The 66,155-nt window shown below is 40.6% G+C and overlaps 2 protein-coding genes across 2 annotated transcripts; both read right to left on the bottom strand.

Moving 5' to 3' along the window:
• Positions 1-34,463: 34,463 nt before the first annotated feature.
• Positions 34,464-48,626, bottom strand: LOC119263301 (adhesion G protein-coupled receptor F5-like). Its single transcript, XM_037538216.1, has 6 exons — positions 48,501-48,626; positions 46,808-48,151; positions 44,647-44,688; positions 44,457-44,516; positions 40,097-40,166; positions 34,464-34,868 (listed from the first exon to the last, which is right to left on the bottom strand). Exons 1-6 carry the CDS (start codon positions 48,555-48,557, stop codon positions 34,744-34,746), a joined length of 1,698 nt encoding a protein of 565 aa, XP_037394113.1. The 5' UTR covers positions 48,558-48,626; the 3' UTR covers positions 34,464-34,743.
• A 1,057-nt stretch (positions 48,627-49,683) lies between these two features.
• Positions 49,684-62,165, bottom strand: LOC108440798 (adhesion G protein-coupled receptor F5-like). The gene is made up of 9 exons (XM_037538108.1): positions 62,097-62,165; positions 60,719-60,819; positions 59,760-59,790; positions 55,326-55,432; positions 55,180-55,247; positions 54,452-54,588; positions 51,667-51,867; positions 51,224-51,430; positions 49,684-49,700 (listed from the first exon to the last, which is right to left on the bottom strand). Exons 1-9 carry the CDS (start codon positions 62,107-62,109, stop codon positions 49,684-49,686), a joined length of 882 nt encoding a protein of 293 aa, XP_037394005.1. The 5' UTR covers positions 62,110-62,165.
• Between the last annotated feature and the right edge of the window lie 3,990 nt (positions 62,166-66,155).

The raw sequence follows: 66,155 nt of genomic DNA, 5'->3' as shown, positions 1-66,155 counted from the left end.
GCAGCGCCAATGCGCAGTCTACAGAAACCAAACTTGGCGGTGGCCGTGACGTAACTGGTTCAGTCCGAGGGAGGCCACCCAACGTTGAAATCCTCTCATGTACAGGCGGCTGAACCGCACAGCGACCAAAACCGATGCCATTAATCCCAGAAGTCTGAGACACAGCCTGAAAGAGACGTAATGCCCCCTCTGAAAGTGGGCTAGGCATGTCCGAAAAACTCTTGCACTCAGATGCTCCGTGAGCAGTCTGGTGTGCTCTCACGCTTCCTGCTCTGACTGGGCAGCTAAGAGCCAGTCGTCTATGTATGTGGCCAGACGAATGCCCTTCCTCCTGAGCGGCGCAATGGCCGCTTTCGTATATTTCACAAACACACGCGGGATTAGAGAAAGTCCGAACGGTAGATCAAGATGTTCGTAGGTCACGCCCTGAAAAGCGAACCTCAGGAATTTTCTGTGAGGGGGTATATAGGGATGTGAAAGTAGGCGTCCTGTAGGTCGACTGAGGTGAACCAGTCGCCTCGTCTTACAAAACGCATTAGGGCTGTGTGTGTCAGCATCCTGAACTGGAACTTTCTGAGGTGCCGGTTTAGAGCACGCAGATCCAGAATCGGTCTTAAACCCCCTCCCTTCTTTGGGACCAGAAAGTTCCTCAAGTAGAAACCGCACCTGCTCTCTTCAGGAGGCACAATTCTTATTGCTCCTTTCTTCATCAATAAAGATATTTCCTCTTGAAGAACACGAGCTGATTCGCCCAGGGCTTTTGAGAATAATCTTCCCCCGAATTGCAGTGGAGTGACGGCAAATTGGAGTCTGTACCCCTTGTTTATTGTTCTCCACACCCATTTTGAGGTTACGCATGCGCGCCATGCTTCCCTTCTTACAGCGAGTGGCGTTGAGGGGAGCTCCACTGACACCAATAAAAGTCTTTAAGAAAACTCTGTTGGAGCCTCTTTTATTAGTCAGGGTTTTGCTTTTCTGATGCAATTTCAACCATTTTAGTGAATAATCTGGAGGCTGCAAGCAGTTCAGTGCAAAGTGTAAACTAGTGCTTATGAAGCACAGCTGTAATACACAGAGTGGATGAGGACCAGCAGGAGGGAACAATGAGAACTACTTTTCCACTCTGAGCTTCACTCTGGGATCCTCTACATTCCTGAGTTTGCTGATAAGGTGGGCAATACGACAATATTTAAAGTTATTGTGATCATGTGGTTTCTTTAGTTGCGATGCTGTAAAGGTGTAGGAACAAACTCTTCGGTGACACTCGTCTCTTGCATATAAAGATGTTTATTAGCATTGAGAGGTCGAAGTCACAGACAAGCCTTCACGAAAGAGCTTGGAGAGAAGAGCCAAAATTCTCTGACACGTCCGTTTACAACTCCAGGTTTTATACTGGTGTGGCCATCTGGTTTCTGTCCTCAATTTCGATGTATGGATCTTCTTTAGCCAAATTTGGTATAAACATACGTTATTGTCCAGAGTAGCCCCAGTCTAATATATAGCATTGTTTACATTCAGGGGGGGCCCATCCTGTGCAGCTGCCTCCTGAATAAGCTCCACCATATTTCAGTCAGATGCCCACAGGATAAACTCAACCAGAATCTACACAGTCTAATAATCAATATGATAGAAAATAATGTTACGACTATAGAATTAATAAGGTCAAATTCACCACAGTTCCCCCCTTTTTTGGGACATTTACGTCTCAAAAAACCAAGGAAAGGCTCTTACTAGCATACTTTAAGTACATGGAGTATGAGAACGAAAAACCTGTCAGGCAGCTTTCTTTCTTAAATGTCCATCAAACAATCTAGACAGGAAAAAGTCTCTCGCGTTCCTCCTGCCCTGAGCAACTACCTCTTGTACTCCATGTCAATCTTAAAAGAATGATAACAAATCACTTAAAATGTAATTGGCAAATACATTTGGAACCTCAGAAAATAAAATCAAAAATGTCCACCTTCCAGCTGGTCAACCCATCGGACTTTCCAGCAGACCTATCCCTGCCTAACAACCATATCCCTAGCCATCGAAAAAAGAAAAAAACATCTGAGGTCCCAATGTACTTACCCCATAACAGAAACATCATTCTTCAATCAGGTACAATAAACAGAATATCACCAATTATAATATAATGGACCACAAACAAATACTTGTACAGGTATACATAAACATAAAAATATGTCACACTGAAGCTCCTCCTTGACTCTGGACAGTCCATCACAGCATTGTGGTGTCAATGATGTCGTGAATAGGAACATTCTCCAGTCCATTTTATTTTCTCTGCTGGGACAAGTTCCTTCAGCATTCCCAGTGGCCTTTCCCCCCTTTTTTCTCTCATACTAGAGGAAAGAAAGAAAGCACCAGCCAGTATCTTTTTGCAAAACCACTGACATACAGTAATATATTAATATATTAGTTAATATAAATCAAATAAATGGAAATTATCCCATTACATAATGACAAAAGACAAGAATAAATGTCAAGATTATAGTAAACTCAATAATCAAATTGGATATTTATCCATCAATTTAGATGTTAGCACTTCTTCCTCTTCTATATCAGTCATCTGTAAGACTGACAACTGACCATTTCCCCTGGCATCACAACTCCTACCCATCTCAATATCATAGCTTTCGCACAGGTCAATATCAGCGTACAAAAACAAAACATTGCACACAATGATCTAACCACTGCTATCAAAACCTGAACTATAGCTGACCCCAACGGACCCAACTTCTCTAACAACCAAGCATTAGCTGACCATCCAGCTCCCTCAGAAGGACCAAATGCATCTCTTATATGTTTCAATGCATCTATAACATTAGTTATGTTATCAGTGCTATCAGGAATTAAAGTATAACAATCGTCTCCTGTCAAATTCAAAGCCACACAAAGACCTCCTTGTTTAGCTAAAATGTAATCAAGCGCCATATCATGTTTCAACAATGTCAACCTATGACTCTTTTGAGTATTGGACAAATATTCAAAACCTTTTATTGTCTCATTTGCAAAACCTTGTAATGTATAAGTAATATTATCAATATGATCAGCCAAAAACGTCACACCGTACCATGGAAATATTCCAATTCCCCACTTCTTTCCAAGACTTATTCTCCAATGATAGGCTTCCAAGTTATGAAATTTTGCCATTTCTCTTTTCCTCCTATTTCCCAAACGACCACTTGATGAGTTCTCACGAGGAGCTTGTCCTATCCCTACAGTAAAAACTTCATACAGTAACTTTAACGTTGACATATAACAACAACCTGTCCATCCATATGGCAAAAATATATATGCTTTATCACCACAAACCCACCAAATGTCCTTAAAATTCCCAATAGTTACATTTCCTGGTGAAATTTGATTCCTTACCATTAAAGTTACACTCGACTTTCGCTTTGGTAAATGAAACACCACTTCATATAAGTTTTCCCATGGATACTTTGTACGATCACCCAAAGTCATCATATAAGTCTTACACTCTGATATTCCCATAAACACCCCTGGACCTCCACGAGTGTTATTTGAGCAAAAACACTTGTCAGCCTGCACTGGTTTCACCTCTATTGCCTCAGGAATCGCCGTCGTCACATCCTCATGCTGATCAAGTAAATTTATGTATGGCAAGTTACTTAACCAAGCACATTCTAACTGAGGTCTAAACAAATTCGATGATATAGCCATCCATCTATTTTGTGGCGAGTGTTGATGGTATAACATCCACGATACTACATAATATTGACATTTGATAGCTAATGGTTCCGGCACCGCTTCTAAAATTAAAGACCATGAACCTTGTGCTGGAATCTTCACTACACATGGACCATCCACTTTACTCACTGATCTCACAGAATCAGTCAACTGCTGAAACCATAAATTTCTCCCCGCAAATGGGTCTGCTATTTTCATTGCTGAGGAATCAAATCCATATGCTTTCCACTTAGCTTCTCTCTTCTGTAATGCATGATAATGGTCAATCATATCTTCTGATATCCAATCAGAATCAAAAAACTCATCATCCACCATTGGTTCTCTGATTTCAAAAGTCTCATTACTAGTCTTCACACTAGACTCTAGCTTTAGTATAGACTTCTGAGTTACATTTACCCCCTCTTTAAATTTTAATGATGTCATATCAAATGTCTGGGTCACATTTACAGATTTCATAGGCAGCAAAATGTTGTCTCTGTTTCATTAGCCAAAATTAGCCTTGTCCTAACTTCACTTGTAATGTTTCCTGGAGTGACAATAGTAGAGGCTGTCACCATTGCTGTAGTAACATTCAACCCCTTCAGAGACATAGCTAAAGTAGTAGCCTGTATTGATGTATTAACACTCTTAGTTATTTCCGGAGCTACAGTAGTGACCCTCATCTGTGTATTATTCACCCTTGGAGTGGTTGCTGTAAGTAATTCCCCCTGAACACTCTTCACAGCTGTAAGTGCTCCAGTAGGACTCACATCTTTTAACACAACTACAACCTCACGAGTTATGTAGCCTTCTCTCCACATATTACTAGATGGCACAAACTTAAAATGTTGCTTGAAATAAGTACATGTATATTCTCCCTGATCTTCCCATGTGACATTACGCACAAAAAGCGAACAATCATTCCTAACTTTGAACCACCTCATGGCATTATATAAAAGATACTTCCTCTTATGAGGAACTGCATCAACGTCAGGTCCCTCTAACAGCACATCTTCACCACGACTATTTCTCCACCGAGGAGGGTTATTACCTCCAACATTAAATCTCTCACATCGACAGGGAAGATGAACCCCTCTTCCTATTTTAGCTCTAACTACCGTCTTTAAAGGATCTGGTGTTGTCAAAATTATCTGAGAAGCTTCTGTAGTTGAATATGACTCATCTAGCAGAGTTAAATTATCTAAAATCCTTTCTCCCTCAATTCTCGTACCGTTTGGGTCTAACTCTTTTCCGAACTGGCCTTGGGCTCCTCCTTCTAACTGAACCCCCTGATGCTCCTGCAGCTGAGTTACTGCCCTTTGTGGCCTTTGATGCTTCACACTCCACTGAAATAGGTTCTGCTGTTTCTGGGACATATTGGAAGTCAATGTCACCAAACCTTCTTTCCTGTCCATTAACTGCAGAGTCACTTCTGGCATCATCAGAAATGTACACAACATCATCAACATCTTCCACCCCATGGACAATCTCACCTTCTGAAATTTGACTCTGGAAATCTTTATGCATTTTGACTTCTTCACATCGTTCTGCATTCCCCTTCTGACTGTTTTGAACCCTCATCATGACTCTAATAGTTCTCGAATCTCCTCTTTTAACCATAAGGTATATTTTAAACTTTTGGAACTCGTACTAAGGTCTGTCCACTCTCGCATCCACACCCGAACATACTCTCCAGAACTTCCCCACTCAGCGGCACCCACCATGAAGCCCGCTCGCCCCTCTGACAGCATGACAGAGAGTGACTGCAGAATAGCACCAAGCCAGCAATTAGAGACCCGAGCAAAATCAAATCTGAACTCTCAGGGGCCACTTTTCAGTGGTCACCCTCAGAGCATACTCAAAAATGACCAGCCCAAGTACAGTAACCCCAGCATTGGAACCCACTGGGACCATTCCCATGGAGACCGTACTCAAATCCTGAGTATATTGAGAACCGGTCCGGCCGTGCACTAACCGGAGTCAGACTTAGGATTTCTGCAGTTTCAGAGTCACCCTAATCAGGTCGAGAGAGACACAAAAGCCACACAGCACAGCACCCCAGAATAGAAAAAGCTCATGAAGAGATGACCAGGCACGAACACAGACAACAGACTGACCCAGCACCAGTCCAATACTATTCTCACCTATATTAGCAAATGCTCTCCTACTAACCAGCAAACAAACATATATACCCTATTTTAAATAGCCTTTCTCAGGGGCTTATAGGGATCACTTAACTTATGTGTCCTTTCAAAAAGGCTCATTTTCTATCAAATCCCCCTTGAAAGCTCATGATTTTTATTCCTAATTTATTAACAAATACTCTCCTCATTTATCCTAAACAATAAAAGTCCTCCTTAGGGCTCATGAAAACTCCTAATACGTCCTTTGTGGGGCTTATAAACTTTAATCATACTATGTCCTCCTTAGAAGAGGCTCATAGATTTATTTCTATCAAGTCCCCTACAAAGGCTCATAGATTTATTCATGTTCATAAAGTACACATTAACAAATTCTAAACTGTCCCCTTGGAGGCTCATAAAGTTTCAACAAGACAAGCAGATTTCCTTTTCTTCATTAATACACAGCTTTCATACATTCACTCTTCATCCACACAGCAGATCTGCATCTTAGAAACTGACACACTCAGAGAACTTAACCACACACGCATATTCAACCAACGCACACACATAGCTGCGCAGACACAACCAACACACACACATAGCTGCGCAGACACAGAAACTGCTTCGCACACACTGAGAAAGAAGCTAAGGAGGAGGGGCGCTCAGCTCACACACAGACACACACAGGTTAACTGGCCCCCCTTTTTTCGCAGACAGAGAGAGAGAGAAAGAGAAAGAATAACTAGTTTTTTTTTTCACAACACTCACAGACTATTTCATCAAAACACATACAAATTCCACATAAAAATTCTCTCACACAGGGACTGATCATTTCCCATTCATTCATACCCTAGACGCATGCTTTATGGCTGCATTCCTTTATTTTCCTTATCCTTTAAAAACTCTAAATTTATGCTACCTTTGAGACAAAGTTATCCTAACGACAAGACAGCATCCATCCCGAGTGGCCAACTACAGGCGTGGGGCTTCTTTCTACGCCGGATTTGCAACTTTAACCTCCAGTTTTATAAACTCATTATAAAACTGACCTTGACATCAACTAATAATAATCAAGGTTTTTATCGGCCTGCCTATTGCAGCATCTTACAAGAGGGCTTTCTTTCCCCATTTGCAGCCCCTTTTCCTTTTACTCTTTTCCTTTCCTTATTTCTCTTAACACTTTTTCCTTTTTACACTTCACTTTACTTCTTCTCTTTGTTCCTTCACTTTTCTCTATTACCTTTAACTACCGAATTCCCTAGGCCCAGGGTGTTCTCCCCCAAATTTAGACTATTACACTTATTCCTCAAGGCCCAAGTTTCACACTGTGGTGAATGGAAAACACATGACTTACTGTCAACGAGATAAAAAGGGCCCTAATCTGCGTTACGCTTGCATGGTGTCAATCAATCCCACTTCTAGTGTTACTCCTAGGGTATTAACTTCTTCTTAACTCTATTTACTCTTTTCTACTCTTTTTTCCCTTTATTCTACCATACTCCCCCCTGTTGCGGCGTATTACAATGCAACAAAACAAAATTTAGAACGAAGAGGCAAACCCACAACCAAAACAGCATGGCACACCCACACAAAGCTCTGTAATGGTGCGACCAAACAGCACAACAGAACAACACAGCCTCACCGAATGGACCAGCGCTCACACGTGAGAAAAACTCACCCTTTCCTGTCGACAATAGGAGCGGAAGCCGATGCGTCAAGGCAATGCACCTGGCGGTCACAGCACGTCCGAAGTTCGTGATGCCAAATTCTTGTGCGATCCATACATCGAATAAGCTCCACCATATTTCAGTCAGAGGCCCACAGGATAAACTCAACCAGAATCTACACAGTCTAATAATCAATATGATAGAAAATAATGTTACGACTATAGAATTAATAAGGTCAAATTCACCACAATCATTTATGTCATATTATGTCACAAGATGCTTTTCTAAGTTGTTTTGGGAACTGTTTTTGTCTTCTAATTTTCTGTTCTTTTTCCTTGTTTTACTTTATTATCCATTGGTAAGCATGTTAATGCTGAAGAGCTGTTTTGAGAAGTCAACTGTGTTCGGTTCTCATGATTCAAACAATAATAGCAAATGGCCTTTAGGACACCCGCTTATGAGGATTTGGCATTCCTGGGGCAGAAGTGGGGCAGAAGGTATTTCCAATAGGATCTGGGTCCCTGAGAAAGCTGACCCTGACATTATCTAAGGCTCTGAGAACACTGACTTGGTGGTACCAAGATGGTACCAAGGGTCCTGATGGGGGTCAATGGCAGAATGAAATCAGTGTGTCTGAGGTTCTGTTCAGACTGGGTGAAGATTAGCAAAGACAGCAGAGAACAGAGTGCTCTTCAAATAAATCAACCTTTCTGTGAACCCCGGTCTCCTGAATCTCTTCCATGGCAACGTCAAATATTTACATCGATGGTGATGAGGATCAAAATTGTGAGACCTGGAAAAATAGAACTTAAATTCTGAACAGAACAGGTCCAGTTTTGTGTTGAGTTTTGGTCAGTGACTGTTGTCACGAGTCACAGGCAGTGAAGTGAGTCACAGAAGTCCTATAGGCTTTGGGTTGTGTACCGAGGTCGTGAGGTAAAGAAAAGGGACCTTTAAGGTTGTGTTCAGGTGATTAGACTGTGGCATTGTTTTCTAAGAGCAGAGCACCAACAACACATGGAACAAACTCAGCACTCCTTTAGTGTCCTGCAAGCAAAAGTCGAGTCGCTTGAAAGAGAAAGAAATGAGTTACTGAGCTGCATTAATAAAATGAAAAGCAAGTGAACCCCCCCATGAGGAGGACCAGAGTCCTTCCACTGACAGTGAAGGCAGTTCTGATCAAGCTGGTCTTGATCTGTTATAGAAACAGTTACGGGCAGAGGGAAAAGAGGAAGGTTGAAGCATGAGCCTCTGAGTCTGGCAGAAGAGTTCAAACAGGCTAGAACAGTTTTACTGCATGTGGGCTGTTCTGATCTGAGGATGTGATAAGCAGTAAAGTTGGTGTTGGTGAGACGTCACAAGCTGAGGTGTCACAGCTACACATAACTATTGTGTTACAGTGCGAGTCCCATGGAGCAGGAAGTCAGCAAAGCCAGGGAACACATGATAATGTATGACATTACTGTTAGAACCGTTTGATCATGTTTTAGGTTCTAGGGTTTGACCTCAATACCAAAGCTGTGAACTTAGCCAGAAGCCCTCAGTCCTTCTAAGAGTCCAGTCGGCTGGGGGGAAACTCAAATGACCACAGAGACAGTGTCTGTACTCAGAAAGTCTCTCCCCTTTATTAATCAAAATAGCAGAGTTTATATTCACACAAATGGCATGACCATCGCACGATCATGCAACAAGACAATAGAGGGAGAGGATTGGATGAAATAGAGATTTAGGTGGACAAGGGCCCCCAAGGACGTTTATGACGTCCAGGAACATGGAGCCTAAACAACAGATAATGTTAGAACATTGCTAATCAGATATCATTGTCACTATGGGGTACAACTAACCATATGAACGCACGAGTATAAGCTGAGGCCTCTCTATGACGCAAGCCCTAAGGCCTTGTGCGTACCATAGGCCTGAAGCCCATCGGTCATGATATATATTGATCAGTATGCGCTGACATTAGGATCTAACAATTCCTGCAGTGAAATGGGTCTTTGCACACACAAATGCAAGATGTTTGACACAAAAAGTAAAAGTTTAGACCCCAACCACTGACTTGGACTCACTGCATGTCAGTGGGGGGGTCTTCTTCCCCAAAATGACAAAGCAAGTGTCTTCAACACTTTGGTTTGCTGAAAAACACAGAGAAAGGCTGAAAATGCATAAAACTATATTTGGACACAATTTTACAGAAAGACTATGTTTCAATCTTTTAACTGTAACTACAAAAGTACACAAGGAAGTTCTAAGCAGTGTAACATTCTGCAGTGACGACTCCGCTGAGTCAGTGTGGAGGTAGATGGCCGCCTCACTCTTTGATGTTCCATTGCACTGAATGAGAAGATGAGATGTTGATGAAAATATCTAGATACGGAAATCTGGCAGCAAAAGTCTTACAGTCCAAATGAGATTATAGCTTTATCTAGATGCAGGACACAGCAGTGACACCATGAGGTTAAAAGAAAAAGACAGTAAAACAGAGACATCAGAAAATATAATCATAGTGAAAATATGAACCTGCTTTAATATCTCAGTCTCACCTCTGGGAACAAGTGATAAAATTCATTGCTGAGCACCCACCAGTGCTCAGACTCCAGCCCCTCACAGATGGTCTGAGGCTAGAGCTTCAACTCCACCAGCTGCAGGAATCAGGAGAAAACATCTCATCAACTTCACCATCGTCACATTCAAAATCAAACTACACAGTCAGTAAAGTGTTTCTCTGTGCTGAAAGTGTGAAAACAAACCTTCATGCTGTCAAAAAGTGGCTGAAGACGTAAGAAAACACCCTGCTTGCTCTGTGTAAAGCTCGGCAGTGCAGCTACAGGGACAGAGGAGAAGAGACAGTAAAGTGTTTAGGGGAGACTGAGGTGTTAATCAGACATTGGTGGGAAAAATCTTTTCTTTGCATTAAACCCCCTAAAATCCCAAACTCACTACATACTAAGGTTCATTTTTCAGTCAATACAGGGACTCCAGTACAAACTGGCTGAGCTACTCTTAGATCATAGAAGTGTGTAATTAAACGTGTGTCCTGGTCATTTAAGGCGTTAAACTGTGTGAAAAGCTGAATTTGACCCGAATTCTCATCTGTGGTCCACAAGAAAGGTATGGAATTAAGACCACCTGCTGCCAGCTGAGCACAGAAACCTCTTACAGCAAAGACAAATAAATGGTTAATACAGGGACGTTGGTGGAGATAAGTATGAATGATCTTCATGATCTGCAGTAATTTCAAACTGATAAAACCACCTTTGCCATGGGGGCACAGCCTGAAGGCCAGATGGCCGGCTTCTGTTCCTCCGGTCCTGAGGAAAACAGTTTAAACAGTAACTGGCATATTGATGATGCTGAAAGGCTTGTACAGTGTAAAGAGTATCTGCAGTATTGTTCAAAAAGTCTCCAGAATGAAGGGCAGCTGAAGGGTCACTACGAGCTGACCGCTTTTTTTCTTTGTTGCCGAATTACAGAAACATCTTAACTAAAATCTTATCTGTTTAGTAACCATGACAACTTGAGTTATTACAGAACAAAAGCTCCTAACTTCATAATCTTATCCTAACTCCAGATAAGAAAACAGTATTACAGAAACATCCTGACTAAATTTCCTAAATACGGTCTCAACTTTAGGACAATGGCAGTGTTACCCTGACTTCTGTATTAACCGTCACGTCCTATTGTCTTTACTCAAGTTTCAGAGAGAAGTAGAGCTCACTGTGGGCCCACTGACGGCAAAGCTAGCAGCCCACTGGCTTTTTGTTTAGTGTTTTCCAGGCGGCCCACCAGCGGCGAAGACGAGTATGAGACACAATGATGCTTTATCACTTTTTCCACTAACAGTCCAATTTACTTTCATTACTTTTTATCTTTCCTTGTCCTCTGCAAATTATTAAATCATTTTAATTTAGCTCATATTTTTATTATTATATTTTACAAAATAAAATAATGTGTGCATTTAAAATCTGTTTCTGAAGATTAAAAACTAAATAGATTTTGTAAGCAGGACAATAATCTGGGCGGTCTGAGGTGTTGACCTTATCAAGTCATTGGACCAATAGAGGCTCGCTATCTGGGCTGTGACAGGCTGCATAGTTCACTACTAGCATAATGACTGCATTTAATTAAAATGGTGCTTTGACTTTTGAGATGTTTCTGTTTTTCTAAGTCTGTGTTTTTAAGGATGCAGCACAGGGAGCCTCTCACTATATTCAGAACTTACAGGTTATCACACTTTGGTTTTGACCTTTTTACATCAGTAACTGCAGCTATCTGACAAACTGACTTACACTTTTAACATTATTATCAGGACGTGGTCACATTTCAGCTGGGCAGCTATGGTCATTTGTTAAATAACAGACATAAACGATTATCGCCCTCTATCTAACTTAGTAGTTCAGGATTTACTAACTGTTGTATCCACAAGTGATATGAACTCACACTGAGACAGGGGAACGATTTTGGTTTACTGAGTAGAAAATAAACGTACAACTCTCCATTAGTTACTCCAGTGTGGTGGGGCTCAAGACTGTTTTACCCATCATCCTTTAGTGTTTTGAAACCGCAACTATGGATAGCCATATAGCTCAAAGGACTGTTCAGTATACTACACTAACTTTAAATAAAACAAAATGCTGTAAGATGAAATAAGACTGCTAAATTAAGATGAGATTAACTTAATATATCCATATTATTATCATATATCCATGTTCTGATGATAGCACTAACACCTTAGATCTAAAACTTGGACTACTTAATATAAGATCATTAAACTCTACAGCAGTCATCGTAAATGAAATTTTAATCATGATCATAAATTTGACTTTTTTTGTCCTACTGAAACGTGGGTTAGACCAGATGAATATTTAGCTTTAAATGAAGCCACGCCTGTAGGCTATAATTATGCACACAGGCCCAGACTATCAGGCAAGGGAGGTGGAGTCTGTGTAATATACCAAAATACTCTCGATATTAGTCAGAAACAATGCGACACTTTTACTTCCTTTGAGGTCCTCTCTTTTCACGTTACAAATCCGGTCACAAAAGAGAAGGCGTTCTCATTATTTAACATTTACAGACCACCAGGGCCATACTCTGAATTTATAAAAGAATTTAGTGACTTCGCTGCAAACCTGGCTGTGTGCAATGATAAAGTAATAATTGTAGGAGATTTTAATATTCACTTTGAGAAGGTAGATGACCCATTAAAAAGGGCATTTACCTCAATCCTAGACTCTGTTGGTTTTACCCAAAATGTAACAGGGCCTACACACTACTGTAGTCATACGTTAGATTTAGTTTTGACACTAGGTCTTAACATAGACAAGCTTAATATCCTACCGCAAACCACAGTGATCTCCGACCATTACCTAATTTCATATGAGCTACGACTTAGCCATAATATATATATAAGTCCCCTCGTTATTCAACAAAGCGCTCAATAAAACCTTCTACCGCCCTACAATTTATAGAAAATCTTCCAGAGTTATCAACCCCAGTTTTCACTCCAACAGACCCAATGGAACTAGACTTACTAACCGATTATTTAGAAAACACCTTACGATCCACTTTAGAAAATGTGGCCCCACTTAAAATAAAAAGAATAATGCAGAAAAAGCTCGCCCCGTGGTACAACGATAAAACCCGGACCTTAAAACAAGCAGCTCAGAAATTAGAGCGGAAATGGCGTCAAACCAAGCTGGAAGTGTTCCACACTGCCTGGAAGGACAGCCTTATAGAGTATAGAAATGCCCTCACGAAGCTCGCTCAGCATATCTGGCCTCGCTGATCGAGAATAATAAGTATAATCCTAGAATACTGTTTAATGTGATTTCCCAAATCACACAAAATCAGGCAGGTACTGAACCAGAAATTCCAGCAACTCTCACTAGTGAAGTTTTTATGGACTTCTTTAATAATAAAATTGATAATATTAGACAACAAATTCAACCCACAGTATCAAATTCAAATCCAGCCTGGCTGTCATCTGACTTGGCTGATATAGAACAAAACACAGCTGTAGAAAAGAGCCTGGAAACCTTTTACCCCCTCCCACAGCTGGAGCTAGAGAAGATTATCTCTTCTGCAAATTGCACAACCTGCACACTCGATGCAATTCCATCAAAATTACTCAAAGAAGTACTGCCAGTCATTATAAACCCTATCTCAACTATTGTAAACTCATCCCTTAGTCTGGGCCATGTTCCCAAAGCTTTTAAACTAGCAGTTATCAAACCTCTGATCAAGAAACCAAATCTTGATGTCACCGTTTTGTCTAATTACTGGCCTGTTTCTAACTTACCGTTTATATCAAAGATCTTAGAAAAAGCTGTGGCCCAACAACTTAGTTCATATCTACATAAGAACCATATATATGAAAAATTCCAATCTGGATTCAGGCCACACCACAGCACTGAGACGGCTCTAGTTAAGATAACTAATGATCTTCTTCTTGCCTCTGATCAAGGCTACATATCTCTCTTAGTGCTACTTGACCTTAGCGCGGCTTTTGATACAATAGACCACAATATTCTCTTAGAAAGGTTAGAAAACATGGTTGGAGTCACAGGGACAGCCCTATCATGGTTCAGATCTTACCTATCAGAACGTTATCAGTTTGTTAGGGTAAACAATTTATCTTCCACTTATTCAAAAGTGAGATTTGGAATTCCGTAGGGGTCTATATTAGGACCATTACTATTTACACTATACATGTTACCGTTAGGCACAGTTATAAGTAACCATGGCGTAAACTTTCATTGTTATGCAGACGATACTCAACTGTACATATCAGCCAAACCTGATGACCAATACAGGTTAAAGAAAATGGAGGACTGTGTAAAAGACGTGAAAAGCTGGATGTCACGCAACTTCCTCCTATTAAACAGTAACAAAACAGAGGTTCTCCTTCTGGGTCCAAAATTAGCCAGAAGTAAATTACCAGATTTAATCTTAAATCTCGCCGACTTTCTAGTCACACCTGGTTCAGCAGCAAAAAATCCTGGCGTTATAATAGATTCAGATTTATCATTCGATCAACACAAAGGCAGCATCACTCGGACAGCTTTTCTACATCTTCGCAACATTGCCAAGATCAGAAATGGCCTATCCCTGCGTGACGCGGAAACACTAGTACATGCCTTTATTACTTCTAGGCTAGACTACTGTAACGCACTACTGTCAGGATGCACAAGCAGGAATTTAAACAAACTCCAACTAGTCCAAAACGCCGCAGCCAGGGTCCTCACTAAAACTAGAAAATTTGAGCATATTAGTCCAGTGCTATCATCACTTCATTGTCTACCTATTAAATTCCGTATTGATTATAAAATCCTTTTATTGACTTATAAAGCCCTACATGGGCTCGCTCCTGAGTACCTGCAAGACCTTATTTCTCATTATGAGCCATCACGACCACTCAGATCACAGAGTGCTGGCTTATTAATAGTCCCCAGAATTCAGAAGGTTTCAGCTGGAGGAAGAGCTTTTTCTTATAAAGCCCCCAAACTCTGGAATGATCTTCCAGAATCTGTTCGGGACTCAGACACAGTCTCAATCTTTAAGACTAGGCTGAAAACTCACTTGTTCAGTTTAGCTTTTGGTAGCTAATGTTCCCCCTTAGATAAAGGCAGCAGATCCAGGGGTCCATGGACACAGGGAATTATAGTAAACTGAGACGCTGGTGCCGTCGTTCCGCCGCTCGCATGCGGTCACTCAGGTTTGTGGACGGTGGAGCGGAGGGATGCCAAACTGTTTCAGAGTGCTGCCGTGTCTGTGTGTCCTTCTGGTTCTCTCCTTTTAGCTAAGCTGTCATAGTCAGATCTGCCGGAGTCGTTAGCCACACTCTGTAAATGTTTACATTCCCTGTTTATGTACAAACGGATAGAATAAAACTAATTCCATTTACCTGCTTTCTTTCCGAGTCTACAATCACCCAGATGTCCGGCTGGACACTGAAGGATGACTGACTGCTGAGCCCTCCTGCTACCCACTTCAGACCAGCTGCCCACGCCCCAGCTACAACCACGTACCTTGGACGAGCTGCCCACCCCACGCTGATATTCTGATAGACTCCTAGTTATTCCTAATACCAATATTACTGCTATTAATATTAGTAGTATAATCACTTGTAGGTAGTTTGACCAGAGGAGGATGGGTCCCCCCTGGTGAGCCTGGTTCCTCCCAAGGTTTCTTCCTCAGTTCTGAGGGAGTTTTTCCTTGCCACTGTTGCCCCTGGCTTGCCCACCGGGGGGTTTCTGTACATTCTTACAGTCCTGTTGAAACTTTATCTTTTCTGAAATTCTGTAAAGCTGCTTTGTGACAACATCCGTTGTAAAAAGCGCTACAAAAATAATTTTGATTTGATTTGAGATTAGTTTTTGAAATATGAATTTGTAATATAATCTTATTTTGACCATGTCAGATAATACGTTTGTGTAAAACAGTCCGTTTAAGGTAACGGGCTACTGCATTTAAATAAAAAGAGTATTTTTAAAAGCTTCTCTCCGCAAAACCCCCTCAGACCTATTTTACCTATTTTACGCCTGGTGAATATCTGAGTTTAGCTTCGTATCACTAAAGAATTATCGGTGGGCGATCATAAACAATTGTCTTAAATCCCCTCATTGAAAACTTTTACTCCCCAAAATAAAACTAAAGCCCAGCAGTGAGGAGCTGAACTTTTCCCTTCTCTGCTATCATAGGAGACGGGCTGTTTTTTCTGGGGGGTCACATTTCATAGAGCAAGATTTCAAAATTTCACTGCCCCATTTAAGTTGGTTACAGGGGCTCAGGGTGACACTCAAAAACAAGGGGCAGGGGTAACAAGAAGAAATGGGATTCTCCGTCCCAGGCGTTTTCGTTCCTCGTTGTCCGCTGTCCGTCCAGGATCCTCCACCACCTGTAAGAAAGAAAACGAGAAGTTACAGCAGAATTTTAAATCTTAAGTCATTGTTTTAAAGTTATGAGGTCCCAGTGTAACGACACAGAATGAGTCAGATGCTTGCGGGAAAAATGATCAAGAGAGTCTTTACTGAGGGAAACATGAAACAGGCTCGTGGTCACAAAGCAGGCATGGGTCAAAACAAGAAAATACGAGCAGATCCACAACATAACAATCGGCAGAACAACCAAAGGGTGAGGCAAAAGGGCAAATTCTAGAAGACAGTCCAAAGGGTCAAATAACAGTGAGTGATCAAAAGGCAGACAATCCAAAGGATCGGGAAAAACAGGCAAAATGGTCATAAACAGCAAATCACATAAACAATAAAATGCTCAGAAGGTCAAAAACGATACAATACTTCACAACCTTACTCTGCTAAAGCCCATGACTTGTGAAACAGGTGAACCAAATTAGTATTCGGGACAGTTAGAGCCTGAGTGGAGCCTGAAGGCAGTTCAGAGGTCACAGGAGTCATGTGATCTCCCTGACGATTCTGGGTAGTGACCAATAGTCATCTAAATGTTTTCCTCAAATACAGGCCCATCTTCATATACATGCTTCAAATGATGTTAATAAGCTACAAACACTTGTTCAAAAGACAGTTTAGTAAAACAGCTTAGATCTACTTTATTTACATGTTTAATCTTATACTGGAACTACATTATCATCTACATAATGTACCTCTTTCCTCTACTACTCCTTCTTCAAACTCTGTGAGGATGTAATGCAGGGCGTATTGTGAAATGTCACTACACAGGTGTGCAGAGATAGCACAGTGATATCTAAGGCTGCCTAAATAAGACAGTTAGAAGTTACAGATCCAAGAATGATGAATCTATGAAAATTAGATGTTGTCATGCCATGCAGCAAAATTAATAGAAAGGACTTTTATTCTGACAAGCTCTTGGTGGCTCAGCACAGAGTCTCAAAGACTGTAAAATGCAGGGTGAATGTCTTTTCACCACACGCAGTGATGAGGTTTCAGTTCATCTTGTGAGCTCATGATTTACTCCATGATTGTGCTGCACTTAAAGGGGTCTGATGGTTCTTTACAGCTGTTGATGGTGATGCATTTCATCTTATTCATGTTTGGAAGTTGTTTGGAGGAAAAGTGTACAGTTTTACTAAAAGGCTCATTTTCAAAGGAAGTTCCATTTATTTTTATTTCTGCACCACTGGAGCGAATGAACATTCAGCAGGGGCTGGATGGAATTTTGGAAGAACAAGGAGTTCCAGTTGTTTTGGGATGGAGCACATTTACGTCATTATTTTAAAAAGAGACCCTCAGAATCAACATCTTTCCTTTTTATGCCTGTAATTGTGCCTGCAAGGATGTGTCAGCAATGGCGTGACCTCTGAAAGTAGCCTTAACAGAGTTCCATATGGTGGCTGATGAAGTAGAGCAAAGCTGCTTGTCCTGCCAGTACTGGGATATTTTCTCTCTGGTTTATGAACAGAATGATTCCACATTTAATAATGAGGAGCTCAGGTTCCAGAACATTGATCTTGGATTCATCATGTTAGGGTCAATCTCCAGAAAGACTGGGCTACTGTCTGACAACACAACAGGGCTAGTCCTACAACTTCTCACCACATGCATAAGGTTAAAATGTATAAAGAAATAGTCTAATCTGGAATATGAATTATGTGGATCAGAGGAAAATGTGTAGTCTTTAACTGGAGTGAAATTCTCTCCATACATCCACTAAACCCCAATCTTGACACAAGTCATTGAGGCTGTGGGAAGATTTTGGATTGACCAAAGGTGCTGAAGAAGATTTATCCAGAGTAGAATTCAGTAAGCAGTTAAAATCACCTGAGACTTGGGACAGTCTTCATTCATGGTTCATCCTTGTTGGTTGGTTTTTCGCAAAACCTGCAGAAACTTCCGGTTCCGGTTGAGAGTACGCTGTGCGCTTTGTTTGCTGCCGCTTCTCGCTGGATTTTCTTCTATTTTTTATTTTTTTTTCTCTTTTTCACTTTTCTGTCTGTTATACTTTGCTGGACTTTACCTCGACTGCTTTTTGGTTACACCGGCAGTTTCATTGACTGCTGTTGCTGGCTGCGAGCCTGCCTGCGAGCCTGCCTGCCAGCCTGCCTGCACGAACGACACATTCCTAACTTTTGGTTTCACCGGCAATTTCGTCGGCTATTGTTGCTAGCTGCGAGCCTGCTTGCACGAACCGCCCCTGTGGCTCTGATGTCGTGCGGGTGGCTAAATGGGCTTGCGGTGTGTTTACTTTTGCCTTTTCTCGGACTATCATTTTTTGATCGGGCGATGGAGGAATTAACTGGTACTCCGAGCCTTTATCCTATTTACTCATACTCCAGCGAGGTCTTACGAAGGCTGCGTTCTTTCCGTCGGCTTGATGCTCCCACTTACAATCTTTGCTGCTCTATCAGCATCTCTAGACGACCCCGATATATACATCGTGGCCGTAAATGTCAGACTTATCTAGCACCTCAGGCACTGTGCATCAATCATCCCGCAGTACGGATTACTGATCGTTGCTTTAGGCGACGCCCTGGAAGAGCGCATCGTGGAGTGAACCGTAGGTTTCTACTGGAGGTCCCTCGTTCTACATCGTCGCATCAGTCTGCTCCTTCGATCTCGGCACATCGTCTATCTAACCTGGCGCTACTGAACTGTCGCTCGCTCACAGATAAGGCTGCATTAGTCAATGACCTTATCGACCAGCATCAGTTGGATCTCTTCTTTTTAACTGAAACGTGGCAGGTACCGGGTGACTTTTCTTACCTGAATGCTGCTTCTCCCCCTAATTTTAATTATCTGGCCTCACCTAGAAAAGCAGGTAGAGGTGGGGGACTGGCGGTTTTATTCAGGGACAATTTTGAATTGACTTTGGGCAACCCGCAAGATGTTTCCTCTTTTGAAGTCATGGTTCTCAAGGCTCATGGGTGTATCTTCTTAATGATTTACCGCCCCCCGAAGAGTTCTCTGACTGAATTTTTGTCAGAATTTGGGGAGATCTTGGCGTTTGCCAGTTCACTCTCCTCTTCCATCATTGTTCTTGGCGATGTTAATATCCACCTTGACTCTAACTCTTCTGCCTCTTCAGAATTCCTGTCATTGATAAGCTGTTTTGATCTAACTCAACACGTCGACTTTCCGACTCATAAGAAGGGTCATATTCTGGACATAATCTGTTCTACGGGTGGGATTATTACTAATATAACTGGACATTGTGTTGGTGTGTCTGACCATATACTAATCAATGCCTCTTTCTCTCCACCTGTTCCTAAACCTCACTCAAAATCTGTACTTACTTATCGTAATGTTAAGGCTATTGATTGTCCTTCTCTGTTGGCCTCTCTGGAAACGTTTAATTTTGCCCATCTTAGTTCAATGCAATCCACTGATGATGCTATATCTTTCTATAACTGTACTCTACGTGCTTGTCTTGACACCTTGGCACCGATGAAAACTAGATCTGTGCCTTCTACTCATAGATCGCCTTGGTTTACTCCTGCTCTCCGCAATATGAAAACAGCTGGAAGACGTCTAGAACGTCTTTTTAAGAAATCCGGGTTGCAGGTTCACTATCTAGCTTACACTGATCATCTGGCCTCATACAAAGTAGCACTAAACAATGCTCGTGCATCATACTACGCGGATGTTTTCAGTGCTGCTGGTCAGAATCCCAAGCTTCTGTTTTCAGTGGTAAATAAGCTTCTGCGACCCCCATCAACTCCAAATACTGCCTCAACTGATCTATGTAATGCCTTTCTGAAATTCTACGGTAACAAGGTGTCAACCATCTATAAAGACCTGTTGAATACCCCTGTTGACTACCATGGGCCTATCGTTTTCTCTCCAACTCTGTCACTTTCTTTTTCAAATTTCTCTCTGACTGACTCAACTTCTATTGTCAATATTATAGCTAACTCTAAGACTTCATCCTCTCGACTGGACCCTGTTCCTACCCATCTTCTTCAACGCTGTGTCTCTATCTTTTCCGAACCAATATGCCACTTGGTTAATCTTTCACTCACTTCTGGATATGTTCCTGTGTCTTTAAAAACAGCAGCTGTCACACCTATTATTAAGAAACCTGACTCAGATCTAACAATTTTGAGCAATTACAGGCCTATTTCAAATCTCCCATTCATCTCTAAAGTTCTAGAAAACATCGTGGCTTCCCAGCTGCTTGATTTTTTGAACTCTAATGATCTATTTGAAAAATTTCAATCTGGTTTTCGTTTGCATCATAGCACCGAGACTGCTCTTCTCTGTGTTCTAAATGACCTTCTCCTTTCCGCGGATACAGGTTGCATCTCCATTCTTTTGCTTCTTGATCTCACTGCTGCTTTCGACACAGTAAATCACAATGTTCTCTTAACTAGGCTCACTGAGATTGGTCTCTCTGGAACCGTACTATCCTGGTTCCACTCGTTTCTGACTAACAGGCTTCAGTTTATTTCAATTGGGAACCATACGTCTGACACAGTGCCCATTGAACATGGTGTCCCTCAGGGTTCCGTCCTTGGTCCCCTTCTTTTTATAATCTATATTCTCCCCCTCGGTTATATTTTTCGTAGTCACAATTTACACTTTCATTGCTATGCTGATGATACTCAGATCTATCTCAGCTTCAAACCAGCAGCACTGTTTCCCCCACCCCAGTTAAATAGATGTCTTACTGACCTGAACTCCTGGCTTAGGGCAAATTTTCTTTCTTTAAATGCACACAAAACCGAGTTTATAGTTACTGGCTCCAAGTCAACTGTTAACGCTCTCAAAAATCTTGCTCTCACTGTAAATGATATTACAATCACTCCATCTGTCACTGTCCGAAACCTAGGTGTTCTTTTTGACCCTTCTTTGTCTTTTGAACCGCACATCAAGTCTCTGTCTAGGTCGGCATTTTTCCACCTTCGCAATATTTCACGTATCCGTCCTTTACTGTCCCCGGCTGCAGCTGAGTCTCTGGTCCATGCTTTTGTTACTTCTCGCCTGGACTATTGTAACTCCTTGCTCTATGGGCTCCCCGCTAAGTCACTTAGGTTGTTACAAATAGTGCAAAATTCTGCAGCACGGATTCTCACATACACTAAAAAATCTGAGCACATTACTCCTGTTCTTCAGAGACTTCATTGGCTGCCCATTACTTTACGTATTCGCTATAAAATTCTACTTCTCACATTCAAGGCACTTCATGGCCTGGCTCCTGCATACTTACTCGACCTTCTAATACCCTACAAGCCCACTCGTAACCTCAGGTCTTCGGAAGCAGGCCTTCTAGTGGTCCCTAGGTTCAGGCTCAGCTCTATGGGTGGTCGTTCCTTCAGTGTTGCGGCCCCCTTGCTCTGGAACTCTCTTCCTCTCTCTCTTCGCTCTACCTCTTCTCTTTCTCATTTCAAATCTTTATTGAAATCTCAACTTTTTCTCCTTCATTTTTCTCCTGCATCTTCCTCGGGCCTTGTGTAAGGTGATATGCATTTTGTAAAGCGACCTTGGGTTTTGTGTAAAGGCGCTATATAAGTTCAACTTATTATTATTATTATTATTTAGAACATACATGTTAAAGATAGTGAGGTGCTGACCAAAGATAAAGCCTGTGACCAAATGATATCTACCTTCTGGGTCCTACTCTTCTATTTCAGTAATAAAGGGGATTTTTATTTACTATGATAGCAGTAACCCTACTACTGGACTACTGGAACATAGATAAATTTGGCCCACCCAATCTCTCCTGAGTTTTAGATGCTCTATGACTGACAAATGAGTCTTACAACAATAAATCTAATTTCTAATAGCAGTATCTAGCAGGAGTGGGTACAATAGCAGAAACTGTTTAACTGAATGGAAATAAATCCAGTTACACAGGACTGATTATGCTGTCTGTAGTGAAAGATTAAGTTGTTCACTGTTCGTTAAGCACTGATAATATACAGGCAACTGAACTCACAGGCATCACCAGCTTATTGCGTAGAGGGACAAATCATTCCAGTGTACTTTGATGTGAAAATGCGTCCAGCTTGACCGCTTCTACAGTTACAGATTGGAAGTTACAGGCAACATCATTTCTTTGTGACTGGACAGTTACATGAAGCAATTCAAACACATTTACTCCACTAGTTCAGTGATCTTTTTCATATCTATATATCAATCTTTGTTTAGGGTTCTGTCCTCTACATTATACAGGGTGAAATCAATCATCTGAAATCATGTTTGACATGATTATGTGGTTCGTTATCATGTGAAATCAGATGAACTGCTGACGGAATTGAAGAAATTCATGTGATGGATGGAACGCAGCTGTTTTGAAAACAATTCTTATGACTTTTTACTGTATTTATGTTTATTTGTGTTAATTCCAGTGTAATAAAGTGTTGCACAGGCAAAGCACATTGACTGCCACAATAAAGAGTTTTTGTACAGAGCTGTGACGGGGAAATGAACCCTTTACCAAGACAAAGTTTAACTACAAACTTGTAAAGCCCAAGAAAAGCTCCTTTAGCTCACAGTGAAGTCTCTATAGTTACTGAATATGAAGCCTTTGTATGTAATAAGCTTCAAATGTGAAGCAGTTGAGTGAAAACCTCTCTTATAATTTAACACACAAATGCCTTTTTATATTTATTCCTCATCCATTTGACTGCAGCAACTACAGTGTAGATCAGTGACATCATAATAGGAGACTTTCCCACCTGATGGACCGATATTTAAAACATTGTGATGTCATAACGGCTCTGACACAGATAAACTCCACACGCACTACATTCTCAAATCATTCTGTATTGAGACGAGAGAGCAGACCAGCAGCACAATGAGCTGCCTCTGGTTTTGGTGTTGCAGAGGCCAGCAGTCCGACTCAGACACAGAGAACAAAGCAAACAATGAACAACTGAAGAATGGAGGCAAAATCAAGAAGAAGAAAAAGTGGAGGACAAGAAAAAGGAAGGAAGAACAGAAAAAAGAAAAGATGATGGATGTAGAAAAAGCAGACAACAGCCAAGCAAGCCAACAGCCAGCAGCAGGAGAGGAGGAGAGCAAAGCTCCACTCATCCCAGCAGGTCTTGTGTCTGGCAGCTTGGAGACCATTTCTGCTGTGATACCGGAGAAGACGGGAACTCCTCTACATGAGGACGTCCAGACCAGTGAAGATGTTCCTGAAGACAGCAGTGATGTAAGGGATACTTCATTGGATCAGATTGAGGCTGAAGCGGAGGCCGAAGCCATTACACCACTAACATGCGCTGACCCTGAAGAGCAGGAGGCAAACAACCAACCTCTGGGTAAGAAATGGAAGTTAATATCTGCCAAAATAATTAAAAACAGGATTAAAAATTACTGATAATAATGCTAAGATGAATTAATCCAGTACTGACCACCGAACGTCCACATGAACATTCAATTATAAATATCAATTTAAAAAGTTCCACAACGTCTACCAACAACTCTCATAAAGCAGCTCTTGGAATTGGAAAGTATTAATTTAGTGTTATTGAAAAAAAGGAAAATCAGATGACGAGCACTAAAGCAGAAGTCATTAATAACTGATATCATGAAAATGCCACAGCTGGTAAACTGACCGTTCTGATTCCTGTGAAAACAGAGAATGTGGAGCTGAAGATGACGGCTGCTGAAGCAGAGGCCGAAGCAATCGAGCAGCTCATGAACATTTATCTGGATCAGACCGAGGACAGCATGGAGCAACATCTGGGTACATACAGCAAAAGAACTGCTGATATTCTGTTAATCTAAAACTAATACCATAACAAGCTCACAATCACAGAGATATCACTTTCAAAATATTCAATTATAATGATATACTACAAGATCTCTGTTCATTTTCCTAAAATAAAGCTGTTTACATGGTTATTATTCTTATAATTGTTGATATTTATTGATGTTAAAGCAGGAAACGAGATGTTTGAGGCAACACTCACCGAAGCTGAGGTGGAAGCCATTAAACAGCTGATGCTCCTGTTCATTGATAAGATCGAGGCCGAAGAGTTAGGTAAGAAATAGAGATTAATAATAAATAATAAACCCAAAATGACAGATTATTTTAAATAATCGATTTATGAAAGTAAACTGAATAATAAATGCTTAATAAACTCTTCACATGATGTTCAAGACACGCCTATTAAAGAATCTGCTCATTGACAGATTCCTTCACTTTACCATCACTATTGAGAAGTAATACTGGCTTTTGATGATGTTTCATAAAGATTTCATAGAAAACTGTCTCACTTTATCTTTGAATTAGGATCTGAAGTGATGAACATGACAGACACTGAGCCTGAAGCCCTGACAGTCCACACTGAGAACTATTGGGATGACATGGACACACCTAATGACCTTCCTCTGGGTGAGTAGTGCAGATTTACACTAGATATCAAGAAGAAAATCACAGCAAGAAACTTTAGAATCCCGAGTGCTGAACCACTGAGAGAGTCAGATCAAAGAAACACAGATCAGCGGCTGATGACCAGCACTATAGCAGAAACACTGACCTCTCTGAATGTGGAAATTCTGAGGTCCAGGTGAGATTACTGAGGAAACGCTCGGTTCTTGATCTGTAATTGTTGAAATTTAATTCATGTTAAAGCAGAAGAGGAGATGCTCGAGGTGATGGACAGAGAACATGAAGCAGAGGTCATTGAAGATCTGCACCTTGAGCTTCAGGACACGGAGACCGAAGATCTGGGTAAGAATTGAACCATAACAACTCACAATCACAGAGAAATCACTTTAAAAAATATTCAATTATAATGACATACTACAAGATATCTGTTCATTTTTCTAAAATAAAGCTGTTTACATGGTTGTTGATTCTATATTTGTTGATATTTATTTATGTTTATTCATGCAGGAGACGAGATGCTTGAGGCGACACTCACCGAAGCTGAGGTGGAAGCCGTTAAACAGCTGATGCTCCTGTTCATTGATAACATCGAGGCCGAATCGATGGGTGAGAAATAGAGATTAATAATGCATAATTAACCCCAAAGGACACTGATTTATTTTAAATATTGATTAATAAAATTCTACTGAATAATAAATGCTTAATAAAACTCTTCAGATGACATTCAAGACACTTGTAGTATTACAGAACTCCACTGCCAAAGAAAGGCATCAGATCATTCACACATTCCTTCACTTCACCATCACTATTAGATTACAGAGCAGTAGTATTAACTTCTGGTAAAGTTTAATCAACAATTTATAGAAAATTCTGTCTCTGTTTCTTTGAATCAGGATGTGAAGTGATCAGCACTGCAGATACAGAGGCTGAAGCTTCTGGACTCATGCAGACTCGTCTGGATCAACCACTCACACCTAACAACCATTCTCTGGGTGAGTAGAGCAGATGAACACAAGATATCATGAAGAAAACAAGAGTTATAAAACTGTTAAAAATGTAAAACAGGATTTAATATAACAATATCAGCTCCTCCTCCTCCAACCACCATCTTCAGCCTTCAATAAATACTATTACATAATATTGCACACATAATACCAAATATCTGGCTTACATCAGGATTTAATGACTGATTCTGTCTCCTGCATGAAAAGATGTGGAAAAGACGTCTGATGAAGGAGCAGATTTGACCACCATTAAAAGTCTGATGGCAGATCTGCTGAGTGATGTTGAGGAAACAGTTGACCACAGTCTCAGTGAGTAAAAGAAAAACAGATACTGAGGACATAAGAAGCTGAACAACTGATAATATTTTCAACATTTGAAGCAGGAAATGAAATGCACGAGGTCACTGGTGCAGAAGAAGAGGCTGGTGACCTTAACAATCTGATTGACATTCAGCTGGACAAGACAGAGGCTAAAGTCAAACAAGGCCTTGGTAAGTAATAGAAACCACAATTCATTAAGAATGAAGAAGTTAAACTCTGGCTATGGAACCAAAGACCATCTTCAAACGTCAACCACTCACACCAAACAATATAAAACCAAACATCTCCTCTTTTGGTCTGAAACATGAACATTTCAAAACTGAAATAATCAAATCACTTTTATTTTAAAATCTGATTCGTTGCAGGAACAGATCTGGAAATGACGAATGATCCTGAGCCCATTAAAAGTTGGGCAGATATCACTGATGAGACTGAACGTTCCATCAACCAGTCTGGTGAGTAAAATGTAGAGATGACACTGATCTGATACGGGTGTCTGTATTTATAATTAAACAAACATTTTAATCATTGAAATATTAATTACAAAGTCTTTGTTCCAGGTTAGATTATTTGTGGACTTTGTTGTTGATTTCTCTGATGTTTTCTTCTAGCTGAAATAAAACCATTGAAGAATGACTCTCCTGGGAATGAAGTCAAAACAAATCAGCAAAAGAAAAAGACCAGGAGAGGAACACGCGGGAAGGGTCGGAAAATCAACTATAAAAAGGGACCAAGAGAGGAATAGTGAAGGAGAAGAAGAGGAGAACAACACCAGAACATCTTGAACTGTGAAAGAGCACCTGAAATTGATCCTCAAGGATGACATGGAGAGAGGAGGATAGAAGAGAAACACGTTATTGGAAAGCAGGACATCTGCAGAACCATCACCAAACCACTCCTGAGGAAAAGAGTGCTCCAGAGATAGACTGTAAATAGAAGAGAGAGCGTCCCCAAAGTAAGAACAAATGAAATCGGGCAGAAGACCCATCACAGATCAATGGACAAACAAAAAGACAGAGGAAACAGAATGGATGGACACAGAATGGATGAATATGGCTGGAGAGGAGCTGCCCAGTGCCGGCAGAGAGAGTCTAGATTTCAAAGGAGTGCATTCGTTTCGGTATCTCACTATGGGATATGCCGACTCCCGTATTGCCAGACAAGCTCACTTCATAAAACCGTCTGCCCCAAGCCATGTAAATCTGCTCCGTCAGAGACGAATCATTCTCTGGCCAGTGGGTCCTGTCCCTCAGGTGGGCATACACTAAGCACAGTATGCGCCAAGGTAGGCCCAGCGACATCCAGCCTGTAGAACCTAGTAAATGTATGAGGCGAGGCCCAGTTGGCTGCAGCACAAATCTCATGAACAGAAACGCCCTGAAACAGGGCCCAGGATGTTGCCATTCCCCTCGTGGAATGTGCCCTCAAGCCAGCAGGAGGCTGCATGCCTTTGTTGGAGTAAGCTAGAGCTATAGCCCCGACTATCCAGTGGGACAGGCGCTGTTTAGTGATGGGCTTCCCAATGTGAGGTCTTGCCCAGGATACGGACAGCTGATCAGTTTTCCTAAACTCCTTAGTCCTGTTCAGATAAATGCGCAGCGCGCGCACCGGACACAGCATGTTTAACCGCCGCTGCTCATCAGAGGCAAACGGTGGGGGGGGGGGGCATCAGCACCACAGGGGAAAACGCCGCTGATGACTCAATTTTGGGGATGAAGGCAGGGTTAGGTTTCAACCGGACTTCCAAATCCCTCAGTGCAACCTGAGTGCAGGTTGGGTGCACCGAAAACACATGGATTTCACTGACCCGTTTCGTTGATGCTTCTTCATAGATAAAATTTTGAGATCCACGTCATGTAGAGGTTCAAAAGGGGGGTATGTTAGAGCCTCCAACACCAATGATAGATCCCACGACGGAGTGAGTGATTTGGATATAGGGCGGAGCCGGCATATCAGGGGGTGCTGTCCCGAGAGGGATGCATCCGATGTGACCACTCACCTGGCCAGGATGGTGCCCATCGGAACGCCCCTTGTCAGAAAAGCCAGCTGTCTCCACTGGCGCAGCGCCAATGCGCAGTCTACAGAAACCAAAACTTGGCGGTGGCCGTGACGTAACTGGTTCAGTCCGAGGGAGGCCACCCAACGTTGAAATCCTCTCATGTACAGGCGGCTGAACCACACAGCGACCAAAACCGATGCCATTAATCCCAGAAGTCTGAGACACAGCCTGAAAGTGACATAATGCCCCCTCTGAAAGTGGGCTAGGCATGTCCGAAAAACTCTTACCCTCTCCAAAGATAGCTGTGCCCTGAATGAAACTGAGTCGAGGGTCAACCCTATGAAAGAGATGGTCTGAGCAGGAGTTAAATCCTGCTCTGACTGGGCAGCTAAGAGCCAGTCGTCTATGTATGTGGCCAGACGAATGCCCTTCCTCCAGAGCGGCGCAATGGCCGCTTTCATACATTTCGCAAACACACGCTGGATTAGAGAAAGTCCGAACGGAAGAACAAGATGTTCGTAGGTCACGCCCTGAAAAGCGAACCTCAGGAATTTTCTGTGAGGGGATATATAGGGATGTGAAAGTAGGCGTCCTGTAGGTCGACTGAGGTGAACCAGTCGCCTCGTCTTACAAAACGCATTAGGGCTGTGTGTGTCAGCATCCTGAACTGGAACTTTCTGAGGTGCCGGTTTAGAGCACGCAGATCCTGAATCGGTCTTAAACCCCCTCCCTTATTTGGGACCAGAAAGTACCTCGAGTACTTCAGGAGGCACAATTCTTATTGCTCCTTTCTTCATCAATAAAGATATTTCCTCTTGAAGAACACGAGCTGATTCGCCCAGGGCTTTTGAGAATAATCTTCCCCCGAATTGCAGTGGAGTGACGGCAAATTGGAGTCTGTACCCCTGTTTATTGTTCTCCACACCCATTTTGAGGTTACGCATGCGCGCCATGCTTCCCTTCTTACAGCGAGTGGCGTTGAGGGGAGCTCCACTGACACCAATAAAAGTCTTTAAGAAAACTCTGTTGGAGCCTCTTTTATTAGTCAGGGTTTTGCTTTTCTGATGCAATTTCAACCAATTTAGTGAATAATCTGGAGGCTGCAAGCAGTTCAGTGCAAAATGTAAACTAGTGCTTATGAAGCACAGCAATAATACACAGAGTGGATGAGGACCAGCAGGAGGGAACAATGAGAACTACTTTTCCACTCTGAGCTTCACTCTGGGATCCTCTACATTCCTGAGTTTGCTGATAAGGTGGGCAATATGACAATATTTAAAATTATTGTGATCATTTATGTCATATTATGTCACAAGATGCTTTTCTAAGTTGTTTTGGGAACTGTTTTTGTCTTCTAATTTTCTGTTCTTTTTCCTTGTTTTACTTTATTATCCATTGGTAAGCATGTTAATGCTGAAGAGATGTTTTGAGAAGTCAACTGTGTTCGGTTCTCATGATTCAAACAATAATAGCAAATGGCCTTTAGGACACCCGCTTACGAGGATTTGGCATTCCTGGGGCAGAAGTGGGGAAGAAGGTATTTCCAATAGGATCTGGGTCCCTGAGAAAGCTGACCCTGACATTATCTAAGGCTCTGAGAACACTGACTTGGTGGTACCGAGATGGTACCAAGGGTCCTGATGGGGGTCAATGGCAGAATAAAATCAGTGTGTCTGAGGTTCTGTTCAGACTGGGTGAAGATTAGCAAAGACAGCAGAGAACAGAGTGCTCTTCAAATAAATCAACCTTTCTGTGAACCCCGGTCTCCTGAATCTCTTCCATGGCAACGTCAAATATTTACATCAATGGTGATGAGGATCAAAATTGTGAGACCTGGAAAAATAGAACTTAAATTCTGAACAGAACAGGTCCAGTTTTGTGTTGAGTTTTGGTCAGTGACTGTTGTCACGAGTCACAGGCAGTGAAGTGAGTCACAGAAGTCCTATAGGCTTTGGGTTGTGTACCGAGGTCGCGAGGTAAAGAAAAGGGACCTTTAAGGTTGTGTTCAGGTGTTTAGACTGTGGCATTGTTTTCTAAGAGCAGAGCACCAACAACACATGGAACAAACTCAGCACTCCTTTAGTGTCCTGCAAGCAAAAGTCGAGTCGCTTGAAAGAGAAAGAAATGAGTTACTGAGCTGCATTAATAAAATGAAAAGCAAGTGAACCCCCTCATGAGGAGGAGCAGAGTCCTTCCACTGACAGTGAAGGCAGTTCTGATCAAGCTGGTCTTGATCTGTTATAGAAACAGCTACAGGCAGAGGGAAAAGAGGAAGGTTGAAGCATGAGCCTCTGAGTCTGGCAGAAGAGTTCAAACAGGCTAGAACAGTTTTACTGCATGGGGGCTGTTCTGATCTGAGGATGTGATGAGCAGTAAAGTTGGTGTTGGTGAGACGTCACAAGCTGAGGTGTCACAGCTTCACATAACTATTGTGTTACAGTGCGAGTCCCATGGAGCAGGAAGTCAGCAAAGCCAGGGAACACATCATAATGTATGACGTTACTGCAGTGAAATGGGTCTTTGCACACGCAAACGCAAGATGTTTGAGACAAAGCGTAAACGTTTAGACCCCACCCACTGACTTGGAGTGCATGTCAGTGTGTGGGGTCTTCTTCCCCTAAATGACAGGTTAACTTTTAAAGCTAATCCAGAACGTAACTGAGTTTTCTGACATTCCTACAGAAATAGTTTGATTAACATAACGATACCTTCTGTCTGAGTGAACTTAGATACTGTCATGGTCAGCTTTCTCAAGGACACAGATCATATTGTAAATATCTTCTGTCCCTGTTCTTTCCCAGGTTTTATGTAGGTGTAATCACTGCCAGAAGAGTCAATTGGCTCACCTTTCATAGTATCTAAAGTTTTGCAACTGCCTTCATAATACTTAGAATATTCAGTCCTCATCAATGATAATGACTAATGTCTGATTGTGAAGATCATGCTGTTCAGTAATGTTAGTTAAATGTTACAAACTGGTCAAGCAAATCAGCCGTTTCTCTCTGCTGTTCAGTCCTGTGGTAGAATCATTAAGAATAAATCTCCTTAACTGATGAAATTATGTTCAGACAGAACTAAAGTCTGTTACAGATATTTGGTTTTGTTTCAACAGAGGTTCAGGACAGCATGAAAGAACTGCTAACCTTCTTTACAATGAAGGTTTGGGATGAGCTCATCATTAAACTGTGACTTCATGTCACTGAGTGAGGTTTTGATGTGGTGAGTTTTACATCTCATCACCAGCCCTTATACTGGTAGTATAACCATCAGGAGTTGTGGACATTTAAGTGATAAAATGTTACTCACTTGTTTTCCTTTAATGTACGTCCTTTAGGAGATGTCGGCCAGAGCTGGGACTCCTCTTATCCTAGTCGAATGGATCCACCGACGTTGGGAGAGGGGTCCACTCCCATGTGGGTACTGTAAAGAAAAAGAAACAGTTAGAGGGATCATGATCTTTATATGTAATATTTGTATATACTTACTGGTAAAGATGTTGGAACCACTGTACAGTATGGTTTTGGTGTAGGCTGGGGTGGAGCTTAGAGTACAAGAGCTCCGGGTCAGCCATTCAGAAAAAATGCTCAAGCTGCCCGTGTAGCTTGTGTTAGAGGTTTAATAAACATTTTTGTAGCGTTCCAGCCTCACCGTTCAGATTTACTTGTAAATAGTGTAAATATTACTGCGTTTTCTTTCCGTTTTGATCAGTGTTCTGTTTGTTTGTTTATGTTCTGTTATTTAATAAACTCACTTCTTCTGACTATTTGGAGTCATCACGTTAGTAAGCACCAGCCCTCCCATACAGACCTGAACTGTGAAGCCCACGTAAAACCAAAATCCTCCATCCGGGTGGTTCTAACTATCTAACATATGGTAGCAGCAGCATCATCAACACAGCAATGGTGATTGATGGCAGATGAAGATGGGTCTACAGAGACAGGAAGAGTTTAGTGACAAGGAAGGACAACTTACCTCAACTGGCAGAGCAGCAGCTTCGCCTGACGCAAGCATGGACAAGGTGTTCAACAGGATTCAGGCTTTCATGCTGGAACAATGAAACAAAGACAAATGGTGGCAGCAAAGCAGCGAGACAGGAACAATGCTGGCATTCAATGCAGCACCAGTTCAGCTCCAGGAACAAGTGCAGTGAAGCCAGGTGAAGAGACAAGCTGGCGAGGAGAACCAGGAAACCTCCAGAGAACAGAAGATGCAAATACTGAGGCATAGCCACTGGAAAGCGCGTCAGTCAGACCGGCAATACAAACTCTTTTATTAGCGACCATCAGTTATGTTAAAATTTAAGGGTAAATTTTACACATAGAAATGTATGTGGATTAATTTATGAAATACATTTGAAAATGTATGAAAATTGCCAAAATACTTTGATGCGCTTTACTGCGCTTTTTGAAGTGAATTTGTATCTTTTGAAAGCAATTTGTACTCCAGCATCACAGGACAGCCTAGTTAATATTCTGATTAACATGCTCATTTTCATAATTAGCAAAGAGTCCATGGTTGTACATGAAATCACTCTGAACGCTAAACTCTGCTTCAATGGAAAACTCCATTGAAACCAATGTTTCAAAATTTCCCTGTAATGAAACAGAACAGACGTAACCAAAGTCATTCTGAGAGGTTTGATGTGAAATACTGTGTTTCAGAGTAATTCAGTTCACAGTGGTAGTGACAGGGACCAGGCGAGTGAAGGCCTTAATGCCTCTTAAAGCTCCCTCACAGAAAGTTATTGTATGAAATTGCTATGAATGCACTGTTTGATGCCTGAGACATTGTATTACTGAAGTTTTGAGATGAACTCAAATTCTCTCTCACACACACACACACACACTCAAATTCACACACACTCACACACACACACACACACACACACACAATCACAAACTCACACTTTGCTTTGCTGAAAAAAAAACACAAACAGAAATGCTGAAAATGCATAAAACTATATTTGGACACAATTTTACAGAAAGACTATGTTTCAATATTTTAACTGTAACTGCAAAAGTACACAAGGAAGTTCTAAGCAGTGTAACATTCTGCAGTGATGACTCCGCTGAGTCAGTGTGGAGGTAGATGGCCGCCTCACTCATTGATGCTCCATTACACTGAATGAGAAGATGAGATGTTGATGAAAATATCTAGATACGGAAATCTGGCAGCAAAAGTCTTACAGTCCAAATGAGATTATAGCTTTATCTAGATGCAGGACACAGCAGTGACACCATGAGGTTAAAAAGACAGTAAAACAGAGACATCAGAAAATATAATCATAGTGAAAATATGAACCTGCTTTAATATCTCAGTCTCACCTCTGGGAACAAATGATAAAATTCATTGCTGAGCACCCACCAGTGCTCAGACTCCAGCCCCTCACAGATGGTCTGAGGCTAGAGCTTCAACTCCACCAGCTGCAGGAATCAGGAGAAAACATCTCATCAACTTCACCATCGTCACATTCAAAATCAAACTACAACAGCCAGTAAAGTGTTTCACTGTGCTGAAAGTGTGAAAACAAACCTTCATGCTGTCAAAAAGTGGCTGTGTGAAGATGTAAGAAAACATCCTACTTGCTCTGTGTAAAGCTTGGCAGTGCAGCTACAGGGACAGAGGAGAAGAGAAAGTAAAGTGTTTAGGGGAGACTGAGGTATTAACCAAGGAATGGCAGACCCCTTGACTCCAAGATCCTGTGAAAAAACAGGCTTCTCCACACCATTTGAATTATGCCAGTTTGTCATACACCTATTTGGATTGTTTTGGTTATATTTCATGAACGGAATTATCTCACTTACTGGGACAACATAATGATTGTCAACGTTTGAGGTTCATCCTCAAGTCGCTGAGATGGTCTGGACAGGCTGAAGGTATTCGATTGGATGGCAAGAGGTAGACCTCCATTTGGGTCATGGACAGAAGCGTACCCAAATAGATGGGGGGTGGGGGGGTGGTGGTCAAGCATTTCTTGCAGGATAGAGGACCAGTCACATTGAACTGGCAGGCTGAGTAGGTGATGTTGTTCACCCGTGTGTTGTTTCTGCCAGGCTTTTTATCGCCATGTATTTTCTCAGTAGGCTGACAGAGACCAGGAGGGACACAGAGCAAACAGAATCAAGGCTGAAAAGTCATAAGTAAAGCAGTTTGTATTCAGTAGTATGAACTGAAATGCTTAAGTATTTGTGTTGTGTAATAAAAAGAAAGCTCTGTGTCTCTATAACCTGTTCCCAGTGTCCTCACTGCCCACATATCAAGTTTTTAACCCTCAGAGACTTTAAATAAAAATTTAAAATATAAAACCAAAACACTGAGAAATGAAAATTTGAGTGCAATTAAGTTTCATTTATTCTCATTTCGTGCTGTGATAAACAATAATGAAACATCAAATGAAGTCTCGATGGAAGTTACACATAAAGGGTTGATGTATTAGTTAGCATAAACAAATTTTATAATACTTTATCACACCTCTGTAAACTGTCTAAATCTAATATACAGTTTTAAGTGTCTCAGTCCATAGGAGAAAGGTCAAGTATTACCTCCTGACATCTGCAGACTGTGGCCACAAATTGATAGAAATTTCATAGCTTCAGTTTGTCTTCAACATCATCTGGATTCACATGCGGAATTCATATTCTGAACAAGTGGAATCATCTTCAGCCTTGGTCTTCTATGAGCTTGTTTTCCTCATCATCTGCATCTTTGGATTGCACAGTACTGATAAATGTGTCCGAGTTGATTGAACATGAGGATCCACTGCAGTTTGATACAGTGTATGCCCCTACAAAGGACAAACTCTGGTTAGTGGAGCATTATACTGTAATATACATTGAAATTATAAGCCAGAAACAGTCAACATAACTGGCCCCCAGTGCTAATGAAGTAAAATGTAACATGAAAATCTGATATCCTCTACTTCAATGATGACACACATGTTACTTGAAAGGGCTGAAAAGCTGCTTGAGTGTTTGTAAATGGTTTCAAGGACTCTTTGTTCATGAACATATCGCTTCGTTGGAAAGATGCTATTTTCTGAGGATTCCTGGAAGTTCTCTGCAATGCTGTTTTCTTTTAGCAAAGAGTATCAGTACTCGGGAATCATAGATCCTTCAGCTTTATTACTGCAAACCTAAATATAATCTGCTCTGAATATGGTTACATTTGTGATTGTTTACTTTAATTTCTTAGACTGCAAAAACACTTTTAAATCCTCTAGCTTACTGTAGAGTGAATGGTAATAGGAGGCTGTGTAAAAGAGGACTGCATGGATGGATGGCCTGCCCAGCTCCAGGTAAGGGGAGAGGAGCTGCCTCATGTGGAGGAGTTTAAGTATCTCAGGGTCTTTTTCACGAGTGATGGGAATAGGGTTGGTGACATCAGGCTTGGGCAGGCTTGGACAGGCAGCAGCTGTAATGCGGTCACTGTACCAGACTGTAGTGGTGAAGAAGGAGCTGAGCCATGAGGCGAAGCTCTCTGTTTACCATTTGATCTACATCCTGACCCTCACCTATGGTCATGAGCTGTGGGTAATAACCAAAGCTGCATACGCTCGGAAGATCCAGGGTCATTTTTCTTCCCAGGATTCACGGAGCATGTGGAAGGGCTTCAAGTGCATCACAGACTACAACACCAGAGATGCACAGTGCACTAGGGACCCCTCACTGCCCAATGCTCTCAATAAGTTCTATGCCCGCTTTGAGGACCAAAACACACCCCCCAGCACCAGACTCACTCCACCACCTGGAGAACAGCCCCTCAGTGTGACCCAAACTGAAGTGAGGAGGATCCTTAAGAAGATTAATCCCTGCAAAGCTGCTGGCCCGGATAACATTCCCGGGCATGTGCTGAAGTGCTGTGCAGACCGACTCTCTGAGGTGCTGACAGACATCTTCAACTCCTCTTTAATCCAGGCAGTTGTCCCCACCTGCCTGAAGACCGCCACCATCATCCCAGTCCCTAAGAGCTCCACAGTGACCGAACTGAATGAATATCAGCCAGTAGCCCTCACCCCAATAGCTACAAAGTGCTTTAAAAGACTGTTTATTACCCACATAAAAGCCCATATTGACATCAGTGGGGATGCACACCAGTACGAGTACCGGAAAAACCAATCCACAGAGGATGCCATCTACTTCTTCATTCTTCATTTTTACGTATGCTCTTTGTGGATTTCACATCTTCCTTTAACACCATGATCCTGGCTTACAAACTCCATACACTTGGACTGAGCTCCTCTCTCTGTAATTGGGTCCTGGACGTCCTCACTAATAGGCCGCAGTCTGTGAGGATCCACAAAATCTCCTCCTCCACCATCATCCTCAGCACCGGCTCCCCTCAGGGCTCCTCCTGTTTACACTGCTCACATATGACTGCTCAGCTATCCATCCAGGCTATCATATTGTAAAGTTTGCGGACGTTACGGCAGTAGTTGGATGCATCGCAAATAGTGATGAGTCTGGCTATAGGCAGAAGGTGGAACACCTGGAGAGTTGGTGCAGTGAGAACAATCTCTGCATCAACGTGAAGAAGACAAAGGAGATGATTGTGGATTTCAGAAGGGGCAACACCATCTCTCCTCTCTCCCTACACATACACAGATCTGCAGTGGAAGTGGTCTCCAGCTATAGGTACTTGGGTGTACACCTAAGTAACAACCTTGCCTGGAGTAATAACACTTCCAGCCTGATCAGGAAGGCACATCAGCGCCTCTACTTCCTCAGACGATTGAGGCGTGCTGGCTCAGGAGCTCAGTCCTCACCTTATTTTACAGATGTGTGGAGAGTGTTCTGTGCTCCAGCATCACCTTGTGGCACGGGAGCTGCTCTGTGGCAGAAAGGAAAGCTCTGCAGAGAGTGGTGAAGGCTGCACAGAGGACTGTTGGAGTCAGCCTTCCCACCACCATGGACATTTACACCTCCAGATGCAGGAAAAGGGCCACTGGCATCATGAAGGACCCCACCCATCCAGCACACACACTTTTTGTCCCGCTCCCCTCAGGTAGGAGGTTGCGGAGCATTAAGAGTAAAACAACCAGACTGAGGAACAGCTTCTTCCCTGAAGCCGTAACACTCTTAAATTCCAATTAGACATCACTGCAATGGCACTTCATGTCCACTTATTTATCTCTGCTGCTGTACTCATGCTGCTGTGTTTCATGCTGCTGTCATTTGCACCTTCCTATTTATTGTTTATTTTTGCTTTTGGGAGTTAACTGGGACATTGAGTACACTATTTCTTTCCACCTCATGTACCACATGTGATGCGAATGACAATAAAGCTTTATCTTATCTTATCTCTTAAAAGAATGAGGTTGCAAATACAAGCTGTGGAAATGAGCTTTCTCTGCAGGGTGGCTGCTACATTCTACTGACAGGTAGAGCTCAGTCATCCAGGAGGAGCTGCTACTCTTCCGCGTTGAGAGGATCCTGTTGGGGTGGTTCAGACATCTGATCTGGATGTCCCCTGCATACCTCCTAGTTGGTGTGTACCAGGCACAGCCTACTGGGACAAGACCCTAGGGTTGTCCTAGGACCTGCTGGAGGGATTATATCTACAAGTTGGCCTGGGAGCGGCTTGGGGTCCCTGGGAATGAGCTCTAGGAAGTTGCGGGAGACGGGGTTGTCTGGGATTGTCTGCTTTCCCAACTGCTACCGCGACCCTATCTGGACTAAGCAGTTAATGATGATGATGATGATGTTGATGATGATGATGATGTAAAAGAGGACTGTACTTAGGGTAACTACTGTGGCATGCAGAGTTGCCAGGCTTGCCGGTTTTTACCAGGGGTAAAACGTCAATGTCATTATGTTGGCAAAGTGTATGCAGTCTGGGCATCTAGTTTAAAGAAGTAAAGGAGGATCGCAAACTGATCTAACTTTATTGACACTAATTACTCCAGCATTGTGATAGGATGAGACTGTTTCAGCTCAATTCCACTTTTCATAAAGACTCAGTCAGAGACTGCTTCAGTCAGAGACGGCCTCTACCAGTGCAGTTTCTAAAACTTTTCCACCCATACTTGTGATTCTTGGTTCCTCCCAAGGTCTCTTCCTCCAGTTTGAGGGAGTTTTTCTTTGCCATCATCGCCTCTGGCTTGCTCACTGGGGGATATATGGTGTAACTGTATATTTTCCAACTTATGTAAAGCTGCTTTGTGACAACATCATTGTAGAAAGCACTGTACAAATATACATCTGATCACACTTAGGAATGCGCTAACCGCCAGTTCTGTTGCGTCAGCTAACAGACGCCTGCCCTGAATAGCATCATGTTGACTAATGGGGAGTGAGGCCAGAGAATGAGACCAATTGTGCACTCTAAGACTCCCAGCCACGGGTGGCTGTAGCATCACCAGTGATCGAACTCGCGATCTCCTGATGATAAGTGTGGTTTCTCTCTGTAGGCTGAGAAGAGAAACAGCAACTCAATGCAGGTCAAGCTGACAAGAGACATGCTGAAAAGTTTGATCCTGAAGCTCAAGTTTTGATTTACTGCAGTAATGCAGTGTTTTTTTGGGGAGATTAATAATTAGAAAAGTTTGATGTTTTAAGTACTCCTGCTCCCTGAGCCCTTCCTCAAAAAAAACACAAATATACCTTAGCATGGCATGACTGCAACAAGATGGATACGGTCAAAAGAAAACAGCCATTAGCGTAAATATTCCCAACAGAAGACTGGATATCCTGAAGAAACACTGTCCTTATGGTCACCAGGAGTTGAAATCGACTTAATAATAACAATAATATGGACAAATGCAATGATGGCATGCAATTTTACAGGTTCAGTATTGGCTTGATGCTTGCGGCTTATTACATACTAAGGCTTTTCATTCAGTAACTACAGGGACTCTGGTACTAACTGAGCTATTCTTAGGTTACAGAAGTGTGTAATAAAACTTTAGGCCTACCGGTGGGCCCTGGCCATTTAAGGGGTTAATATGCATAGTTCAGCAGACCTCATGCTCCTACCTGTTAACTAGAAATCTTCAGCTCAGAACAGAGGGTCAATGTGTTTTTATTCATAGCTAAATGGCAATTATTATTTACATTAAATACATTCATACCCTTTGACATTTAGAAAATAATTTAGATGAATAATTTAAATAATTATTTTTCTTCTTGTAATTCTTCTTCTTCTTCTTCTTCTAAAATTATAATATCTGAGCCTAAAACTTGCATCAGTGACTTAAACTTAAAAATAATACAATGGGTTAAATGTTCATTGAGAGGCAAGTTTACATGGTACTTTACACAAGAAGTGTTTCTTAATTAATATATGTTCTGAAGTTAATTAAGTACTTAGCATTATGAAGATTTGGCTAGACACAGCCCTGCACTATCACTGGTTCTCTACACTCCATCTAATTATGCTGTTTTTTGTCTTATATTGCAATAAATATTCAAAATGGTTTTAGCTTCACCTACAAATTTAAACACTTCATCGCAAGACTGCAGTGCTTACACTAAAACCCTAAAACACCAGCTTCTTATATTTAGAAACACAGTGGGGGTAAAAAAAATAAATAAAGAAATAAAAAAGAATGAACAACACTCAATAAATTTAACACTGTAAAATGTGCTGTGAACTAGCTCCCTTCTTTCTGGAATGGGAATGAAGCAGCTGTACTCTCTGTCGCCACTTCACCATAGGCATCAAGATATGGTGTAGTTTTGTGTAAATGCACTGTTATGAACCTGAGCCTTCAGCCTGTGCTTTGTTAGACTTTACAGACTCATTAAAGAGAAATGACTATACCCTACTAACCAAAGGAAAAGTGAATGTATGCCATTTACAATTATATCACTGTTTCAGCAGTAAAAGCATTTAAATTATTAAATATTCCTTTAACTACTCAGAGACTAAATGCCCCATTTTGCTGGCTGTTTAAGAGAATTCACTGGTAATAACAGATTTCTGATGATACATTATGCTGGTAAATTGCAGTAATAATAACAGGCTTCTGGCAAAGGAGGATCAATAGTATTCGTGGTTGTCAGTTCAGATACTCACTGTTTAGACCTAACCCTCCAATGAAGTCCAGTCCAGTAGAAGATGCTGGCTCTGCATCAGTGCTCTGTAACTAAAGAGAGAAAGAAAAAAAGAATAACAGGGACACACTGTCGATGCAAAGCACCATCTCATGAAGCAACAAAAGGTACTTGACTTCTAATAGTGTCAGTGTTACTAGATAAATTTAGAGGGCCAGAACATCACAGAATGGGGTGGGGTCATCTATGGATAGTGTTATGAATTGTCTTATTTTGATTTCATTTTAATTAAATTAGTTTCCTCTGTTCTAAGTTTTTATTCTTTGTTATACAACAGATCCACGCGAGCTGTTTGATTTGAGAAGCATCCTAACTGTGCTGATATTTTGCCATAACATCACAGGTTTTTCACAAACACTGCATCACTCCGCTGAGATGCCGTTGCTAAGCAATGAGTTTGATAACTATAGGAGATGCTCAAGACATCTGAACGTTTTTACTTTATACTTATCCATAAACAGAAATTGGAAACTTTCAGCTTCAGTGGCATAGCTTAAAAGTTGTGTGTCTGAGCTTAGATTTCTTTGAATAAACTCATTAATTAATTAATCATTAATTCTGTGAACCCCAATCTCCTGAATCTCTTCCCTGGCAAGATGTTCTACAATAGTGTAATTTGGTTTTGTAGATGAAACAGTAATTGGGTTGACTGTTAATAGCTGAAAAGACATCACTACCACATGCTCCCATTTACAGCTCCATTTCCAAAAAAGTTGGGATGCTGTACAAAATGTAAATAAAAACAAAATGCAATGCTGTGCAAATCATTTAAGTCTTATATTTCATTGAAAATAGAACAAAGATAACAAATCAGATGTGAAACTGAGAAATGTTACTGTTTTTGAAAAATATATGGCCATTTTAAATTTTATGGCCATATGGACGTGTTGGCAACATATGTTGCCATCCAGGTGACGTCTTTTTCAGGGAAGGCCTTGATTATTTCAGCAAGACAATGACAAACCATGTCCTGCCTGAGTCTGTAGTAAGTGTCCAGTTGCTAATCTGGCCTGCCTGCAGTCCAGACTTGTCACCACTGAAAACATTTGCGTCATGCCTCAGACGGACACCTCCAGTGTTGTGAACTCCATATCCCAGGAGCATGAGGGAGATCACGTGATCGGTGATGATCGGTCACGCACCTATCAGCGGTCTCAGTCACCTGATTACTGATTCATATCACTTGTACTGGTTTGTCACATGTGCTGCTTAGAATAGTTTATAAGCCCAGGTTTCACTTAGTTAAGTTGCGAAGTATTGCTTCATTCATGAACATTGTCACAAACCGCTTCACACGAGGGGCAGACGTCAAGTGCAAGTTTAGTTCCTGATGCAAGGTAGGTTATAACAAGCAGGGGGTCAGAAATCCAAAAAAGCAGGCCACAGAAAGCAGACAAATCCAAAAGAGTAGGAATATAAGCTTGGACTAAATATCAATTCTGAGAAACCCATTTCAAGTTCAGACAAACCTTTTTCAAATCTTTAACCATTCCTGTTTATCCAGTTAAAATAAAAAAAATAAAAAATTGTGTACTTCATTGCAGAATGACCACAAATAAGTACTTACTTGTAAAATATATTTTCTATATGTAAATACAAAGTTATTCAACTCTGAAAGTGGCACAATCATTCACTAGCTCATAAACTTATATACTTTTATACTTTATTTTTCTTGTACTTTAACTTATGTCTAGATTTACAACCCCAATTCCAATGAAGTTGGGACATTGTGTAAAACATAAATAAAAACAGAATACGATGATTTGCAAATCCTTTTCAAGCTATATTCAATTAAATACACTACAAAGGCAAGATATTTAATGTTCAAATGGATAAACTTTATTGTTTTTTGCAAATATTTTGAATTTGATGCTTGCAACACGTTCTAAAGTTGGGACAGGAGCAACAAAAGACTGGGAAAGTTGAGGAATGCTCAAAAAACACCTGTTTGGAACATTCTACAGGTGAACAGGTTAATTGGAAACAGGTGAGTGTCATGATTGGGTATAAAGGGAGCCTCCCTGAAAGGCTCAGTCGTTCACAAGCAAGGATGGGCAAGGTTCATCACTTTGTGAGCAACTGTGTGAGCAAATAGTCCAACAGTTTAAGAACAACGTTTCTCAATGTGCAATTGCAAGGATTTTAGGGATTTCATCATCTACAGTCCATAATATCAGCAAAAGATTCAGAGAATCTGGAGAAATCTCTGCAAGTAAGCAGCAACGCAGAAAACCAACATTGAATGCCCGTGACCTTCGATCCCTCAGACGGCACTGCATTAAAAACCCACATCATTCTGTAATGGATATTCCCACATGGGCTCAGGAACACTTCAGAAAACCACTGTCAGTGAACTCAGTTCGTCGCTCCATCTACAAGTGCAAGTTAAAACTCTGCCATGCAAAGCGAAAGCCGCATATCAACAACACCCAGAAACGCCGCCGGCTTCTCTGGGCCTGAGCTCATCTGAGATGGACTGACGCAAAGTGGAAAAGTGTCCTGTGGTCTGACGAGTCCACATTTCAAATTGTTTTTGGAAATCATGGACGTCGTGTCCTCCAGGCCAAAGAGGAAAAGGACTGTCCAGATTGTTATCAGTGCAAAGTTCAAAAGCCAGTATCTCTGATGGTGTGGGGGGCTGTTAGTGCCCATGGCATGGGTAACTTGCACATCTGTGAAGGCACCATTAATGCCCCTGTCCCACCTTCTTTGGAACGTGTTGCAGGCATCAAATTCAAAATGAGTGAATATTTGCAAAAAACAATAAAGTTTATCCATTTGAACATTAAATATCTTGTATTTGTAGTGTATTCAATTGAATATTTGTTGAAAAGGATTTGCAAATCTTTGTATTCTGTTTTTATTTATGTTTTACACAACCTCTCAATTTCATTGGAATTGGGGTTGTATTTCTATTTTGTATTTTTCTGCATAGTTTATGTAAGCTTATGTGTAATTATATGTCTTGCTACTGAAAGTCTGCAATTTCCCTCAGGGATAAATAAAGTTCTATTTATCTATCTAAACACTGCAGGAATTAATCCCAGAAATCAGCAGCGCAATGAAGGTTATGTTGGTCATCATTGATCCTGCATGTAAAACAAGATTTTTTCCCCGAGTGAAGTGTTTGAAGTTTTCCTGCCACTGCAGTCTATTTTTGCCGCATGTTGTGAGTATCATGCTACTAGAAGCATGTACAGAATCCACCTGCAGCATTTTCATCTCACGAAACAGTGTTGCAGAAACATCTCGATTTAGAGACCATGCACCACAGCTTCTGGCTAAAGTCTGCAGTTTGAAGCTTAATGAATGCTGAGAAATGAGATCACTAGTGTTGTACACCCAGTTCTGTGAGGGCGTGAACCACACCAGCCTCTAAACACATGACTGAATAGCATCCCATTTCACCCCACACTCCTACCACTGAGCCCTTAGTCCTCTATTTTGCATGTTCAAATCTAGGGGTAGGGTGTCCCGATTTTTGTTGAGATAGAGAAGTAGGGCAAGTGTCAGGGCTACATGGCCTTCCAAACTGAGGTTTTTCAGAGACACACCAAACACAGAGATATGAGGAAAAAAAGAAAAACTGGGAAGATCACAAGCGACCAAAGAAACCCACAAAAGTAAGAATTTTCTCAGTTAAAAATTACTATAACCATTGTTCTTAGTTTAATGTCATTTCAGTGTATTTTGGTTGGTTTCCTCATAACAAGCATAAACAATCGCTAATACCATGCTAATATATTGGTAGCTAGCTAGCTAACTTTCCTGTTCCACCTTAAATAGTCCAGCAGTTCTGACTCCTGAAGCACCAGAATGTAACTTCTGCACCATTTAAGGTGGAACGGGAAAATTAAAACAAGAAGCTGGTGAATATCTGATTTCAGCTTCGTATCACTGAAGAATGAATGGTGGGCAATAGTAAATGATTGTCCCCCTCTTTGAAGGCAGATGATGCCCTAAATGTAACTAAATCCCAGCAGTGAGAAGCTGAATTTGTGCTCTTCTCGCTATCACTGCAGACAGACCGGGTTGCCTACAGAGCAGCAAAGTTTCTTTTTTTTTGTTTTTTTTTTTATTTGAGGGTCCCATTTCGTAGGGCAAGATTTCAACCACAACCCATGTAACTCAGTTCCAAGGGGTATGGTGACATTCAAAAACAAGAAGTAGGGCTAAAAAAAGAAATAGAATTTGGCTTTAGTCTGTTAACTGTGAGTGAGTGACTTCCAAGCCAGTTCCTTGAGGTGCTTCACATCTAAAAATCTTAAAATAAAAAGCATAGGTGACTGAAGTGGAGTAACGTTGTATGAGATGGACCTTACCCTGCTGTGGATAGAGCTGATATTCTTTAGTCTCAGCTTTACTGCCAGTGCCTTGCGGACCTGTGATCATAAAACAATTAACCTTAAAGTTATGTGTAATTTATAATGTACTTAGTATTTTGACAAATTCCTCACTAGTTTAGAAAATAAACCAGTGCTGATCTTGTCAAAGCCTGCTCAGAATACATACCTTTCTGTCCAACAGCATTCCAAACAGCAAAACAAAGAAACCCTTTAGAGAGATGACAGTTTGGTCATTAAACACGCAATGTAATATAATCAATTCAAATGCATGGATTAATGATCTCAGTCACTTAAATGCACTTCCCAAAATTTAAATGTATTCTCAAAATAGTGCCTCAAACCTTTTGAGCACTAACAAAGCAGTATTCATGCAAAAAATGCATTGTACTGTGGAGTTCCTACTGCCCTATTCACCTTCTTCAACTCTCCTAATGAGCTCCTACTGCCCTGTTCGCCCTTCCTCAAGTCTCCTAATGGGTTTCTACAGAGGTGCTCACTTTTCCTACTCTATACTGAGTGGTAACTGCCCTGTGTACCCTTCCTTAACTACTCTAAAGCATTTCTACTGCCTTATCTACTCTTGCTTAACTGAACTAAGGAGCTTCTTTCAGTCTATTCACCCTTCCCCGCTGTACTAAAGAGTTCCGACTGCCCCATACACCATTCCTTAACCCTTGTGTGGTGTTGATGTGTTTGTTACTCAGTGGTCTGGTGGACCCGCATTATTGTTTTTAAAGCAATACAGCCATAACAGTTTATGTAAAAATACCAGACATTTAAAATATCACAAGTGGCCAGCGTAGGGTTCTACTTTAGCAGCTGTAGCCAGTCAGCAGCCTGTCCATGTTATCCACCCTCACACACACAGACACACACAGACACACACACACACACACACACACACACACACACACACACTAACTGCAGGCCATGTAGATGGAGAACAGAGTGAAGGACACATCACCTCCACAATTTTACTCCCCACGGATTCAGCCCAACACCACATGTGTAATATGAATGTGTGGGGAGTGAACAGAGTGAAGCACTGAAAATGGGTTATTTCATAAGCTATTCAGAGAAAAGAGCAAGAATCTGAGGGTGAAATAATAATAAATTGCATCATTTTTTTCTTTTGGTAAACAAAAAAATAAAAAACCCATAAAAATGGGTCCCACAGACCTGAACACCACGCAATTGTTAGTACTTGGTGATTTGTAATCACCTATAAACGCTTCCTCAAACGCTTCCTATACACCCATATAATCATTTCCCAGTGGCACAGCAGTTGTAAAACAAGTACATTGGTGATCAGTCTAAAGGTATAAACAATTCTTACCAATCAATGTAGACAGTGTTAATAAGGCACATATATACACAATTACTTTGCATAGGAATTAAAAAATAAAAAAAACGAGAAAATCTGTGCACTGCGTTCTCTCCCATGCACAGTGAGCTCACTTTCACTGCCTTTCTCAGGCAGTTTGAAAGCAGTATGCATATGACTCGCATTTGTTTGACTACAGTGGCAACACTTCTAAACTCCAACCCTAAATATATTACCTGTAGTACAAAACTGTTTGAGAGAATGAGTGAATGAAGTTAAGTTACTGAGTGAGTGGATCAGCTTTGTCCTCATCACTCTATTCACCCTTCCTCAACATTACTGAAAAATTCTTCTCTACCTTCAGAGGTGGAAGTTATTTGATCTCCAGCCCCGTAATCAGAGGTATTAACACAAGGCCGAAGATGCTGACCACAGCTGAGGAAAGCAGAGAGCGACTCCAGCATAAAATCTCAAAACATAAAACATGTTTATCAGGTGTGACGATGATAAAGTGTTGTGCGCACAATGATTAAAAAGGGGATTAATCTCGTTCCTTCTGTTGTGATTATGGTGTTTTTGGTGACGTATAATTATTTTTTCCGTTATTGACACCAGGCTTGCCTTTGTTGACTTTGTATCATTTTATACACCCTTCATCTGAAAGTGGGACAGTGTTTTGTTACTATCAGTAACACTGTGTAGTCAATCCCGTTTTAATGCAATTAATTTGCATTTATTGTGCCAGTGCACACAAATGAAGGAGGGCTCTCTGTTTGGTGAGAGTGTTGTCAAGGTTTTGAGTGATAGTTTGATTTGTACAGGTGATACAGCGTTGAGAATTGCACTGAAGAGTGCTGAGAATGTGATGCTTTAAGAAATGCATCTAATTGATTAAGAACTACTGTAATAAAGTGTGAAAGAAGAGCAACAAAATACAAAAACACAACAAAAATACATTTATATCATCATTATATTAACTTTATCATTATATTAACTTTAGTACCTGCAGTGAATTAAGGAGTGCGAACACAATGTGAACCCCTAAAGCAGGTGTCACCATGGTCCCGATGCCGAATCCCCAGGTCAGACCAAAGAGAGGGGTTAAAATGCCCACACGTCTGGCAATCATCTTTAAGGCATGTTTCTCATCTGGCTGAGAGATGTTACCAACTCCCCTCCTTATCATCTTGCAAATGACCACACCAAGCACCAGGAGGTTCATAACTACAATAGTCAGAGCAGGAATCACAAACGCCAGGAGGGCCTTAGTTTTGAACCAGTTCAGCCAACAGACGTGCATTTCCTGGATGTATCCTCCACCTCCAGCTGTTACTGCCACAGTGATGACAGCTATGAGTAACGGGGCCCCATAGCCAACAGAGAATGCTATGGCCAACATAATGGACTTAGACATTCTAGCAACCACCATAATGGTGCGGTAGAGGAGCAGGAGCGCTGAGAATAACATCCAGAAGAAGAGAGCAAGGTAAAAGAAGTGCATGAAGAATGTTGCTGTACTGCAGGAACCCACTGGTGTTGGTTCTCCGTCTTTAACAATAGCTGCTGCAATGATGAAGCATATGTCCGCAATCAGGAGGGACAGAGCGATGTTGACTATGGAGACGTGGTGCATGTAGGCTGTGTCATTCCTGGTCAATGGCTTCCATACGATGATCTCAATAATGAGGGCCAAAATTAAGCAGATTATCGAAATGCCGACAACTATGAAGGTTATAAAGTTTAAGGCAAGATAATACACAAAAAAAGATGGTGACATCAGGATTGAGAATGAGGTTGTGTGACTGCATTCACACTTAAACTTGCCAATTTGATTCACTAAAGGCTTTATTTCACATCCAGTTGAGTCCCATCCTCCAATCCCTCCCAAAAGTTTGTAGTTCCAAAAGACACACTGAGGGATTCCCATTGACTTATTTTTGATATCAAAGGTAAGAGAGATGCTGTAAACTGTGCCATTCCCAATGACCGCCACCACATCTCCATTGATTGAAGCATCGTAGCGTGTATTTCGAACAGACAAGACATTGTCATAGGCTGAGAAAACTATGGTGGTGATCATAGTCTGTCCTGTAAGCTCTGGGATATCTATCTGTGTAGTGGAATTTACTCCAAATGTTCCAAAAAATGGACCAGAAGTTTTAGTTCTGTCCAGCTGAGTGCTGTTTGTTGTTATCCTAAAATTGTCATCTGTGAGTCTGCCTCCAATTTTTTCAGCAGACTTCAGAAGATCAGAGCTCATAGTCTGTGTTGTATACATTTGGTTCAAATGCTCCCATGTTTTCCGTGCCGATACTGATGAAATGACATCAGATGTTATTAGAAAATCCTTAAAATTAAATTAAAATAGTATCAATTAAATACAGCACAACAGAATCTTCTAGTTTTTCAGTTTTAAATAAACTTAATGAAGAGCAAAAGCAAATAACCTCTAGATAATTTAGAAATTAGACAGCATTGTTTGGATCCTCTGCATTTAATAAAAAGTAATGATACTATAAAACTATAAAACTATAAAAAATGTTAAATGAAACAGAAGAATAAACTTGTAAACCTGAAACAAAATTCTTTAATTATAAATAAACAAATCAATAGTTATTTAAATCTATTCTGTTCAGTACAATACACATTAACTATGTTAAATTCAGCCAAATTAAAATGGTAAAACATATGCTTACCATCATGATGGACTTGTCAACTTTAAATGTTTGTGAGACAGAAGCAATTACTTTCATTAAGCGGACAACTGTTAAGACATTCTGTACAGACTCTGTTGTCTTAGCAGAATTGGATTGGGTGGCATTCCGGAGGTCAGCTGTAAACCGTGGGACGTCTGCAACTTGTAAATTCTACAGAAAAGCACATTTTATCTGATATGTATTAGTTATTTTTTGTACGGAAAATAAACAAAAATGCAGAACAGAACTGTACTACCTTAGATTTGTCTAGCAGTTCTTGAAGAACACGCAGGACGCAGGTATTTTCCACCACATTCCAGACACCGCTGCCTGTTGTGTTAGATACACAGCGAGCTGTCACAGTGCCAATGCTATCCGCATCACAAGGGCTCGTCTGTAGGTCACCTAATTCTCCAGCTCCATATTGTGCATTGTAGCAGTCCCACCCTTGGGGGGGCACAAATGATTACACAAGGTGGCAAAAAAACGGTCTAAAAACGATCATATCTAAGGAGTCAGTAGATAACTCACTTTTTCCAGTTGCAGCAATTCTGACGTTGTTTGAACTGCTAAGGTTTTCATTGAGGTCATAGATTTCCCAAAGGAAAGTCACAATTTGGTCTCCATCCTTACAGTCCGCTTCACTGAAACCTGGGTACGGATATGAGCTGCAGCCTGTCTTTGGGTCTGTGCAGAGAGTAATTTGCTTCATGAAGACAAACCTTTAAAATCATTAAGGAGTTATGGAACACATACAAAAAAATCTCTCTACGTTGACAAAGCCTTTTTTATTTTTTACAAACATGGTTATTGTTTATTGTTTATTGTTTTGTTATTGGCACCCCAAGTAATTCTTATGAACATAGTGTAAGTGAAGCACGCATATTTATGTTGCATCTGGTTTTAAATCCATTTGAATGTTCTGGAACTCTTTCGAGCTGTTTGTGCTCTAAACGCCCACAGAACTTTATAGGATACATGGCACCATGGATTCCATAAAGTATAAGGAGACTTTAAGTAACAATCTGCTTAAAAACTAAAACTAGATGATTGCTAGGTCCACAACACACCTTCAAATTCTTACAAAATGGTTCAGTGTCTACCGTAACGTTTGACTTGGTCATCCCAGTCCCTTCACATAACCCGCTTTGAAAAAGTGAGGGTCGAGCTGAGCGGAGCAGACCTAGAGATCTGGAGGATCTGGAGAGGTTTCAGGGTTTCACACACACTGGTTAGACTTTTGCAGTGCACCGAAGTATATGGACACCTGATCCATTTAAAAACATATATATAGCATAGATAGTACATATTATGTCAAAAACTGAAAAACATATATATATATATATATATATATATATATATATATGTGTGTGTGTGTGTGTGTGTGTGTGTGTGTGTGTGTGTGTGTGTGTGTGTGTGTGTGTGTGTGTGTAAATATACATTTTTTTTTGGACGTTTTTCACTTTTTGATACTTTGAAAAAAACTGTTGTCCTTTATATTAACCTTAACATTTCATGATGAATGGACAAAAAAATGATCTAAATTACTTGCAAAAAATTCTGGTTACTTACATTAAAAGTAAGTTAGGTTTTTTCCTTCTCCTATAAAGTTACCATTTGAGATATGAGGTTTTTTTCTGACAACAGCATATACACACACACACACACACACACACACACACACACACACACACACGTATTGCTGTGCTTTCTCCATTCACAAGTATGAAACTCACTGCTGATACGTTTGGCAAAAAAGGTTTGCACAAATTCCTAAATGAAGTGTGGAGTGGTGCCAATAATAATAATAATAATAATAATAATGATGCATATGGTTTTGTAAAAAAAAAAAAAAAAAACCTTCACCAGAAATTTACCACCATCTTCACCAAGCAGTAAATATTGAGATGAACGCGCAGGGCTATACGCCATTCTATTATGGCATATTTTAATTTACTAGTTTCCTTTATTATTTAAATATAGAGTACAGTAACGTGTCAAGATCTCTGTGTAAATGAAACGTCAGTGCTGTGACGTGGAGCGATGAGGTGGATGCATACGGTGAGATAAGTGAGTTTTATTTTGGGCAAATCCAGGATCGATATAGTCCAGGTTCAGGTAGCTAACATGAAGAGCAGAAGGGACAGACATGACAAGGAACAGAGAAGTCCAAACACTTAACAAAACATTTCAATCCATACAATACATACAAACAGAACATCAAAACAAGCATTCAGCACAATCAAACATACATCCAAACAAAGACCAGCCAACACACAGGGGAAAACACAGGGCTCAAATACAAGAGGGCTAACAAGGGATAACAGGACGCAGGTGGTAAACACAGGTGGTAAAAATCAGGGGTGGAGTCAGAAAACAAGGGGGCCAGACTGTGAAGAAATCAAAACAAAAGCACATGACAGGACTAAAAGGTAAAGAAAAGCACATGAGGAGACTGGGAGGGGCCAATCATAACACATACCAAACGGCAAATATAAAAGTCATTGGTGAATTAGAACTTCATTTTGAGTGAAAGTGGAAATATAAAACAGAAATAAAAAGCATGAGGTAACAAAAGTGGAAACGATTCTAAAGTACATTAACATTCTCAGTTCCTCCATCAAATAATCCAGTTAATTATATCACCATCAGGATTTGCAGTTAAACTGTAAAAAACTCCAATCAAACAGAGAAAATGTATGAGCTGTTTGTGTGTGTGGGACCTGTTAGCGTCTGCAGTCCAGATGAAGTGAACAGGCTCCACTTAGTCATGTAGCTGTTCTCAGCGCAGCACTCCAGTGTGATTGGTGATCCATCACAGTACACAGTTTTTGAGGTGGTCACTCTGATATTGGGCAATGGCTGAATTACTATCCTTTGCCAGATTATGTAGGGAACTGAGTTTAAGGTCGTTGTACATGCGTATTTACCTGTGAAGGCAAAGCGACTAAAATGAGTAAAATAACTCTTTCCATTAAAAAAAGGTTATATTTGTAAAACAGTCCATCACTGCAGTAGCATTAATAGGCTTTTACTGCAAAGGTCATTTCCTCTTTTTACACGTCAGCTGTTTATTCATAAAACATTAATAAACATGGGGTAATTTGATAACTGTAAAAACAGCAAAAGTGTATTTCAAATATTTTGTGAATTATCCATGACTTACCACTGAGCCGATCACTGGTGTTTTCCACAGTGATTGTTTTTCTGTCAGCGCTGATTAGATAGGCAGGACTACTTCCAATGATAATATCATTAAAACTCCAGGTTATTCCTCCAGTACTTAAGGCTGGAGGATTACAGGTCAAAACCATATTTTTTCCAGGGTAAATGTTGCCTTTGCTTGGATCATATAAGCCGTTTTCCACTAAAAAAAAAAAAAAGTAGCACAGAGTCTTTTAGCTTTGTTTAATGCATTTACATTTATGCTAATATTTAAACCAGTGATCTTTTTTCAAATTATTCCAGTTACTGCTTATTGGCTCCATTCAATCTGCACGCACACACACACACACACACACACACACACAGAGAGGGAGGCACACATTTCACCTCAATTGATTATATTTCATCTTTAGGTAGTATAAAAATCGTGTGCTCCCGATCATGGGATGACGGTCATGAGTTCATCTGTATATATGGGGGCAGTCGTGGCTGGAGGTTAGGGAGCTGGCCCTGGGACCAGAAGGTTGCCGGTTCAATCCCCAGGGCCGACAGCTCATGACTGAGGTGTCCTTGAGCAAGACACCTAACCCCCATATGCTCCCCAGGTGCCGTGGATAGGGCTGCCCACCGCTCTGGGCAAGTGTGTGTGTGTTCACTAGTGTGTATGAGGTGTTTCACTTCACAGATGGGTTAAATGCAGAGGTGGAATTTCCCCAGTTGTGGGATCAAAAAAGTATCACTTAACTTAATATTACAATATTCTTGGGTGTATTACAATGTATGTTTTCTAAGAGTGCAGTCGGGTTGCTCGTCTCTGTAGGCCCTGACAATGAGTGCTTGTCTCTCTGGCGAATGCTGATTGGGTGAAGAAGGTCACATCAGATATGCAGGGTTGTTATAAATTCTTTTGGTAAAACCGTAGTGAGTAGTTCGGGCAGGAGCGCGGAGAATTGGGACTTGGAGAGATAAGCCAGAACTCACTGTTTTTGCCTAGATGGAAGAAGGTCCACACTCAGATTACTGGGGTGATGGGTGCTTTAATGGCTCACAAGCCAGTTTCATTTATTCTCTTTCATCTTTGTTAAACTCTTTCATTTTTTGGCATGATTTAGTCTTGATTTATATTTTTCCGATTTTTCTTCATTATCATAAATGGTTCTGTCCAGCGGTTTCATCCAATAAACTGGCAAAACTCCTTTTAGACTCAGCCTGGTTGTTTTACACCGCAACAGGCAATTTTTCCATTTTTCACAATCTTACACTACAGTATAAGAAACATGTAAATAAGTCTGGGATAACTTAACAACATTCTTGCTATGCTGTCTTTAAATACATACTTTGCTCAGCAAATACCTGTATTCTTTTCACTCTGTAAAATTTCTAAATAATAAGATATTTTATTGATGAAAAAAAGGCTATTACAGTATTAGGGCTTAGAATATGGACTTTAGGATACATACTGGATTTTCTTATGTGTTCCTTGCCAACACTCCTGTAGTTTTTACAGAGTTACGCTTTCCTCAGACAGATTTCCTCAGATGAACTTCCTGTACAGTTAGTGTTGTTTATTGTATTATGTTTAAAATGTTGTTGCTTTAATGAAATGTGTCGTATTTTGAAAACCTTAAAATGATTTTATATAGAAATTCTATTAGTTTAAAAAGGTTAGTGCAATAAAATGAATTTATTAATCTGAGATAGTTTTTCTACAACTTTTAAAAGTTACAATAATGAGATTTTGGATGAACATTTTGTTGAAAACACATGAAATTTTAGATTTCACTCCAAGTATTTGCATGATCCAAAAAATAAGAGCAACAGGCTACATGTTTATTTTTATTTTTTTAAATCAGCTGATTTTTTTCATTTATTTACCTTGTATGTCTGATTTTATCATGGTCTGATTTCATGTAGTCCTCAATGGAACCTAGGCCAGTGGCAGACTTTTACTCAGACCTTGGTCAAAAATCTGGGTGTGATATTTGATGAGGGTTTTTAAATTTGACAAGCAGATAAAGGCGGTAGTTAAGTCCAGTTTCTACCAACTCCAAAGTTAAGCCGTTTTTATCTTTCTCAGACTTTGAGATAGTAATTCATGCATTTATTTCCACAAGGCTTGATTATTGTAATTCACTATACATTGGTGCTGGTTATTCGTTCGTTGCTAAGATAAACTTGCTGCAAAATGCTGCAGCGAGGCTTTTAACACGTACATCCCGGAAAGAAAATATTACTCCGGTACTGGCTTCACTCCATTGGCTCCCAGTTGTTTTCAGAATACAGTTTAAACTTTTGCTTTTAGTGTATAAGTCTCTGCATGGGATAGCTCCCAATTATTTAGCCGAATTGCTTGTGCCCTATGTTCAGGCACAGGCCCTAAGATCTTCCAATCAGCTTCGGCTGGTGGTCCCCAAGTCGAGGCTGAAACAGAGGGGGGACCGAGCATTTGCTGTGGCTGCCCCGAAACTGTGGAATGAGCAGCTACTGCAGATTCGATTGGCACCCACTCTGTCACGTTTTAAATCTAGTCTTAAAGCTCACTACCATTCCATGGCTTTTATGTCATTTGTTTTGTCTCTTTTAAACTGTTTTAGTAGTGCTGTAGTTTAATGTTTGTATTTGTGCAGCACTTTGGTCAACTAATGTTGTGTAAAATGTGCTCTATAAATAAATTGATATTGACATTGACATTATCAGTTCATGACCCATTAATGTAATTACTATGAACATCTGACAATAAAAAAGAGTTAGAGAACTGCCTTAAAGATAAAAATGAAAAACCTTACCAGTTTGAGCGAATGAATTTTCATTTACGCTATATCCTTTGTCTCTGAGAGCAGAAGCTAATTGTCTGTTTGCAGCACTAAAATCAAGTGTATTTCTTGTTGATGCAATAGTGAAGTCTGCTACCACACTGCCAGGCCTGATAAAATGAACAAAGAACATAATTTAGAGCAGAACTACATAGAACAACCATGTGATCAAAACCATACATTTGATTCTAATCAAAACATGGTGCATATAGTGGTTGATTAGTGTAGTGGTTAACACCTCTGCCTTTTACTCTGTAGACTAGGGTTCAATACCCCACCTGGGTAAGAACCCTACACTATACCAATAAGAGTCCTTGGGCAAGAATTCTAACACTACCTTTGCCTACTTGTGTAAAATGATCAAGTTGTAAGTCGCTCTGGATAAGAGCGTCAGCCAAATGCCATAAATGTAAATATTTAGAAACGTTCAGTTATATCTATGGTTTCCAAATCCACAATTGTATTGGCTGTAATTAACAATGACTAATTCACTAACTAATTCATTGACTTGATTTTTCTAAATACTTTTGTGTGTGTAATAAAATTCAGCTACAGTGTTTACTGAAAATCTTTCTTGGTTATTGGGGCAAATTAGAAATTAGACCTCTACTAAACTTATTTATGATGTTATTTGATGTTATTAGTAAACTTATTTATGATGTTATGTTGTTACTTTGTTGTGTGAAGATAAACAGTCTTACCTGAACTGAATAACTTTCGCAGAATGAGCTTTGTATGAAGAAAGTTTGCCACTGTAAGCACCGTCAACCTGAAAAATACTTTCACTATTACTAATAGTTGGGATTTGATAGACATGTTAAAGCATATAAATATATGCTATACTTACTGAACTTGTGATGTCTTTGCTGTATTTTTGGTACATTTGACTGTTTTTGTTCGTGAGTGTGTTGTCAAATGTTGTATCTATGGTCATTGATAAAGTTATAGTGTATTCTAAAAAGGGAAAACAGGATTTAGAGTGAAATTAGAGTGAAATCAAAAAAGGAGAACAGAAGAATGTTGCCACTCAAATTCAAGGACATCTAAAATGTTCTTCTCTTTCATCAAGCCTTCAGTATCTCGCTGCAGAAAACGACCGATACGGAGGCACCAATGGCGCCATGCCTGCCAGTGCCAACAGAACACTCTGTCCCTAAATATGAGAACTGCCAGGGTGGATACTATGCAAATAAAACGCAGTAGCAAACCCAAAAGTCAGTCAAAATTCACATTTAGAAAGTGCATCGATCTCAAACTGCAGTAACTGGGCACACACCATGCCCAACGCCATCATTGCCCAGCCTTTGGACAGCAGTGTCATGGCTGCAGGAAGTACAACCATTTCAAAAAGCTATGCAGATCTGCAAGAGCTATCAAATCAAGCAAACAAGTGAATCAACTGTCGACTGAGACAGATTCGATGTCAACAGCGACACTTTCAAGGTTGAAGGCCTGTCAGTATAAGAAGACGGTGACATTAACACAATACACACTGAGGACTGTTACAAAGGGGAAGGGCATTGCAGTATTATGGTCAATAAGAAGAGCCTTGAATTAAAAGTGGATACTGGGGCCAAATGCAACGTGATTTCGCTTGATACTTGCACAGCGATTAGGCAACATGAAAATATACACAAATCAGGCAAAACAGTCAAACTTGTTGCTTTTGGTGGAGCCGAGATTGAATCAATTGGCACAGTGACACTGCAATGTGAACTCAATGGGGTGTACCACATGCTAAAATTCCAGGTTATATGTAAAAATGTGCAGTCCATACTAGGCTTGCAAGATAGCCTGAAGATGAAACTGGTCACCTTTAGCAAGGAAGTATAACACACAGATACTGTTCAGGATCAAACCATATCACAGAGGGTGTTCCAGGATTATGCAGATTTGTTTACAGATGAACTTGGTGAATTACCTGTCACTTATGCAATGAGATTAGATCCAATTGTGATGTTTTATCTTTTAAAATGTATCTGATGTATTACAATTCAGTTTGAATTAAACATACTTTGCAATGTTTACATTAATAAGAAATTGTTCCTCATGTTAGTTTTAGTAATATTAGTACGATTGTGAAACTTGTGAACTTCCTTTTGCATGAGGTGCTGATATTGATACTGTACTATTGATAAGAAGTACTTAAAGAAAGTAATAAAACAAGGAGACTCAAACATTGCTTAGTAAATTGTATTCATTGTAGAGTTCATCTCCATACTGTGAGTCAAGCTTCTAGTCCTCCGTTTTGTAATCACTGTTATAACAGGTCAGATATGAGGTGGCCAATCAATTAGAAAAAGCAGTTCAAACAGTGATTACAAAATTCAGGAAGGTTGAAATCTTCAAGGTCTGCAGAAGCTGATGTTGTAAAAGGTTCCACATAATAATAAGTTACATTTATATAGCGCCTTTCATAAACCCAAGATTGCTTCACATAGCATGGGGTGGAGGGGGGTGCAATAAAAAAAAAGGAAAAAAAAGAAAAATGTGTATTAAAGAGAAAAGTCAGATTTAAAAGAGGAAAAAGAAAAGCAGTCCCTGAGGGATTGAGGAGGAGAATTCCAGAGTTTGGGGGCCATGGCACTGAAGGACCTCCTTCCCAAAGTCTGGTGCATGGAACAGCAAGTAAGTTACTGCAAGAAGACCTGAGAGTGAGAGGGAGTGTAAGAGGTCAGCAGTTCTCTGAGGTAGTGGGGAGGAAGGTTATACAGGGCTTTGAAAGTGAGTAGTAAAATTTTTAACTTTATACGGGACGGGACCAGTAGCCAGTATAACTGAGAGAGAATGGGGGTGATATGAGCTGAACGCTTAGTGTGGGAGAGCTGCAGAGTTCTGAATGTAATGTAGATTTTGGATAGATTTGACAGGGAGTCAATGCAGCATGAACCAAAGTTTTGGCGTCTTTACCAGTAAGGAAGACAAGTAATGTTACATAAATGAAAGAATGCAGTCTTAGTGAGAAACGTGATATGCAGATCAAAATTAAGTGATGGGTCGAGTAAAACACCAAGATTTCCAACAACAGGTGCAGGCTCAACGAGCAGGCCATCAATACTAACTGAATTGGATGACTTTGAGACTGAATGTTTAGGGCCAACCAATAAGACTTCAGTTTTATCAGTGTTTAGCATGAGAAAGTTATTTTGCATCCAGAGATTTAAATCAGAAATACAATCAATCAGTGTACTTGGAGGGGAATCTGAGGGTGTGTGTACTGAGATATAACTGAATATCATCAGCATAACAATAGAAGTTTAGGCCATGGCTGTGAATGATCTGCCCAAGGGGTGAAATGTAAAGTAAGAAAAGTAGGGGTCCCAGAACTGAGCCCCGCAGGACACCACATCTGACAGGAGAGGAGGAGGACTTCTGTGGACCTAGTGTAATAAACTGGTGTCTGTCTGTAAGATATGACCTGAACCACTGTAAGGCTTTGTCAGTGATACCGAGAAAAGACGAGAAATGAGAACATCATGATTAACAGTATCAAATGCTGCACTTAAGTTGAGGAGAAGGAGAATATTGAGAGAACCACTATCAATAGACTGGAGAAGATGATTAACAACTCGCAGAAGAGCTGTCTCAGTGCTGTGGTGAGTACGTAATGTAACTCTAAAAACATAACATTTTGCACTTTACTTGGTCAAAAATGTGATAAATATCAATAATTTAATAACTTTCCAATAATGTAATACAATATCTTACTACATTATTTGGGGCATTCATGGACTGAAGGTTAGGGAACCAGCCCTGTGACTGGAAAATCTGATCCCTTCGGCTGATAGTCCATGACTGAAGTGCCCTCGAGGAAGGCACCTAAACCCTAATTGCTCCCCAGGATAGGACTGCCTACTGCTCCGGGCAAGTGTGTTCACTGCTCCCTAGTGTGTGTGTTTTACTACAAGGATGGGTTAAATGTGGAGGTCTAATTTCACAGTGCGCAAACACAGTTGGCTGATGGTTCTGAATTCAGTTAATTCAAATGATTACATTTTCAGGTTTGCCATATGTAATACATTATTGGAATTTTCCTGGATTTACATGTGTCTATTTGTGGGTTTGAATATTGTGCTGCACTGTCCTGTCTGTTTACTGTGTAATATCTGTTTAATTTATTGTATTTATTGTTTCTAACTTAATTTTTTGTTTTCACGCAATGTCTGCACATTTGCACTTTACACTTTTTGTTCCTTGTTGCACCGTGTTGTTCCTGGAGGAATGTAATTTCACTCCACTGTGTACTTGCACATAACACGGAATGACAATAAAAGCCTCTTGACTCTTGACTTGACTCGAATTCTGTATTTTCTCATCTGACTGGGCTTCCACAGAGAGCTAAGGCATTACTGGCATTCAGTTTCATGATCTCATCTCCTTTGTACTGTTATAAAGTCTAACTACAGGTTGTTCTAACAATGTCTTACAACTGGTCTTACAACAAAAGCACTCATCCAGTTTCATTTTTATAAAGAAAATCAGCTTAAATTCTTCCTCCATGTAACTGGGTAGGCTTGTGATCAGTCTGGGTTAATGCCAGCCTACCTGTGCTTACACCCTTGCTTTAAGTCTGAAATGATTATTGGCTGACAGAGTTAGTATAAAACACATCCATGTGTTGGATGACCTTGACCTTGTTGTTGTACACTGTTGTGTTACAATAGAAAATAGATGAGGCATATATTTATTCACTTTTCTTCTGCTTACAAAAACATCTTTTGTTTGATTGTAAAGTGAACCATAAGCATTTTTTAAACACATTTTGAAGGAGTAGGTGCTTGATATGGGTGAAAGGTTGTGGGCTATACAGTTATGATGAGTTTTAATGAAGTTGAAGTATTTTATAAATGATTTGTTCATTCAGACACATTTCTGTATTTATTCATGTGATCTAACTTCACTTAAGTTCACTTGCAAAAGTAAAAAAATAAAATCTTTTATAATACAGAAGCTACAAGCTATTATGTAAGCCCCTTGTTTTGCACCGTCTGAGCATTGCTTGAGTCTATCTTAAGGCTGAGGTCTATATATATATATATATATATATATATATATACACACTGTCCCCTCCACCACCACAATGTACTCCAGTGGCACTTTGTTGGCTGAGAATCATATTTGCTTATTGAGATTTTGGGTATTTCTGCAAGAATAAATAAAGAGGGAAACAAGTAAAGCACAATTTGTAGTACCCCCTGAGAAAAAAAGGGATTTTTCTTTTCTTTTTATACTTCAAATATACCACAAGATTATAGGATTTCCATGTGGAATTTATACTTACCTAGTTTTTCTGTTTTGAGTTCTCCATCAGTCTGAAATATAAAGAAATGAAATCTTATTAGGGCACAGCAAGTGTGTTACAATAATCCAGCGCCTGGAATCATGGAGCCAGAAATAAGAAATAAAAAAATTCCATACCAGCTCAGTTACATACAGACGTATACAAACATGTGGGTGTCCCTGGTCAAATGACATGTTTTGTTGATTCTCTAAGTAAGAATAATGAATTCTCTACAGAGAACACACTTCCGCGCATTGTAATGCATAATTACTGGTTATATGCTGAACTAATTACAAATAGGCCTGTGCAAATATTATAGCACAAAGTTGCATGTTCTCCCCGTGTCTGCGTGGGTTTCCTCTGGGTACTCTGCTTTCCTCCCACAGTCCAAAGACATGCAGTCAGGCCAATTGGACGTGCTAAATTGCCCCTTGCTGTGAACGTGTCTGTCTGTCTGACCTGCAATGGACTGGCGACCTGTCCAGGGTGCATCCTGCCTTTCACCCACTGACAGCTGGGATAGGCTCCAGCCCCCCCACCCCACGACCCAGAAGGAGAAGTGTCTTAGAAGATGTGTTTCCCAATATGTTAAGCTCAGCAAGAGTTTGTGAAATGATATTCAAACGCTGTGTGAATCTGTGGAAGACGTGCTTATTTTCACTTAGAAAATCAATTAAATGTGCAGGGATGTTGAGATGTGTGGAATATGACTGTACGAGTTGTTATTGGAAAACTACTAACATTTTTTTGAAAAATAATGTTATAATATTGGATTAAACAAGCGCTACAATTCTGTAGTTCAAGTAATTTCTACCTAGAATGGTTCAGTGCATAAATGATTTTAAATGTCTGCTTCTCTCTGGTTTGTGACTCTATAAATAATTTAGTGGAAATATTTCGGTAAAATCATGGAAATGTGTTTCAGAACATACATACTGTAACATAAACTTTCCCTTTACCTGTACAATGACATCTGTAGGTTCAGGCAATCCTTGTGAGTCCATCACACAAACGTTCATGAGCAAAATGGTCACAAATCTCAGCAAGTGAGTTGATGTCCCTGCAAAACGAAGGTGAGAAACTAAACATTTATATTTAATCCAGGTAACAGAATAAATATAAAACGTTTTGTTGGCATTGTGTAACAGGTAATACTGCTGTTCTTTATGAGCATGACTGGTGTTTCCAGGCAAAGGCACAACCTCGCCATACCAATAACTGTTCTTCACTCCTCACACCACAGTCTCCTACCTCTGCAACATGTTTAAATTATAGAGCTCGTCATTTAAATCAATAAAAAATGTATGTTGAATAGTAATTTGTTCTGTTTTTTAAGTGTTGTTGTTTTCTACACTCATTGTCCATTTTATCAGCTCTACTTACTATATAGGTGCACTTTGTAGCTCTATAATTAGAGACTGTTGTCCATCTGTTTCTCTGATACTTTGTTACCCTGTTCTTCAGTGCTCAGGACCCCCATGTACCTGAGAATAGTCCACCAACCAAAAATTATCCAGCCAACAGCGTCCCGTGGGCGGTGTCCTGTGACCACTGAAGAAGGACTAGAGGATGAACAACACAAACTGTGCAGCAGCAGATGAGCTATCGTCTCTGACTTTACATCTAGAGGGTGGACCAGCAACAGAGGTCAGTCTGACAGAGTGGACAGTGAGTGGACAGTATTTAAAAACGCCAGCAGTACTGCTGTGTTGGGTCCACTCAGACCAGCGCAACACACACTAAAACTCACACTAAACCACCACCGCCACCACGTCAGTGTTACTGCAGTGCTGATCCACCGCCCAAATACTACCTCTGTTACGATAGTCTCTGCCCTACTGGTCATGATTGCTTCTCTTGGATTTTATGGCAAACATTTGACTGAGTCTCTCACGTTACAACTACATTGTCAGTTTGCTAGACTAACACAATTTAACACATGTTTAGTTCAAAGCAGGTTCAAAGTCCTTGCTCTGTATTCCTTAATGCAATCAAGCACAGTGAGGTTGCACAGTGTATCAAATGGAGGGGTGCCAATAATTATTATGTGTTTTTTTTCCCTAGACCAAATTTACTTCAACTAAAGCTTATTGTTTCCTTACATCAGTTTGGGATTAACCGCATGAACCACACAGACATTTTTATGGCCTTTTTTACTCATTTAACAAGTGTGCCAATAATTATTGAGCTTATTAAAGGTGTGTATTGGATCTTGACAGCCTTTATTCACGTTCTGCCTCTCTCTCTCTGGCCCTTTGGGTCTAAAATAAATCTGAAGCATTTGCTTATTTTGGAGTTACAAAAATATAATGACAATAACAATGGAAGTCGTCTTACCTGCAGTAGCCATGCTGCACTTTCATATTTTGGAATTGAACTGTTCTTGCTCTCAGGAATCAAATGATGGGGGGGGGGGGTTCCTTGATGTAGGATCTTAATATGAGTTGGCCTAAAAACAAATTTGGCATAAATGTAATACTTGTTACACTACACAAAAAATAAACAAGTATATAAAAATCCAGAAATATACAGATCAAAACTGTTTTCACGACATGGAAGTTTTTCAGAACTTTCCCAGAAAGATACTAATACGTTGTCTCAGCTTCCTCTAAGTGACATTTCTGTCTTACTGCCATACAGTTTAATCTCAACACGACAGCTGTACACTAGCAATGCAAAACATGCATGCAAAGTACATAGCAGCACACACAAGCCCACCTATGCACATTAACAGATACGCTACGTATACAAACACATCTGTGCTCCTTCAATACTGTGATAGCATCACAAAGGAAGAGACCTGGTTTATGCGCGAGTTGTTGTGATATATTTATGACTGCAGTTGGCCACAGCCTCACTTTACACTACCGAGGTCACTCAAAACCACCACTTTGTCTCGCTTCTTCAATGGACATCAATAAAGCGACATAATGCTTTCTAATTTAAAGGAACACACACAAGCTTGCCCCACCTTCATAATATGAGTCCTATTCAGAACAACCCAGAGAATAAATGCCAGAGAACACTCTAAATGTAACATTGTGAAAATTTAAAACATTACTTTTCTCTTGAATGATGAATTATATTTCTTCAATGCAATGCAATGCAAAATCATTTGAAACTTAGACTGTGTTCAAAAAACAAGCAAACAGAAAAAACGGTTGCATTTAGAACAGGAATAAAGCATGGTCGCACTTTTTGTGCTCCTGGAATGTAAGTTGGGTCCAAAATGGTTTAATATTTGGGCGACATGCGATACAGCATTGTCTCACACTCATCACTGTGCACACCAAGCAATCACTACTATAGTCTGTGATTGACATTAAAATACCAAGCCAGACATTAAAAAAAAGACTGAACAACCAAAACCTAAGAAAAAAAAATATGTGAATATCTGTTACCATTTTCAAATGTCTGTTTAAGCTAGATTGTGTACCAATACTAGCTTGTTGCTAACATAACACTGGAACTCACACTGAAAGACACACTATTGGGTGGGCCTGCAACTACAAAACTAACAGGAATGGAGACACAACGATCGCAGTAGGCTTTTATGAAGTTTACATGACCTAGCCTGGTGGCTTTGCGCCTGACAGTGTAACTGCACTGATTGATGTGGCACAACACTAAATAGGGCCTTAAAACCGAGTGCCTAAGCATCCAAGCCCTCCCCCAAAAGGCGGTATGTTTTTTTTTATTATTATTATTTTAAAATGTGTTAACAATAATGTTTTGCCATGTTTGATGGAACCATGAATTCTGCTCTCTACCAGAAAATCCTGCAGCTGAATGTCTGGTCGTCAGTTCTTATGATCTGAAGCTCAAGTGCAATGATCAGTAGCACAAGAGAAGTCCACCAGAATGGCAGGACCTTAAATGCGCAGTTCACATTTAAAAGCCCTCCAGTGTGGCTGAATTAAAGCAGTTCTGCAAAGAGCAGTGGATCAGAATTCATCCACAGACTGATGTCCAGTTACAGGCAATGGTTGCAGCTGAAGCTGCTAAAAGTGACATAACCAGATGTTAAGTTGAAGGGCCAGATACTTTTTCACATGGATGATACGGTATAAGTGTTGCCAGATGTTTTGTCTTCAGTAATGAAATCATCATTTTAAAAATAAAACTGTTTGTTTCCTCATGTTCTCTTTGTCTTATATAGCATTCTTTATTTATCAAATAAATACAACACTAGCCCTCTTTACAAAATGGAAGAGATAAAATCAGCACAAATAGAGATTTTTGGGGGCTTTCAGTGTGACTAATATGTACAAACAGAGGAAATCACTGCCGCTCAGTAATTATTGAAGTTATATTTCATATTTCTTTCATTCACAAATTTTCGACAGCTCAAAATTAAGTCCATTAAAGGACTCAAATAAACACATATACAATGCAGACATATAAGACATAAAAACATAGAGTATTTGATGCTTTAGAGGAGGAATAAGTCTGTCAGGCTCACCTTGTTCAACTCCAAGCTCAACCATAGTAAGTCGACACTGATAACCAGTTTGTAGCAGGTGTGTATAGTTGTGGATCTCACTTGCAGAACTAGTTTGGGTTGCTCATCTACTTCCTCATTCTACTTACCTACTTCTTCTCTTTAATTGTCATTACAGGTTCATGAGAGTGACTGTCAAATGAGGACAAAGTGATTATATTTGTGATTTGGATTTGGTCAGATCTTGTAGTGATGTAAACCACTGTGTCTACTACATGTTTGAAGAGCATAGGACAGGATCAATTTTAAGAAGGCATTATCTGCAGGGCCCATCAAAATGCTCCGCCCCCTCTGAGAGTACTGGGAGTCTAGCTTCAACCCTGGTGGAAGCTCAGCCCATAGAACCCTAGTGAAGCAGGATTTCTGGTTTAATGAAGCAAAGATCAGCGTTTATTTGGGATTTCATGCATTAATTTTGGGCCCCATCTGAATGGCTTGCTGCAGTGGGAGTCTATAGATCTATCTTAATTGGTTTTAAAAATATCTCTCCATTCATTGGACTGCCAAACCTCCTCAGCTGCCTCAGAGGTAGAAGAGGCACTGTTGTGCATTTGGTCCATGGCAGTTCCTCTGAGATTCTGACCTTGATGAGCAGCTGACCTTCTCTGCAGTGGCTCCATCAAGGGTGATGGGGTGTGGACCTTCTCTTGCTTCTTGAAGTCCACTATGAGCTCCTTGGTCTTGCTGACATTGAGACAGAGAGGTTGTTCTGCTGGTACCAGAGTGTCAGGAAGCTGATCTCCTCTCTGTAGTTCTCATTGTTGTCAGTGGAGATCGGGCCCACAATCATGGTGTCATCAGCAAATTTGTTGATGTCATCAGAGCTGTGTCTGGCTGAGCAGTCGTGGGTGTATGGGGAGTACAAGAGAGGGCTGATCCCGAACCCAGATCCCAAAGCTTCATGTTGAGCCTTGAAGGCATGATGTTGTTGAATGCTGAGCTGTAGTCCACAAACAGCATTTTCACACACGTGTTCTTTTTGTCCAAAAGGGAGAGGACAGTGTGAAGAGTCAGGGCTATTGCCCAGAAGGAGTTAAAGTCGAGTCAAGTCAAAGTTTATTTATATGGCGCTTTTTACAACAGGTGTTGTCACAAAGCAGCTTTACAGAAAAATCCATAAAAATCCATATCAGAGCCCCCGTGAGCATCGTCAATGGCGACAGTGGCGTCAGTGGCAAGGAAGAATCCCTAAGAGCAAGAGGAAGACACCATGAGAGGAACCAAGACACAGAAAGGAAACCCATCCTCCTCTGGTCCGTACCGGATAGCAAACAGCATTAGTATAAAATATAAGAATACGAAGTTACAGTGAGAACTAACTCTGAGATGATCATTTGTGGTTATATAGGACAGCTTTTAAGATGGGGCTACATAAATCATCTCCTTTTGTCTTTGCTTTTGTCTTCTGCCCTAATAAGGTCAATTACGGCAAGCCTTGCCAAGCGTTACCTGCCAGTCTGACTCATTGTTCAAGGGCCGGTCTCTGTACTGGAACCCTGCTGTTTTGTTCTATGTTAATAATTCTTCACTGTGTAACTAAGTTGTTAGGACATTATTGATGTGACAACAAACATTTTGAATGTTAAGTTAAACATTTAATGTGTTTACATTTACGATTGAACCGCCACAAAGCAGAACAAGAAGAAAAACAAAAATATATATTTTCAGAAATTCTGAATTTCTGAATCTGAAAAGGCCACAGTGGCGTGGTGGGTAGCCCTGTTGGCTCACAGCAAGAAGGGCCTGGGTTTGATTCCCCAGTCAGGCGACCATGGTCCTCTATGTGTGGAGTTTGCATGTTCTCCCTGTGTCTGAGTGGGTTTCTTCTGGTTACTCCGGTTTCCCCCCACAGTCCAAAGACAGGCAGTCAGGCCAATTGGACATATAAAATTGCC

This window comes from Pygocentrus nattereri, chromosome 4, assembly GCF_015220715.1.
Source record: "Pygocentrus nattereri isolate fPygNat1 chromosome 4, fPygNat1.pri, whole genome shotgun sequence".
Classification (NCBI taxonomy): domain Eukaryota; kingdom Metazoa; phylum Chordata; class Actinopteri; order Characiformes; family Serrasalmidae; genus Pygocentrus; species Pygocentrus nattereri.
This window is presented reverse-complemented; position numbering and strand designations above follow the sequence as displayed.

Bases quoted from the DNA above. Each gene is read 5' to 3' on its own strand.
- LOC119263301 (XM_037538216.1), bottom strand. From the start codon at position 48,557: ATGAAAGTAATTGCTTCTGTCTCACAAACATTTAAAGTTGACAAGTCC. The intron at 44,689-46,807 runs GTACTAAAGTTA...ATCTCTCTAAAG, and splicing joins CACTCCTTAATTCACTGCAG to GGTTTCTTTGTTTTGCTGTT. The intron at 40,167-44,456 runs GTAAGGTCCATC...TTCTCTCTTTAG, and splicing joins TCAGCTCTATCCACAGCAGG to TTACAGAGCACTGATGCAGA.
- LOC108440798 (XM_037538108.1), bottom strand. The intron at 59,791-60,718 runs GTAAAGGGAAAG...TTTATATTTCAG, and splicing joins CTACAGATGTCATTGTACAG to ACTGATGGAGAACTCAAAAC. The intron at 51,868-54,451 runs GTAAGGTTTTTC...TTTTTTTTTTAG, and splicing joins AAATTCATTCGCTCAAACTG to TGGAAAACGGCTTATATGAT.